We start from the raw sequence: 72089 nt of genomic DNA, 5'->3' as shown, positions 1-72089 counted from the left end.
GTGTATTGCCTCACCTGATGGGCCCCGAAGGGTCCAAACCTACCCCGGGCTCGGCTCAACCACCAGGGTGCCCTTTGCCCCGGATACGGGAAAGCCACGCACAGCCATACGTCGGCGGGCGAACCCGCATGGCTCGGGGCCCGTGGTGACGCCACTCACCAAACACCAGCTTTCAAAGGTGCCCACTGCGGGGACGACACAGGCCCAGCTGTGTCCGTCTTCTCCTGGAAGGAATTTCGGAAACTGCTCCCAAGAAAAAAACTGCAGCCTGCTACGCTGACACTTCGCACTTATAATCAGTGTGAAGCAGAATGGTGTGTCGTTGGTCTTTCTTCAACACAAAGACCAAAGTAAGGCGGTTACACTGTACGTCGTGGAAACCAAAAGGTAAGGCATTGCTTGGTAGAGAATGACTGCACGAAATTCGGCTAGGCTGGAAGAACTGGCTTTTGTGAACAGACTCGACACGTCGGAGAGTTGCAAACAGAAGTTGTACGCGTTGTTGGAGAGCCACAGCCACCTGTTCCAAGATGAGGTCGGCCCGATTTCTGGAGAACGAGCCAAACTTCTTCGTGCAGGTTCAATGCCGAAGTTTCTGAAGGCTTGGAGCATTCCGTTCGCACTGCAAGCAGAGGTCGAGACAGAATTGGCATAAATGAAAAGGTTGGGAGTTATCAGGCCAGTGGCTAACAGCGAGTATGCGACACAACGTTTGCTTGTAGTAAAAAAGAATGGCAGTATCCGCCTCTGCGGAGATTTTGGGGTTACGCTCAATCCGTGCCTCGAGGTGGGCAGATATCCCCTCCCACGTACAGATGAGCTGTTGGCCGCCTTAGCTGGCGGACAAGAATTTTCAAAGATCGAACTCAGCAGGGCTTACCAACAGGTGGTTGTGACGGAGAACTCAAAGCAGTTACTAACGCTGAACTAGCACAAAGGGATGTACACCACGAACCGCCTGACTTTTGTCATTTCATCAGCACAGGTCATTTTTCAGAGAATAATGCATCATATCTCCATGGGCATGAAGGGTGTCAACTGCTATTTTGATGACATCCTTATCACAAGAAAGTCGAAGCAAGAATACCTCAGCACTCTCGGAGCTGTTTTGTCGCAATTACTAGAACGTAGTATACCAGTGCAGCGTCGCAAGACCTTGGTTTGCTAGCACAAACTACGTTATGTAGGCCACGTCATAAACGCCAAAGGTATTTGCGCATCCGCTAAGAGAGCGTCTGCACTACTGACTGATCCCGCTCTGAAAAAGAAGCAACAACTCGAGTCATTTCTTGGGATGGTGAACTTCTACGGAAACGTCGTTCCGCAAGACTCAACTCGGGCTCTCTCGTTGCACCATCTGCTGAAACAAGAAGAAGACTGGACGTGAGATGAAGTTTTTTCAGTTACTTTCCAGAAGATAAAGCTGAAATGACTTCCTCACCGATCTTAGCTTATTATGACCCAAAGAGGCACTGGCAACTCGCCTGCGACGCATCGCAATATGGCATAGGCGCCATTTTTTTTCGCAAGTTTCGACGGACGCAATGGTTCAACCTGTACCTTATATGTCTCATACTTTATCGGACATTGGCTGCTGCATGAATGCAGCGCTGTGCGATGACGTTTTCTACGTACGGCTTCCCGCTGCAGTTGAAGAAATCAAGTGAGAAGGCTGAAGCTGACTGCTTCCCAAGATTGCCGCTTGACACTGTGGAAGATGAACCTACGGAAGGCAACAAAACTCTATATTCACTGCGTTTAGATACACTACCCTTCATAAGCCGTGACATTGCTCATGCCACAAGCCATCACATTTTATTCAGCCAAATGCTAGACTTGACAAGCATGTTGTAGTCATCGTCCATCACTGACAAGCAAATTAAGGTGTTCTTTGAGAGACGTTTGAAGCCCACTGTGCATTAAGGGTGTCTAATGTGTGGCATTAGGGTAGTCGTACCAGCAAAATTGCGTGCTCTTTTGCCTGAAGAGGTACACCAGCGTCATCAAGGTAACGTTAAAAGCAAGGAGCTAGCCAGGACCTATATCTGCTGAGCTTTAATTGACAATGACCTTGAAGGACCAGTGAAATCATGAATAGGGATATAATGAACAGCGAAAAAGCCAGCCCCCCCCCCCCCCCCCCCCCCTGACCCTTGGGCATATCCGTCATCGCACTGGCAAGCGGTGCACTTGAATTGCTGCGGTCCTGTCAAAGGGAATATATTTTTGGTCACCGTAGAGGCACAATCGAAGTGGCCCGAGTTCGGTGTGATAGACAAGACGACATCAGAAGATACAGTCCAACATCTTCAGGACTTGTTATGCCGTTTTGTCGTGCGTGAGACCATTGTTAGAAACAACATCCCGCCGTTCGTCTCAGTAGAATTCAAGACGTCTATCAAGAATCTAGGACGTCGTCACATCTTGAGCGCGGCCCATCATCGCAGTACTAATGGCCTCACCAACAAGTTTATTTAGTCATTGAAATCTGCTTTCCGAAAAAGACGACCGCAAGACTTGTTGGAGTTGACGGTAGAAACGTTTCTGCTGCCGCACCGCAATACTCCTCTTATGACAACAAAGAAAAACCATATGCGAGTTTGTCCTTAAGCAGAAGACTTTGCATAAGACTCAATGCCATCAAGCCTTTCGTTGGAAGGCTTGATGGCATTGAATCGCAGCAAAAGGCACAAACAACGATTTTCATTGTGAACGACAATGTTCTCGGGAGGAGATATAGAGGCACCGACAAGTGGGTTTCCAGCACGACTGTGAAGCAATCTGGCCTAGTGTCGTTCTTGGTTCGAGTCACAACGGCTTGGGATACATATATATTTCGCCACCACCAAGAGCAGATGTTTCATTATCATAAAAGCGCGATGGAACGCAAAACGGACGGAGTCCTGGCCGACCTGAGGGATTCAGAAAACTGCGTTGAGAAGCATGTGGTCAGTGAGTTTGCAACCGCCCCATAGACAGCACCCGACGATCCCGCTGTGCAGCGGCGCTACCCCGCAAGACATCGTCGTCCCTCCAGACCATAGCCTCCTCTATACTCACAGAGCATGGCAGTTCGGCGACGGAGCCATAGAGTGCCCGATCGCAGATTCGGAGAGCGAGCATCAAAGAGCCATTTCTCGCTGAACCTAAACGTCAGCGCACTGCTTTTGCAGTGGCGAGGACCCGAAACACACTTATTTGCGCAGGCGAAGTGTGTTTCCGCGTCTCGCCACATAGAGGCGCCAGTCACGTGTCTCTCTTCTCATCCGTTGCCTGCCGCTCCACCTTTTCGATTTCGGTAGCCGCTTGTCATGGCCATCTGCCAGGCATTGTCAGTATATGTGAGGCTATGTCCAGAGAGATACGACGCATCACGCTTCGTCACAGTGTGCCGTGCTGTTTTTCCTTTACTTTCTTCAATTACGCAGGAGGAAATGATATGTGCGTTGTACATGCTCCTGCCATGACGTGCAGCATCTGCGTGATACGTGTCGTGTGATGTCTTTGACTGATTACCTGCACGAGCGATGGCATGCAGCTGTGTTATAACCGACTTAATTTCTGTAACCAGTTTTTTTTTCTTTTTAAGTGCACTGCAGTGACAAATAAATTCCATCCAACTACAAACCTATTTCGCTGCCCAGTGTGCATTTAAGCTCATGCAACACGTTCTTGATACTCGTACCATCTCATCCAAATGGAAATGCAATTTTTTCCCCGAAGCATCTCGCTTTTACAAAGCGCCACTTATGTACCACTCAACTATTTCCGTTTGTCAGGGATCTTAATTTTACTAGTAGTTCCTCATTGCAGACTGGCATTATATTGGCGCGGATGAAGTGGCGAGGCGATGAATAATGAACTGAAACAAAGGTTTATTTGTCGAACTTGGGCCAGAAGCAAAAGGAATAACAAGCGTCAAGAAAGCAGCAGCCACCGTTGACGGCGGCAGCAGCGAGCGACAACGCGTCGCCGTAACAGCTGAGTATCGCGAGAATGACTGCGTGCGTCGTTTTCGGCAGAGCGGACAGGTTCTCAGCGAGTCCGCAAAGCCCAGCTCGACGCATTATCTACTAAATTTGGTATCTCGAATATTCGACCTAGAATGTTCGAGAGTGCACTAGGGCTAGACTAGGCAAGGTGAGTCTGGGAGCCACCGTTTGAGATGGATCAACGGCGCGGCGTTGACCAATCGCCAGACGGTGTCGCTCTATCAAACTGCCGGTTCCGATTGGTCCCGCTTGGTCCCACCATGTAGCTTAGGTCCCCAGGTCTGTCTATGTTTTACACTCGGAGTGAGAGTAATCTGAAGCCTTCTAGATGTAGTGAAAAACATTTCTTCTCGGTCATCAACGTGGGGTTACTCTCCCCTTTAAGATAGCTTCGCTCCGATGCAACATTAAATACATTACCACTAAGCTAAGCCAAATGACAACAAACAGTAAACTGTAGGGCCATATGAAACATAAATAGACCTCAGTAGTATCGATCATAGTACGGATTGAGACGAGCAACCTGCGCCAGTTCGTGTTGCGGCTGGCGACATTCTGATTATCGTGATCTGTCGGGGAGCACCTCGTATTTCAAACCCCCAGGGCTTCGAATAACCTAGTAGGTTCATCTCACTGCGTCATCACTTTGCGAAATCCGCGAGAGATCTTCCCATTCAAAACGGAGTAGGCTGCTCCGGTGTCGATGCTTGCCGTCTTGTCGTGGCCGTCGACGACCGGTAACGCCAAGGTTATTTGACACCCTCGAAGAACCTTAGTTTCGATGCGTCGTGTCCCTAGCGTGGAAGCTCTGAGACGCTCTTCGTGCATTCTCGCTACTTGCGTCTCCGTCGATTTTAACCTCCAGCAATTGCCGCGCTTAATTTTTCCGGCAGTGCCAATGGGAAAGCATTTTTCGGCGAAACCTACGTACAGGAGAAGCCAGGGGTCGTCAGGACGGTGAGCGAGATCCTCGTTTCGAAACTGGCATCGGACACGGTGAACAACGAAGGCACTCTTAAATGGATTGGTGTTGCTCTCAGTAGCGCGGGCGTGGATCGTTGGGTTGGCACCAACGCAGCCCTAATTGCCGGTTGGAGCATCTGGGGTACTCGCGGACGGCTTTCCCGTAGTGGGAGCATAGCGGACGTCAGTAGGTCGTTTTGCAAACGTCCGCCTTCCTTTGAACCAACTGTTCTTGGCGGACGTAGTGGGGTGATTCTATTTGCGTGGAGCGTGCCGTGAAACAGCCGGGGCGCACCGGGGATGCGCCAGGTACTGGCAGGCAACTAGTAGCAATCGTCGGGTCTTGGGGCGTAGGTCGACGTCGGCTCCTTCGGGTTTTCCGCGTTAACTGTAGTTTCCGGCTGCAAGTACTGTTGGAATTCGTCGGGTACCATCTCGGCATCTGAGAGGAAGGCCCGGTAGCTCAGCAGGGGGAAGCAGCTTTCATAACTCCTCTGGAACGATGTCCTAGATGATCTCACTTAGGTCACAAGTTCTTTAACTCAGGTAGCAGCATCACGACGGGGATTCGCTGCGAAGCCAGGTAGTTGTTGGTAGTGCGAGTTTGGTGCCTGGAGGGCAAGATAGATGTTCGTGTCCTCCGTAGTGAATTGTTCGACGGTCACAAGTGGAGTGCGCCCAAGACCACGAAATATGTTTTCTTTGACCCGCCGGGTGAGCGCCCCGAGTTTCTTTGCTTTGTGAGTTTCGGTGTCCGCTGGGCTACTGGGTTGGAGCTCGCGCTCGACGAAGATGACGATGCTCTCGTTAGGTCCTTGAATCCTTGCTTGAAGGATTCAAGCTAGGATTCAAGGCTCCTCAGTACGTTCCCGTCGCAGCTGGGTCACGAAGTCTCGATGGAGCTCACACTTGCATGCTTCCCAGGTGAAAAACGATACCTCGTGGTTTTAATACCAGGTACGTTCTGTTGTCTCTCGAGAGAGATGTATACGTTCTGCTGGCATTGCTCCGGCGTCCACCCATTTTGACGGACAACACGCTCATACTGCTGCGCCTACTCGTCGACGTCATCGTAGACGTCATCATGGAAGGGTGGCGGAGTAGAGCACTGCACGGGCCGGAATTTCTAGGCCCGGCCCGACCTGGCCCGGTAGAGACACGGCCCGGGCCCGGCCCGAGCCCGACAAAATATTTTATTTCTAGGCCCGGCCCGGACCCGGCTCGGTAGAGACACGGCCCGGGCCCGGCCCGAGCCCGATAACATTTTCAAATATGAGCCCGAGCTCGGCCCGAGCCAGAAAACTGGGACCGAGTTTTTTATATCATAAAGATGTCGACTTAGAATATGTATTGTCGAGAGTATGGGTGAAATATTCGCATCATTTGCGACAGTCTTTAAACTCATGGCACACCGACAATCCTTGAGACAAAAGTGGGGAATTTTTTTATTTATGAGTTTATTGAAGAGATATTGCACTTTTCGTTGTTCTATTCAATTCATTTAAGAGAAATTTCCTTCCTAGATATTTTGGGGAGAAACAATAAATTGTCCGTGGACTCTCTCTTCAGGTAGGTCCGTCTTGCTTGCATAATGTAGCCGACCGCGCTAAAGTTCCGTTCGCTGCTAGCAATGGACAGTTTCGGGAATTCTTTCCCGTGCCCTCTCCAGAAGTCACAAAGCTCAAACAATCCTGAGCACGAGTAGTATTTCTTGCCGTGTAGATACTCCTCCAATTCGTCAGTGGTATACCTTGTCCTCCTCCGCGTCACACCAGTCTTCAAACAAACCATGGCACCTTCTTTTTGATGCGGGATCTCGAACGTCATCGTTTGTCTCATCTTCATCTTGGGTCATTGCTTCGGTGACACGGGCAAGTAGCTTTCTGACGTGCGCGTAAACTTCAAGGCGCTCGTCCTCGGGCAACCTGCGGAGTTGGCGGAACTGAGGCCAGAGAAATGTGGCGGTCTTGTGGAGGAGGAAAATTTTCAGCTTCGTGTCCAGGAAATGACGAGCACGAACTTGATCTTCTTGATTTCCACTGCCTCTACAGCAGACACCACCGCACCAGGTTTAAGATGTTTCTTCAACGCAGAAGCGTAAAGGACAACCAGAGGAAGTGTTGGACGTATTTCCTCTTTGAGCGCGTCGGTAGCATCTTTGAAGGGTTGCAGGAACACGATTAACTCGTTGAGTGTTGTCTTGTTCACGCTTTCCATCAATAGATTGTTCCGTGACTCCAGTAGAGCTTCTATCTCCTCGAACTGAGAGCAGATGGACTTTAGCATGGATACGTTTGAATTTAAATTTACGGCACACGACCCGGGCCGGCGCGATTTAAAATTTACGGCACACGACTGACCAGGCACGGCCCGGAAATTTTTTTTTCAACCCCGAGCCCGGCCCGGGCCCTAAAAAATACGTGCTACCCGGCCCGAACCCGGCCCGCGGGCCGGCCCGGGCCCGGGCTTTTGGGCCTGCCCGAGCCCGTGCATTGCTCTATGGCGGAGTACGCGGTGCGACGGGAAGGAACACTATGGGGGATGCAGTACCAGGGGTCTCGTTCGGCTTTCCCAGGGGAAACGTCTCCGGGTTCGGCGACTTCCTCCTAGATTGTTTCACCAACGAACCCAATTCCGGCGGCTGGTCTTGATTACGGCGGCTTGCTCGAGCTTCGGCTGGCTCGAAAAATGGAAGTTCTCCGGGACCTGAAATCGATCTGGTCCGGCGGCTCCTCGGGGGCGTACGAGGAAAGGACATCGAAAGCTACCTAGCACCTCCACCAGTAGCGTCGCGGATGAAGGCGACGAGACGATCAAAAATTAAACGTGGGTGGTCTGATTTGAAATCGAACACGCTTGTCGGGGTGGGTCTTTCGATTTTTTTTTAAATATATGTAATTGCCCCATTCCTGAAAAGAACAAAACCGATTTTAAATTTTTTTTTTAAATATTTCGCTTCCCAAAAAAATTATTGAGTGGAGCAGGGTGAAAATCTGTTTTTTACTCCGTGATTTTTCTACCCAGTTCTGTACGCTGGTGTGAATACGGAAAGAATACAAAACTGACATTAATTTTTTTTTGTGCTAGCATACCATTCCGATTATTTTTACTTGAGTCAAAAAACTTTGGTATTTTTTTTGACTGAGGTAAAGAATGTCAAACATCGTCTGTTTAACAATCCGGTGTCATATTCAGAGCCTTGTAACTCATTAGTTATTATATTTGGCGCTTACCAAATACCATGCGGGTGTCGTCTTATACATGGGCTATCTACGGGCATAAGTTTAGTTTATTTTATTTTTACGAAAGATGTTATATAAAACCTGAAATATCGTCAAAAATGAGATTTACCGATATTTTGAACCCGCTTTATTAAAAAAGGCCATTTGTTTTATTTCGTTTAATTTTTTTATTCTTGCTGTCAATCATATGAACTTTCAACTGGCCTGATGTGATTTCCACCTTTTTTTGTTGTATCTTCTCTAGAAGCGATCGAAATCGCTCCCACGTTCTCAGAACGGCCAAACGCAGTTTCCGCAGGTCGGCTTCGCTGCAATTACTGTACTGCATATTTGTGTGTTCAAATGCAGCGGGTAAATTCATTTTGATTGAGAACACAAGTGCTTGGCTGAATATTGTATTTTCTTAATTTTGTAATGATGGCAACTGCCATTACTTAGTCTGATAGTTAGCGGTGCAGTGTATGTTCCATTATCCGATGTCTGAAGCCAGGGAACAAAGGGCGGAGAAAACGGAACGAGCTCTTTATGTAGCCAGACCGGGGTCATATATCTGTTTGTGCTATACACAGCTTGTAAGGCACGTACAGCCCGCGCGGCCCCTCGCCCGTCTTCGGTAGGCCACGGAAGCACCCGCCATGGGCCGCCAATTCATATCTGCCTTGTCGTGTGCGATCAAATAACCATTTCAGCGCCAGTTCTTTATCGTCAGTGTGTATATCAATAATATTTAATTTCACCTGCCTCTCTTAAAGCAGGAAAAGCAGTTTACAAAAAAAAGGGGAGGGGAGGCCTGAGTTTACATGAAGTGAAGAAAATTATTTACAAACACAAACACGAGTTGGTAATAAATAGTCACTTTTATTAATTAAGGATCTATTTTGAATGCACTTGAAAAAACAATATGTTGCTCTGCTTAAATTATAATTGTCCACTTCACGAGTCTGAGACACGCAATATCCACTGTTGGAACTTTCGACAACGGCATCGGCTTGACTCTGCGGAGGCGATGGAGCGCAGGGGCGAGCTGAACTTTGTACTGCAGCGGCCGGATGCAGCCGAGAAGTTCAACAGCCTTGAAAGTCGAGACGAACAAAACCAAATCTGAAACCAAAGCGAGTGAGCGCTGAACCCGAGACGGTGGTTACGGTAGGTTCGCTTTGGCTAGGTGCACATTGCTTGGGTTTGCGAATAAATAAACGTTTGTTCTTTTTTCCACTTCAAAATAAAGCGCGTCCGGCCAATGTGGACTTGGCACCGCTGCATAAACAGCATCGGCGAATGTGTCTTTCATATCGCGGGAGACAGTACATCTCGTGCTAATGTCACCTTAAGTTGCTGGCCTGGCTCGCGAACTGTGCACCACACATGTGAGGAACGTATCCTTTTGCGAGCACCTACGGACGCCCATTCTTCTTTCTTGTGCTTCCCGAATGCATCGATCTCGTTCTCCGGTAAGTCGAAAAGCACAACGCTTCTTAACATCGTTTTAATTTCTTCAACAAAGTCTTTTGACGTCCGTATCAAGGAGACGTCCTGCGAACGAAAATTTTGTACTGTGACGAGGTGCTGTAGTGAGCCGCCAACTCCGTCACACGAGTTCTTGCCGTGGCCCGATGCCGAGAATAGCCATCTTGCTTTGTCAGAGGCGGCTTGGGAGAATTCGAAGAGCTGGTAGCGGTTCTTGAAGTGGGATACGGCTCCACCAGACACGTAGGTGATGCTTGAATAAACAGGAACGTTGTCCTCCAACCAGTCTTCAATCAGTCGGATTGCCAGCAGAGCGTGTGCTGCGTCATGACAGAGATCTTCAGACACGACACTGAAGCTCTGGAAACCCTTAGTAGTTGAGGCGACGCACGTGAAAATCGAGATCTGGTGTTTGTGCCAATGGTACTCTTGAATTTCGTTGAGTAGCCCAACTGTCCAATTCTCGGCGAAGTCGAAATGAAGCACAACGCGCTTCTGAGCTACTTCGGTTTTGGCGAGTCGGATTGCGTCTCTCTGGAGGTTCCGAATGTAGTCATGTGAAATGTACCTAACGGTCCAAGTCTGTTGCTCCTTGAGGAAAACATGTGGTTCAGTCGTTTTTTCGATTAAATCTCATTTCGCACACGCAAACTGTGACATGTTCTTCTTCCGAATTTTCCAAAATTTGAAATGTGAGATTACGGGCTTTCGGACATTCCTTGCATTCGCATCTCAAACAACTAGGCGTCGGTTCTGAACAAAGACACATGGATATCACCGCCTCCTTCGTGATCTCTTCTTCACGCAAACGGGTCAACGCAGAAAAACAAAGGTCGAATTTTGTGCAGTACACGCAGGCACATACTGTTTGGTTTGGGTTAATCTTCACCCATTTTGGGCGGATTGAGTAAAATTTAGTAATCCCCAATTTAGCCTCCGGGTTGGCTTTTCGAGACGTCAGGTATGTATCCCGAATGGACCTTGTGATGTATCTTTTGACTACAAGTTCCTTTTTGCCGTCCTTAAAGACTTTCACAACATCCTTGGTGTTGAGACTTTGAACTGAACAGTCAAGATCGTCATTCGTGTAATAATCACTGGCCAACTGCACTACATCGTCGCTAATCTTCTGCCCGATGTACAGATCTGGCAATTTCCATGGACCAAAATTTGTCTGCGGTTTTCTCGACATTCGCAGCAGGGATTTTGATGCGTCTGGAGTTAATTTTTTGGCTTCGACGACCGCAACGCTTGAAGGATAAAGTGTCGAGAGCTGACATCTTTTTCGGTTGCACGACGCCTTCGCAAAAGTTTGACGCATATCGAGCCACCACTGGTCGCATCCCAAGCAGGAGCGATCAGCAGGGAAGGTTGAGCTGCTCGGTTCGGTTCCATACGCAGTAGCCAATTTCTTGGCCACTTTTTGACTGAAGAAAGCTTCTAGTTCTCCTCGTTTTCTCTTCAGGTAGGACCTTCGAGATTTCGGATTCATTGCCGACGGCACTTTCAGCGGGGTCGGCTCTAGTATGCCGCCAGCGATTCCTTCATTCAATTCTTTGATCAGTTCGGGTTTGGAAAAAACGCTAGGGCATGAACTTGAGCTCATTTCACTAGCACAGAAAGCAGAAAGTTTCTCACCCAGACGTGTGAAGTAATTCTGGCAGAGCATGTCGGTATCCGTCATAGCTGCAGCGCTGTGAGAAGACAAATATTACTTCACCAGGTTCACGTTGAGGTCCTTCACAGACCGAAAACGTTCATTCTGGTAGATCTTTTTATGTCGACCATCGTAGTCGGCCTAGCAGGTTCGCTTAGAACCGTGAACGTCGGCCATTGACAACACCGTGCAGATGTGCAGAGGCAAGCACACTTGAACACACTTGACGTGGAAGTGTCGTTGCAGTGGGTTTTCTGCGCGCGATCAGAGTGATGTCTATACCATCGGGCGTGTTAGGTGAGGGAGGGGGGGGGGGGGAGGGGGGGGGGAGGGGGACGAGGAGAGGAGGCAGAAAGCTTCGGCTTGTGCACTTTGGCCTGTACGAACTCTGACTACGTTGTGGGATCCGTGCCTGGTCATCAGGATAAATGTTCCCCGCTGCCGTCCCTCCTTGCCCGACCTTGCATCGATATCCGCTGATTACACACGGCTCCTTCAGTCTACGGGTTGTCAGTACCTTTGTTCCCGTGGCGGCAACAGAGAAGACGACGTCAGCTGGACTCGGCCCCCCACGTGAATCGGCTGGCCCTTCCGTCCTCATGTCAAAGATGTCAACAACGTCTTCGAGCGGTGGACTTGAAAGGGCTACTTCCTGGGAACGCGGGCTTCAAGGCCAGACATGTGCAGCGAGCCTGGCGGCCAGCTCGGTCACACCGCGGCCGGCGGCGCCCGGCTCAGTGGCAAATCGTGGGGACACTTAAAAGGCGAGATAAGAAAAGGGTGATTTCCGCGGCAGATCGGTACTCTTGCGTGCAGAACGATCGACGTTCTGTCTTCCCTGCTCTTTGTGTATTGCCTTTACACACGGGATAACTGATTATCCGCTGCATTGATAATGATCGGAGTAAGGAATGTATGCTGCCATCAATACAAAATTAAGAAACTACAAATGTAGCCAAGCACGAGTGTTCTCAATGAAAATAAATTTACCAGCTGCATTTTAACACCTAAAATAAGCAGTATAGTCTTTGCAGAGAAGCCGACCTGCGGAAACTGCGTTTGGCCGTTTTCGGAGCGTGGGTGCGATTGCGATCACTTCTAGAGAAGATACAACAAAAAAAAAAAAAAAAGGGGGGGGGGGGAAATCGCATCAGGCCAGTTGAAAGTTTATATGATTGACAGCAAGAATAAAAAAAAAATTGAACGAATTAAAAAATGGCCTTTTTTTAATAAAGTGACTTCAAAATATCGTTAAATCTCATTTTTGACGATATTTCAGGTTTTATATAAAATCTTTCGTAAAAATAAAATAAACTAAACTTATGCCCGTAGGTAGTCCATGTATAAGACGACACCCGCATGGTATTCGGTAGGCGACAAATGTAATAACTAATGAGTTACAAGGCTCTGAATATGTGACCGGATTGTTAAAGAGACGCTGTTGGGAATTTTTTACCTCAGTCAAAAAAAATACCAAAGTATTTTCGTCTCAACAAAAAATAGTCGGAATGGTATGCAAGCACACAAAAATTACTGTCAGTTTTTTACGTTTTCTGTATTCATAGCAGCGTACAGAACTGCGTAGAAAAATCACGGAGTAAAAAAACAGATTTTCACCCTGCTCCGCTCAATAATTTTTTGTGAAGCGAAATATTTAAAAAAATAAATATTGAAAAGCGGGTTTGTTCTCTCAAAAATAGGGCAATTACATATATTAAAAAAAATCGAAAGACCCACCCCGACAAGCGTGTTCGATTTCAAATGAAACCACCCACGTATATCCATTAGTGGATTTTTGAGGAATGCGTTAGCATCACCCTTGGAAAAAGCCAAACACGTCCCCCTTTGGGAAACGCTAACGCCTACCTCTTCACGTTTCAGTTTTGGCTTCCTCTTTTTGCTTTTTTTCTTCCGTCACCTTTTTGCTCTATATTTTTGGCTTAGTTACGGGGTTAGTGTTAGTGCTTCCCAAGAGCGGACTTGGTACGTTACCATGACCCAAGGGTCATGGTAACGTATTTCCTAAGGGTTCACAAAGGGATCTTCTTTTAGTTTATTACGGCTTTTGGTCTTTCTTTTTTTTAGAGCACAGCGCTTAGGCGCTCGTTGCCGAATTTCGCGGCGTCGACATGACCGGAGGAGGAGTGGAGGGTACGGAGGGGGAGTAGCAGAGGGTACGGGGAAGGAGGGGAGGGTACGGAGGAGGAAAAGGAGAAGGTATGGATGAAGAGGGGTGGGTATGGAGGAGAGGAGGGTGTGGAGGAGCGGGAGGGCAGGGTACGGAGGTGGAGGGAAGGGTTCGGAGGCGGAAGAGGAGAGGGTATGGAGAAGGAGGGGAGGGTACGGTGGAGGACGGTACCGTGGGGGCTATACGCCTTTTCTCCTCCTCTAAGAAACGTCGTCGGCAGCCACACTTGCACAGATATATTTATTTCTCAACTTCCCTAACACGGTAAACCGCAAAATCTAAATACCTAAAGAGCTGCGCTCTAATTTCGAATTGCAGAGATTTGTAAAGGTCCTTAATTCTTTATTTACATCTCTTGTCGAAGGGTATTTTGTGACATATGCTGTGTATCGTTTTTGGAGGACACATTTTATGTTCAGGACATATGAAATATTTTTGAAACCTCCTCATTTGCATTTTTCTTTTTTTTTTTTTGCGATTACAGAACCATATTTTGCATGTGCGGCGATAAAATCCCGTCTGCCGGCTTCGACAGTAGACGTGATTTTTCTTCGACTAGCCTAGCTACACACACAGCGAAAAAGTGCACCCTGACGTGTAAACCGTTGTCCCAGGGCGGACACCTCAAATGGTGTTCGTTTTACACGCGAGGCTCGGTGTATTTCGTTTGCACCCGAGGTCTCGTGTAAAACGAACATCTTTGAACGTGTACTTCGTTCCGCGATCACACGTTTAAGTGTGTTTTTCTACAATGGCGGCCGTTTGACGTAAAACGGGATCTACGAGCGAGGCCCAGCGCTGTACACGGCTTTTCGCCGCAGCGAAAGCGTAGTTTGCACGCGTTCATTTGTGGTCGTCCATACGCGCTAAACCACCGCACCCATTCACCCCCAAGCGCCGACGCCGTATCCATTACGGCGATTATGCGACAGTGGGAGCGACCATTGACTGCATCCAGCAGCATGTTTCCCCCATCGAGCAGGTCCCGTTCGTGTGGCGGTTCAGCCGATCTCCGAGGCCTCATGCCGGTTGCATTTTCACTGACTCAGGGTAATTTCCACGGGAGGAATCTTTTCGCGACCACAGACATGAACTTTATTGAAAAAGCCCGTTTGACGTGAGCGACGAGGATAGCTCCGACACCGACCCGACCTGACCGGCGTTTCCGACGTCCCGCTCACCTCTTTACCGCGAGCAAAGTTGTACGCGACGTTTCGACGTATCCATTCATATCTCGTGTGTACGCAAATTTTGCGGCTTTCCGGGCACGAAACGGCTACTGAAACAGCCAGCGAACGACGACGAACGACAAACTGAACGCCAGCGCCAATTAAACACTCGGTTACTTTTGTACTAGACTGTAGTTATAGTGGTGTGGCTCCTACACACTAAATGTACTACGTACAAACAAAGCTAAAACAAAATTGGGCGGCTGCTTGCGCCACCTTGTGAGTATGCGGAAAACTACAAAAATGAAAGGTGGAAGTGACACGCTCGAGCGGACGGCAGCACACCAACACATACGGCACATACCACAACATCAACATACAAGCATACACGTGCAGTACCAACGAACAGAGGCGCTAACAACCCGACACTCCTACTCAATTCCAGCAGTGACCCGCTCGGTATAGACCTTTGTCCCGAAGTGCTCTTTTTAGCCTCGATCGCAAGGAGCAAAAGCGAACAATGCGGAGGGCAAGTTCGTCTGCTTCTAGCGCAGGGGGTAGCGGTGACGTCAGAACGCCGAGCCCTGATTGGCTGATCACGACCCCCTATCTGAGCGTCGTCTGCTACTTTCCAACGTCGTCTGCTCGCAACGTCGTTTGCGTCTGTCTTACCTTTCCTGCGACCTTCGGAAGTGCCGAGGCCAGATTCACGAAACAAACTTACGCCAAAAATGTGCGTAGGACAAAACTTAAGAGCAAATTCGTATTCACAAAACGAAATTTTCGTAAGTTTTGCGCAGGTTACGACAGAATACTACGACGGCTCCGAAGCTGTCTTACGCACTTACGATCAAATCAGCATGGCCGACAGCGTCACGGTCGCGACGACCCACGGACGTTTATTTTCTACGCGCGCTTCTCACGCGTCCCGACTTCAAGCAGCAGGAAAAAAGTAAAAAAGTACTTGAAACAGACCACGACGAACAAGAACGCTGGATATACAAACACCCGGGAAAAGCTCCAACGGCCACGATTCCGGCGAACTCGACCAAGCGAGATCGGCAGTTAGGCCTAGCAGGCACTCCGCGACTCGGCGACCGTCTGCCCACGACCGGCTGGCGTGCTGAATGGAATATGCCCGCGCGACCCTTGTGAACCCTTCCCGTATTATACTTTCATCGCTGACCTTAATTTTAGATTAAGAGGTCAATTTCTTCCTCTTGCTATCTCCTTGTTTCCCGAGGCAACGGTGACTCGCCGGTGAAAAAGCGGTGAATCTCCGACAGACGCAGGAAAGGTAAAGCAGCCATCGCTTTGACTAGCAGACGTAAAGCAGACGACTTTAACTGCGCCAACCCGCCGACGCCGTTAAAGAATGAGGGGTCTCGCCGCACACGAAAAGAGGAAGAAGTATTTGGGAGGGAACTTGCGGACACTAACACGCTCACTCTCGGTTCTAAGCAAACAAACGTCGGCGCCTCGGGACACCTCGCCAGTGAGTCCTTGATGCGCGTCTGCTAGTTGTTAGACAAAAACAACGTACCGCTCGAGTTATTTCGTTTTCCCTCTCTGAAAGGCGAAGTCGAGCTCGCTCGTAAAGACCTGCACTGTCGAAAGTCGGAGGAAGGGTAAGACAGACGCAGACGACGTTGCGAGCAGACGACGTTGCAAAGGAGCAGACGACGCTGAGATAGAGGGTCGCGATCAGCCAATCAGGGCTCGGCGTTCTGACATCACCGCTACTTCCTTTCTCATGTGCAGAAGACGAAAATGAGCCCACTTGCGAGGCGTATAATCTCGAACCCAGACGCTCACGGGGAGGGGGGGGGTCTGCGTCGGCCTGCGCCGCCGCTTCCCGTTGAGGGTTTCTTCGGTGGTGTGCCGACTGCCGCTTCGCCGGCATCGGTCCTGTTTACCGCGGTATGTGAGTATAGTGCCCGTAATGTGAGAGCCGTGTGTCCATACGCCACTTTGCAGCTGTTGGTTTCCATCCAGCCGAGCCAGAAAACATCTCGCGACGAGTTGACCGCGCCGCGAGTGACGAAGAAGAAGCAAACATGGCGACGGTTTGTGCGATTGCTTTGGTGGCTCTAGAGCCACTCGATATGGCAGCGTAGCTGCCAGAGTAGCGCCACGCTTTTCCCTGTGCCGCCTCTCACCGCGATTGGTCACACGCGGTACCATAGCAACGAGCTGAGCTGGCTCGGTTTCCGTAGCAACTGAGTGACGACTCGTCACGTGACCTCTCAACAGCCGTGATGTCATCGGTAAGATGGCAGCGCCCAGAGCTGGTGGATGCGAGTTCGTTCGGTGCGCAGGAGTCGTGATGTGCCGCAGCTTGCCGACGATTTACAGCTTCTTCGTGCTTTCTGACGTAGGTATAACGTGAAGATCCGAAAGAATGATACTTTATACCCTTTCTGTGCAAGATCGCACTCGATATTAGCACAACATCAGTAATGTCGCCTTAGCGGTGCTCGGGTTTCCGGATGTGTTTGAGGATCGATAAGACATTTAGCATGCAATTTTCGCATTCTCTTAGCTTTATTTGAACGTTGGAGTGTCTGAGAATCGATGCGAAATCTATGCGTCGCATGTTGGGCCTTGGGGAATTTGTTTTTGATTCATGTAACTGCATGATCACAAACATTAACCCCCCATTCACACTGGAAGCGGATCCGCGTTCGCGAAGCGGTTGCGAAAGCGGTTGTATAAAGATCCAGTGCAATTGCACGCGCATTTGATGTCATCGTGTGCGCGTGCAATTGTACTGAATCCTTATACAACCGCGTTCGCAACCGCTTTGCGAACGCGGATCCGCTTCCAGTGTGAATGAGCCCTAAGCGAGGAAGCTTCTGCGATGTTTACGTTTTGTACTAATCAACCAGGGAGCCTAAATTCCATCCCCACCCCTGGCCGTTTCGATCTGGATGAGCATCGTACCGGCTTGCGGTTGTGTATCACTACTGCGTAGTGCACGTTAAAGACCTGTAGACCCCAGGCTAGCGGTTATACTGCATTGGCTAAATTGCTCATCTACAGCGAGTGACTCGTCGCAACTTTGAAATGGCTGACCAACTACACGCTGTGTAAATGTTCACACAACTCCCAAGTATACTAATCAACGATTTTACGATATACGCAGCGCAAGTTCGTCTGCTTCTTTTAGTAGGGTTTGTGGTGACGTCAGAACGCCGAGCTCTGATTGGATCTCAATAAAGAGTAGTGGTGGGCCTCAAGGCAGCTTGCTTTAAGGTCTACCCACTATCCTTCAATCGGAGCCACTCAGATCTCGGCGTTCTGACGTCACCACAACCCCTGCAAAAAGAAGCAGACGAACTTGCGCTCCACGTAGCTTTTAGGATAAAATTTTCGCATTTTTCTAGCTTCCTTTGAAAGTCTGAATTTCTGAGAATCATAACGAAAGGTATACGGCGCGTGTAGGGCCTTGGGAAAATTGTTTCAGCCCTGGGTCACCGAATAATCACAGCATTTTTTAGCGAGGAAGCTCCTGCGATCTTTAACCTTTTTTACTAATCGCCAATTTTACGAATTGGCAGTTCTGAAGATTTTAATATAACTTGCTTTCGTTGCAATGGCTTGCATTTGATCGCAGTGTTTTTTGGTTTGTTTTTCAAGTGAAAAACTGGCGTTTTCTCAAGTGACGTATATGAAATGTCCTGCTATATAACAGTGCATCAACACATACTATTAAACTTAGACGCTGAGAGGTGTGTTCGTCTTTGTAATTAACAAGTTACAGACGTATTTATTTCTTACGAGTGTAATATTTATTTTTTGTAGCTGGGCCCGTTTTGTGCTACTTAATGTCAGTGTGCTATGATGTTATCATCATGTGTGTATGGTTCTAAATATTCTCTTTACAATGCCTACAAAGGCCAAAATGACGTCAGCCGACCCCAACTCACGCATTGGACACGAAAACTGCGTCGCTCGGATGTATGCGCTCGTCAGCAATCAATTCGTCCATGGATACTTGAAATTCGAGTTCCTGGCCAAGGAGTGTCCTGAAAAACTTATCATCACTTGCGAATGCCAAGTTCTACGGTGCGCTTAAAAAGCACGGTGAAAGCTTGGGGTCATCGCACCGGTGCCCTAGCATGTCACGCCTGCGTGATTTCACAGTTCTCTTTCAAGTTGAGGATTACAGGTAAGGAAGAAGAAGTTTAAAAATAATTTCGTGGCCCCTTTAACACGGATATGTGTGCTACACCAGATACAAATATTGACTTTTTGAATGCCGGTAAACTTCCGAACGACCATTTGGCCTGTCGGCAAGAACACCTCACATCCGGCGTCCGTCTCTTTTGATGGCGTCAACAATTCCCTAAAGACCACAATGCCGTCCTTCTTGGTTGAACCCCGTCGACGTCGCTCCTCACCAGTTGGTGAGAAAATCTCATCTTGAAGAGATGGTCGGGCCTTGAAGAAGTATTATGCTAAACATATACCCGCTCACTATGGGGCAGTCGAGCAGCAGTCATGTCCCGAGCTAATCATCCTGTCGTGGCCGGCGTAATTTTGTTCCATCGGAGCGAAGTCCGAAAGTACTAGGACGGTACGTTCGTCCCACGAAGCGGCCGCCATCCCGGCGGCGCCGAAAACCTCTCGCCTTGTCCGTGCACGTACGATACCATATAGCAGCTCTCGTCGCCCGACAGTCCCCGGGCTGCAAATCGTCTCACTTTTCAGAAAAAACAGGCACCGTTCCTCCAGAGGTTTTTGCCGTACCACGATGCCAAGCGTCTTATACCACTTTTCAATGAACAAATGGAGATATCAACTAGACTACAAAGGTTGCCGCCCTGCGTCGCTAGAAGCACGGTTACCATGGCAACCTCTCAGGCCCAAAATGTAGATCACCATCAGCGCATCGGACGTCGTGCATCTAGATAATTTTGCGTCGTGTCGCTACTCTGGCAGCTACGCTGCCATATAGAGTGGCTCTAGGTGGCTCCGGTGTTGAGTGTCTTCAACGTCCTGTGAGAAGGTTCCCCTGCCCTTCGAAGTTATTGCAAGCACCACGAAAGATGTGGAATTATCGTCTCAACTACAAATAAGCAGGCCTTCACGAGCAACAACGGTGCCGAGCAGGCGCTCGGCACAGTTGTGTCAGGCTCACGCAGCCAGCGGCACAGCTGTGTTGGTTGTGTCGTCAGGTGTTCAACAACGCTGAGGTATTTTCATTTATCGTTTGGAATGACTTCTAAAGTGAGAAATTAATCTATTTCGCGGATTTTTAACGCCGAGGCGAGTGCCCTCCGTTGCAGTGCCGTCGTCGCGCAAAGTGCAGAGAAAACCGGGTGGCGATGGCGGCGGTGCTCTTTGATCTTGCGCCGTCGGATTCATGAAGTCCGGAGTAAACGTACGTACGTGCGTCTGCTGGATCTGTGTTTTGGACTGCCTCAAAACTCTTTCTCACGCGAATTTTCCTTGTGAAGCTTAGTAGCTCATTACACCTCGTCGTCGACTGTGCTCATTTGACTACGACGGACGAGCCTGCGTGATGTGTATTTCACTGCCTAAGATCTTTGGTGTGCTTTAACGAGGGCTAATAAAATATCACCGCTAACTTCTGAACAAACGAATCGAAGTTTCGTCTGCTATCATAACTGATCGCCTGTCACAATATTAATCAGTAGCGTTCCTAGACTCCGCCCCCACAGGCACCGTGCTTCGTTGCCCGATAGTAAGTGTCTCCTGGTACCTCGCAGAATTCCAGCTCCCACTTCAAGTAAGTACCATCCTTTAGAACTGGCAATTAATAGTTTCGAACCCAGACGCTCGCAGTGTGTGTTTGTGTGTGTGTGTGTGGGGGGGGGGGGACGCGTGCTAGCATACTTGGAGCCCTCGTTTACGCCGTTTCGGAGCGGCAGACAAGGCGCCACATTACAAAAGAAGGCTAATCCGAGCTGTCTATGTAACTAGACCCATTCGCTAGTCATTCGATGAAACGTCGTGGTCTCGTTTTCATTAGCTAAAACGGCGTTCGATCAAGTGAACGCTTCCCACTTATTTCGGCTCGGCAGAGCCGCGCTGCCGCAGAATGGCAAGCAGATCGCGAAAATCGGTCTCAAACGTGCCACGAATATAATGCCGTATACAAGAAGCCAACAATCAAGCATTTGAAAGCTACAAGAAAGCGGTAGCGAATTATTTATTACGCAATGAACCCGGACTGAAACGCGGTTGTCAAGGGTCAGCAGACAACGAGAACATTTAGGACAAGAAAGGTTTTCTCTTGTTTTCTTGATCCAGATGGGTTCTCGAATGTTCACGACATCTTATCTGTTGAAGAACGGGTCGCGGAGGCTTCTGGTGAAGACATCGTTCACGATGTGCCGGTGCATTCGGACAGCCTGCCGCATCCAGCTCCCCAAAGCAACGCCGCTAACGCAGCCCCCCCTCCTGCCTGCCAGTTCTCTCCGCGTGGTGGCGCGAGCGCTGGTTCGTAATTATGTCTTACCAACTCGCGCAATCTGCCGTATTAATAGTGTTACAAAACACTTAGATCAACTATAATGCTAATGACTGCAGTGTATAAAAGCAAGCTACTCGTCGGAACGAGCTCGACGGTACGAGAATAAAGAGAATATTTTCACAGTTAAACTCAGAGTCTCTTGCACCATCTCTTCCGTTCTCAACATCGAAAGTGCTACAAATTGGGGACCTGGAAATGATGATCGACTCCGAGCGCCTGCTATCCAGGGGAATGTTCTTCGCGGCCAAGGGCACGGCAACGGCTCTGCCTTTTCGGACGAAAATGCAGTAGGCGCATCTTCAACTTTCACAGCCTCCACATCTGCAGCGCCTCCGCCACCGCCTCTGCTCTGTCGCATATGGCGCCGGCATCTCCCAGCAATGGGCTGCGACCACCTTGCTCGCCCCACCGGCTCGTCAAGTGAATATTCATCGACATTTCCACACTGTCGACAAGGCCTGTTGCTAGCCGACCAGGGTCTCCTCATCGTTGCCACATCAGGCATTCGCTCTCAGCTCGGTTCCTCATCTTAGGGGATGTTGCATCGGCCCCGCAGTCGGCCGGCATCCCCCTTTCAGTCCGAGCTGTACACTCCGAACTGATCGAGCCGGACTGAAAGCACGTCAGGGTCGATTTCCCCCGTCTGCTGCCTCAATTCCTGATCTCGGCGTCGACTCCCTTGCACGGCTTCCGAACGCTCTCTTTCCTGCTCTCTATTATATCATCCTGCTTGCGGTACATTTCAACAGCGACAACACCTCTCTGGAGCCGCAATTACTTCAACGAAATCGTGCCATTCCTCACAGTCTGCAGAGCTGAGGGCGATAGCTCTGTGGCAGTCTATCGGTTCAGCCTCGGCACCGCCAAAGATGACAATGCTACTCATACTCGTTTCCACGCATGTGCTCAACGACATGAGAATAAACAGAATGTTTTTATTGCTCGGAGTCGGTCGCAGCATCTTTTTCGTCCTCAACACCGTATACTCTATAGGTAGTAAGCAAGAGACACACTTCAGATGAAAATAACAAATGCTCAGATCACACATGAAGCGGGGGTCCAAATTTATCCATCATGTCGAATATTGTTTTGGTTTCTTTTAATTCTAACAGAAGACAAACATCATTACCGCGGAATCAAAATGAATACTTACGAAACATCCAAGTCCCAGTGTAAGTGCTCATTGCTGATCCGCGGCTGTGGCATATATTTATTTAAAAGTGCACCGATGATAACACCTGCAGGTTTCACAACAATACCGAGATTACAACGCTTGTTACCCTCTTCACAAAGAAGAGTTGTCCATTATAAAATACAAAAGAAATAAAAAATACCGGAAACAATGCAAGGTACAAATCTGCACAACAGCCTTCCGAATTCAACTACTTCGTCGTACTGGAGTCTGTTACAGTAATAAAAGCTTTGGATGGGCTGTGAGGACAGTATTCGCACTGAACTGGGTGCCTTGGTGACTATCACTAGTGTTGTGGAGTTGCCACTCCAGAGTTGGGACGATTCCGCACTTTCACAACCCTGGAATCGAATGCAAATAAAATGGTGGCAGCACTGGAATGGAATGGAAATGAAATTAGTAGCTGCATTTTGCCCAGAATAGAGTAGGAATGGAATAGGCTTTGTTCTAATGCGAGCGGTGTCGATGCCGTCAAAGGGGGCTTTCGAAACGGCATTATTGCACTTAGGTAACTGACGGTTTGGTTATCTGACTGCTTATGTTCCTTGGGGGTGAACGTGGCAACCCCAGTGAAGCAACCCAAACTGTGGAGTTGTAGGCGGACAAGGTGTCGTTCCTGGCACTGCGAGATGCAACCATAAGGCTGTTGGGACCATCTGTGATTACAGCACCAGTTGCAGGCCACCAGGCAGGGACAATGTCACACCGCCCGCATTTCGTTATACACATGACTCCTCACTTACTATGTATCTCGTGAAAGTGGAGGACATATACAGTTCTTTTGTGGAGAAGATGGATGACATATTTTTCCTCTCTGTTATGAGGCTTTTACGTTTGGTGGTGCGATCGATATCTGCAGTGCTCCCATACCTATTAGCACTAGTGCTGTGTGCGACCACCGCTCAACTTAGTAAAATCAATGATTGCGGATAGGACTTTGCATAATTTTGCAGTTGTCTACGCGTCTCACAGCGCCAGCTTCATGCCGACGTCAATTTCCGGTAACTTAGTACTAGCTGTCAAGTGCCATTTTTCACAATTGGGAGGGATTGAGAGGAATGGAATGGAGCAGTTCAGCCATTCCAGGAGTGGGGATGGGCCCAGTTTTTCCTTTCCAGGAGTTCGAAGGAATGGAATTAGTATTAGAAAATCCAATTATCTGGAACGGAGTTGGGCGGATTGGGGAATCTTTCTTTTGTTTGCATGCCTAGAATGTTTGAGATGACTCGAGAGTCTTGTTTGTTCGAGCTCGGTACCTTCTAGATACCTACGGGCTTACAAAAAGAGCTTCGCATGGCTGCTCGAGTCAGTCGTCCTTCCGTCGCCGTCAAAGTATGCGCGGTCTTCGTTACTTTATGTTTCTCGGCACAAGTTCGCTGTATTAAACATTGATTTTTAAGTTTTATTAATCAAGTTTGTTTTTGTTCATGACATACTGGTGGATGTGCAGGGTAACGCAATCTATGCCCATGAAGCGTACCATCTGTGAACACTATAACTCTGAAGACGACGATCGTGAAGGCGACGTCCTTGAAATAATCTGAGGACGACTCCAACTGTGACATCAACGACGACCTCAACTATGGCCTCGGAAACGATCCGGACAATGAACTTGACAATGCCCCTGGCTACCACACTTAGACGAAAACGTCATGACGACTTCTACGCTGATGATGAAACGGACGACGACTCCAAAGACCAACCCCGGCTACAATGTCAACAACCAACCTGACTACGGCCTCGATGAAAAACAGTCTTCAACCTTGATGACGAGACTGATGACGACACTGATGATGACCCAGGCGATGACTCGATCAATGACATGGAAGACGATCCCGACTACGGCTTTGACAGGGACCCAAGGACAATCCGGACGACGACTTCAACGACAACCACGACTACAAACTTGACGACGACCTTGATGATGAACCCGATGACGATAGTTATGACAAGTGTGGTATCTGCCACGAAGACGAACGGGACGACGACGCTTGGTTTGTCACTCAATGACCAGAGGAAGTTTGCCAGCTCGGTCGCATTTTGATGCAAGCTACATCTTCCTGACGATGACTCGTACAATCTTTGTCGCAACGACGGCCAGTTTCAGCCTGGCTACCAAGTGTGAATCTAAACACCAATTCATCGTGGCAGCAAAGAACTATTAAAGTGGTGCTTTGACCTCAAGGTTATTCGCTACGTGAGACCTAAGTTGTAAATCGTTGGCCAATGGCACATCAACATTGTCACGCCGCCCTCTGTGACCCGAAGGAGATTCACGTCTTCCGACTCAACTAAACTAGGTATGCTCGATAGGACTGTGAAAATCTGTTATTTACGTGACTCTGTATTTTGACCTAGTCTTGTTAGAACTATTAATTTCATTTTGTGTTGCATAGAGACGATGAGTCTTTCACAAGAGGGGAGTAATGCCACGTGCAAATAGCTGAGTTAGCAGCGTGATGGACTCTCATGCCGCTGACCCCGCCAGCGCATGTCCTTTTTATCTTTCTTTTGTTTGCGTGACTGAAATGATGAATGATGAGATGACTCGAGAATTTTTGTTGTTCGAGCTCAGAAACTTCTAGATACCCACGCGCTTACAAAAGAATCTTCGCATGGCTGCTTGAGGCAGTTGTCCTTCCGTCCCCGTCAAAGGTCTCTGTTACTTTATGTTTCTCAGCACAAGTTTGGTGCATTACACACTGATTTTAAGTTTTATTAATAAGTATGTTTTTATTGGTGACAATATTTAGATGAATTTTGATAATTCAATCTTCTGATATTTCAAACTAAAGTGTGTGGCTTCCAGGGCCCGTTTGCTCGAAGCCCTAACCGCGGCTAAAGTTAGCTGCAGTACCTAGGAGAGGGATTTTGAAATCACGTGACTGGCTCGGTAGAGATGCGGGGAAACATAGAGGTGCCCCGGTGAGTGAGCGCCGCTCACTTTGAAACTAATATGTCGCTGTATCTGCAATATTGGGCGCGTTAGTCAGCAATGAATGGTGCCGGAGGCTTTCGCTTTGCCTTACCTCACTTAAATCGCAAAGCATGAGCATATGACCTCGCCGCATTTTTTAGATAGTCTTTCGATTCTGGCCATTCCTAAGCCTAAATGAACGCAGTAATTGTCGGCATGGCAACGTTTTTGGAAAGTGGATTGCCTTGACTCAATTGCCTGGGTATTGATAGCACACAAAAGCAGATAGCGTCCCTTTAGACCATAATAGACCTTTCTCTAAATTTCCCAAGCACCGAGGTGCATGCTACAAGTACAGTGTACTAGAATACTTGGGTAGTGTTGGGACCGGAGCGGCTCGGCAACGGGAGCTCGTTAGGGCGCGTGTATTAACAGTTCGTGACGGCGCTGTAGTCGAGTTACCCGGAAGAAATCGCGGAGCCCGCCTTTTTTTTTCATTTTGAGCGGTGCACGTGTCGGTACCTCGATTTTATACACTCCGTTTCACCTTATGTTGTACCGCAGCGAAGGCAAGAAGCGCGAGCTCTTACCGCTCATTCACACTGGAAGCGGATCCGCGTTCGCAAAGCGGTTGCGAACGCGGTTGTATAGACGCTTTACAGCAGCTGTGCATGGGCGCCGCCATAACTGACCTTCAGTTGCTGTTCCCTCTTATTCCGTTCGCTTCACTTCATCATTACCACATCAGGACAGGTTATTGCCATTTTAGATGCTACTGTGTTCTTGTGCCCAGCATAGGCCCTTGTGAAGAACCGTCAACGCCCGCTTCAGTGGCTCGGCATCTCGGTAAGACAGGAGAAGGGCGGCTATGGCGGCTCAATCTGGCGCGTGTGTAAAGCGTCTATAAAGATCCAGTACAATTTCACGCGCACTTGATGTCATCGAGTGCGCGTGCAATTGTACTGGATCTTTATACAACCGCGTTCGCAACCGCTTTGCGAACGCGGATCCGCTTCCAGTGTGAATGAGCGGTTAGCGTTGGCAGCTGCCCTTGGTGCACGAGAGCTTGTGCCGCCGAGTTGTTCCCTAGAGCAAGGAGCTCGCGCTCGTAGCCTTTCCTGCGGTACGACACAAGGTGAAACAGAGTATAGGGCACATAAAAAATCGGTATTCTCAAATATTTTTTTTTTGCGGTAGGCAAAGGGTTAATGATCGGTTTTATGGGCCATGTTGCAATTGCAGCTTTAAAGGGAGCCATTATTAAAGGCCAACCCAAATTAGAAAGTTCGCGAACAAACAACGAGCTTTGAGCGAAAGCAACAAGGCGCTCGTTTTTGTTGTGTTTGTCCGTTCCTTCTCGTTTTCTTCCTCAAGTTTAATTATCTCTACCAACCCGCTCGTTCTGACCTGAGATATTCATCGCTAAAAGTTTGCCTTTCTTTGCTTAATTAAAAAAGCGCCTGCTGAAAGCGCGAATGAGGTTGTGCTGATATTGATGCGTAGAAGAATGACACAGTTGTACCTGTCCCCTCGTCACTAACTCGACAGCGTGTCTTCGGTGGACTCGCCGGCGCCACACATCAAGACGACCAAGTCACTATTCTACGTATTATTTACATAACACGGTTTCTGAATCAAGCGAAGAAAGGCAAACTTTTACGATTAATTTCGCAACCTCGTTGCCTTTCGCGAATTGTCGAAATTGCGTTTGCCTTTAATGATCAATTAATCCGTTAACAAACAAGTTAATTCACAGATTTTGGTTAATTATTAAACATTGCAACAGTTATTCACCCATTTATTATCCACAGAGCTCTACAGATATAACGAAAGACGGCATCCACGTATCTGCCACATCCTTTTTTTTTAATATGTAAAGTTCTGTAAAGAATAAAACAAAAACACTCTGTATGTCTGCGTGAACCAGATACGCCCCCTGTCGAACCATGGGTCTTTCTCTTCAAATACCCAGCTCAGACGAGACTTACCTAGTTGTCAGAAAGGAGCTGGCGGTTAAATGTATTGTTATGAGCGTGTGGGTTTCAGATGGTTTACCCTCAAGAGGATAATGCGCTGCATATTGTAACCATGTATGTCCTGCGCATTGTAACCATTATTTCAATGCCGTGCTGTAAACTATTACAACTTTTTCCTTACCTGATCTACGTGTGCCCATGTTTTCTGCTCAAAATGATGGGAAATAGTTGCCTGTTTTCTTTGAATCGTATAAAGCATTACTTGTTCAGCCCACGTTGTCTCAGTTTTTGGACTTAAGTTCAATGTTAAAACGCGTGATAAAAATTGTCACGGCCTATAAGCCATTTCTTACAAGTGAACGTCGGGTGGTCCTAGGATGGTCGTGGCAGCCATGAAGTAATAAAAGATTCTCACCCCTTTGCGACCGTCGCTCGGGTGGTTCGTCGCATAAATGAACACAAGAATGAGTGACAAGTGAAGCGAGCTGATTAAGGTTAAATAAAGGAAGACCAGCAGAAAAGAAGATAGAGAAGTTAACCCAGTCATGGGTAGTAACGCGTTACTAGTAACACGTTACTGCAATTTTGGTACTTTTTTGGTAACTTGTATTTGTAACGAGTTACTTATTCAAAATGTAACTTGTAACTGTAGTTCTATTACTATTTCTGAAATAACGATAAAAGTAACGACGTTGCTTTTATCGTTACTTTATAGCTTTTTTTTAAATAACATATCATTGAACGCGTACAATCTAGCTATTCCTTCCACTTTCCAAATTGTCTGTTCCTACATTTTGAATGTCAGGTTGGCCTTTTCACAAACTTGTGAATACGTTCATTTTCGCGAGTGACAACCCGAATGTAGCGAAAATCTACGGTAGTTATCCTTACGCACGCGATTGTACTTTGTGACTGAACACTTGTATCGTAATAACTTCAGGCAATCTCCATGTTGCGGTTTTTCTTTTTTCTGTGCAAACGCTTTTTAATCAGGTGTATCAATTGTGAAACAACAATACACGCAGAGGGTACTGCGCATATTTTTTGTTATTTTGATTAGCGCCATTACTCCACACTGCGCATGTTTCGTGTTCGCTATCAAACGAAGCAAACAGAAGCAACTCTGCTAGGCTACAATATACAGTAAAAAGCACACTTTTTATTGTTCGCAATAAAAGTTAGTGAGGGGTGTTTTCTAGTTTTTCCCAAATGTTTTTCTGTTCTAGAGGAGTAACTGAAAAGTAACGTCGTTACTTTTTAATAGTCACTGTAACTGTAACGAGTTACTCTTTTGCTGCGGTAACTGTAACGGTAACTTCACTACTTTTTTCTGAAAGTAACTGTAACGAATTACTTTTTAAAAGTAACTTACCCAAGACTCAGTTAACCTGGTGTATTAAAAACATACTGAAACAATCTCGGACTTTAGTATGTGCCGTTTTCTTTCATTATAAAATAAAATAGAAAAAAAAAATAAAAAAAAAAATATTTCCGAGTTTTAGATATTCCTTTCAAATATCTAATGTTCGGCCTTTGCGACCAAGGAGATGGGCATTTCATTCAAGATGCCCACCATCCGACAAACCGAAAGTCGCAGCTAATTCTACGCTGAAACAACTTGCAATCCGCTTCTTTAAAGTCGCAATTGCTTTCATGTAAAGGAAGGAAGGGTAATGTAGCTTGTACTGTCCAATACATTGAAGCATCATGTTGCTAACGATCGTACCGCAGCGTAATTGGTGCCGCGGTACGACCGCTGGCAGGTCGTAGCTGCATCAGAAATCCTATGTGCACTCCACCAAAGCTGCACCGAGATTCATATTTTCGCGCGTGGAGCCGCGCATGCGCACACGTTCTGGATAACGCGCCGCTGTCGACACCTGTCGCGTAAAGCCCCTTGATGTGTTTACGTGTCTTGCAAGTAGCGTCAAATGCGCGAGCGCACGAGGCCCATGTCTCGAGCGGCCCCTGGAAGCAAATGGCGGTGCAGCACTGAAATGAGCGGCCTTTGGAAGCGAATGGCGGCGGAGCACGCGCTCGCGGCACGTATCTCGCGCGTTTTCACAACAATGGTTGGCGGTACTTGTAAAAACGGCCTTTATCAAGGGGCTTTACTGTCGCGATCAATACCACGCCCTTCAAGCGAGCCCCTCCGGTCCCAACACTACCCAAGTATTCTAGTACACTCTGCTACAAGTGTAGTTACACGCGTTGCACGTGCTGGCGTCAGCAGTAGTAACTGTTCTAAAGCAAAAAGTCTAAAACAAATTTTGTCTTGCACGCGCGTTCGTCAAATTTTTATTAAGATTATTTACTTTGAATCTTTTATAAGAGGAAGGCCAGTGCGCTGGCCGTAGAATTACACTTCCAGCGTCCTTCTCGATGCTTGGGTAATTTAGAAAAAAGTCTATAGGGACACTGTCAGCTTTTGTGTGCAATCAATACCCGACCGATTGGGTCAAGACAATCCGCTTTCCAAAGACGTTGCAAAGCCGACAATTACCGAGCGTACTTAGACTTAGGAATGGCCAGAGTCGAAAGACTATCTAAAAAATGCGGCGAGGTCATTGCTCATGCTTTGCGATTTAATTGAGGTAAGGCAAAGCGGAAGCCTCCGGCACCATTCGTTGCTGACTAACGCACCCGATATTGCAGCTGCAACGACATATTAGTTCCAAAGCGAGCGGCGCTCACTCACCGGGGCACCGCCATATTTCCCCGCATCGCTACCGAGCTAGTGACGTGATTTCAAAATTCCTCTCCTAGGTACTGCGGCTAACTTTAGCCGCGGTTAGCGCTTCGAGCAAACGGGCCCTAGAGTTTGAAATCATGAGAGTCGACTGTAAAACACCATTTTTGCTACCCCAAGTAGCAATTTATTTTAGTGTGTATTTTCTGGAATCTTTTATTCAGACTGGGCATTGCCTAAATGTAACAAGCATTCAAAAGAAATACAACCTAGTGCATCAGATACACGGAAAACACAATATTGGCAAATGCTACTTTTATGGAACACATGTGGAGATTCTGTTGCATACATTCAGCGCTGTGAAGTACACCATTCTTATATGAAGATAAGATTCCCACCAGTGAAAATTTTCAAGTTGGACAGTCTTGTTGTAAGTCAGGCACCTAAAAGAGAACCCTCCCGAAGTTTTCATAGAAGCTTTTATAAAGTTGTTTCATCCGTACAATAACGACTTCAAGGTATATGTGTAGAAACTTCCCAAAAGGCAAACGTTATGTGAAGAAACTGCATTCCAAAGTTGACGCCTTTGAAACCCCACTATCGGTAACTGCTCTAGCGGCAACAATGAAAATAACTATACAAAGACCGCTGAGGCCACATACCGTAAGACATGGTGTCCAAGATTCGCCATGGACGGCATTGTTGTTATTTGGACTTGTTTCTGCTCACTCTTTTACCTAGTCTGTCAACTCACAGCTATTTACAGTGCATGATAGGAAAAATTTGTGCTGTACAGATAAAAACATGTACATGGTGCCCCCCCCCCCCCCCTTGAATCTGGCAGGCGAGACCACTCAAAAATGTTTAAAAGTAGCCGTGTAGAACTGACATGTTCTAACATTCCGTTGACACAATTATTCATACTAAAAGTTATGCTTAACCGAAATTTGAAGCCTGCCAAACAAGACTGGAGCGGTAGGTGGGACGCTGCAAAACCCCCAAAACATCATTCATAGGGCATTATTTCTAACAGATGATCGTATTTTTGGAAACATGTGGGATTCAACAAGGCCGACGAGACGTGTGATGTCGCGATTCTCATTCCCCCTCCTCTACGCTTCATCCCCTCAAGCAGGTGAACCGAACCGGGAATGAGAGAAGTGAGGCCGCTTCCCTTCACTCTAAAGTGTTCCAGGAGAAGTATGACGTCACATTTCTTGTTTGATTGCGCCCTTTCTTTTCCAAGAATACGGCCATCCGTTTAAAATATTAATGTATGACTGATGTTTCGAAGTTTGTAGAGCTCCATTCATAGCTTCCGCGGCCTGATTTTGTGAAATCTAAATTTTGGTACAGCATCCTTTTAAACAAGATTTTTCAAATTTAGCATAATGAACATACAATTGGACAACTTGCTAACTTACAACGGTGTCCTCCCAATGATGCCGTACAAAGGTTCTGTCACACGCACCAAACGAGAGGATTGCTGCAAGTCCATCAACTCTCAACGTTTAGTCACCTTTGAGCCTGAAGAACTGCTGTATGAGGCCCGTCCAGCCACTGAGCACACAAAAAGAAACACGGGAAATAACATTCTGTGGCGAGCAAAGTCTCTGGGCGGAAAGCCCTCCATGCCAAGTGAGCACTGTTGGGTTACGGCAACGGTGTAGTACACTGGTTGCGCTTCTTCGATGCCTTCACCGCTGCGGTGGGTGGTCGTAGCTAGTCTTAGCAGATAGTGTCCCGTTTGTTGCTCGTACCAAAACACCAGAGCCGCGTAGTATTCTTTTTGCCGAAGTTTATAAGCCTACGTTTCCGGTCTACATACACTACACAAAGCCAGCCACCAGCAAAGCTAGCTAACCCCGTTTCTGCTTCGGCGACAAGCCACCAGGGCGGTGACACCGCCGCTGAAACTTCTGCCTCGGCTCTTCCAACCAGGGCCCCTCAGTGCACAAGCATGACACTTGCTAGGCTGCTCTGCCTGTACCAAGTGACACGCGCCCGCATGTTCTCTCTCATAATTCGTCTGACTGTACGTGCCCCGTATTGTACACGGTCATACTCTACAGGCGGCGAAAGTTCGCTTTTGAAAGTGCTCCACGGTCGGCCTACAATGCTGCGAACACATAGCACCAGACCACTATAGGTGACGACACTTGGAATACTTGCCATCCGTCGTTGTTGCGCAAAGTCGCTTTCTCAGTCGTCCTCACACGGGGCAAGGAAAGGCAGGCACTGCATAAAAAATCAATACATATTATAGCACTGGCTTTGGCAAACTGGTTTCAAAGATGATACAGTCTTGTCTTCTTAATATGGACACCTCCGTACTATAGAAATGTTTTTTTTTTTATAATGCAAGGTGTCTATATGAGAAAATTATATTTAAAACATAAAGATTGGATAACAAGCATAGCCAAACAAACAGTTTATTCAGCTAAAAGATAATGAGATGCGAGTTTGCTCCACCGCTTTAGAGCCGTTTAACATGTAGCACTACTGTCGTTTAAAAGAACAGATACCCAGGCTTTAAAGTTATGATCGGTTAAATAGCAAAAGATGTTCCACTGTACGCACAAGCCGGATGTAATTGACACTTAGCTGCGGCAGTTAGGATCCTAGGATCTTATGATCGCAGACGGGAATGACAGCTGGTGCCTACGGCTGGAATAATGTCTTGCTTCGTAATAGAAAAAGCGCAAAATAAACACAGGATGGAGAACCGGCTGTCTCAAATTCAGGCCTTTCTTTATTTTATTTTTTAAATATTTTTATGATCTGTTTTCGGACCCCTTTAAGTGTCGATACGGTCAGGAAGGGGGAGTGCGGTGCTGCTATTAATCTCAGTTCGTCCCGTCGTAGTTATTTTCTAAGTACCTAACAGATTTGCTCGTTTACGGGATGGGTTTTTGTTGACGGGCGACGGGGATCATCCCAAGTCACAGTTTGCGGCTTCGACCTCGCGAACAGAGGGGTGCGTATGCTGGCTCGCGTATGGTGCCGATTTGACACGCGGGGGCGCCGCCGGGACGCAAAGATATTTCCGCTGGCTAGCGCGCTTTTTGAAGGCGGCGGCTTTGCTCAGTCTGCTGCCTGTCGTGTTCTATGTATCGGCGATAATTGATGTTTTTGGACTCGTACGGGGGAACGAATGGGCACATATGTTTGGTTGTCGGAAAAATGTAATAGGTTTTGCCACTTGGGCCGATGCCGGATAGCTTTGTTTTCCTGGAAAGTTGGCTGACCCGAACAGCGGGGAAACGGGAGGTTGTTCGGTAGATGAGCTTATGAAAGGGGGTTCGGGAATAAAGGAGGTAGTCGAACCCCAGAGCTGGCCGGGTCTCTGCTCGACGCGGTTACTCCCTGCACGTGAGTCTTGGAACGTTAAATTTTTGGCTTCTGCCCTGCCTGTCGGGCAAGTGTTCGAGTTTGTTGTGCTGAAGCGTGTGTAGCTGTGTGGTGCGCGGTGTCGACCTCATTAAGCTTCTAACCAGACCGCCGGACTCCGAGACGTCGCTCTTCGGCCGACAACTCCAGACTACGGACTGCTCTGGACTCAGCACCTACCGGAAAGCTAAGCCTGGTTTTCTATGACTTGTCTACTTCATCCTCTGGCTCTGAAGTACGAACTGTTGAACGTTGGGACGATTTTTACACAGTGCTACTTTCTGTCGCGACTGTTTTGGGGGATTATCCCATGTGTGTAGCGGTAACGTTCGAGTTCCATCTCGGTTTGCTCTTGTTGTTAGTTAATGTCAGGTTTTCGTGACTGTTTTGTCGGCTTGTTCCTATTTTATGAGTGTTGTCTTTTTAGTATTAGTTTCTGGCTCGCAGGGCTCCATAGCTTTCAGCTGGTGTGTGGTTTGTGTTGAGTGCTCTACAGTAAAACCCGTTTAGAATGAACACAGGCACGGCGAATTATTGTCCATATCAAACTCACGGATATATAAATAAAAATGCACGTAAAAAGTACTTTTTATAACAAACAACATATTGGCTATTTTGAACTTTTTCCACCCGTGAAGGCTTCCGAAAACGTGCAAACAATCGCCTTCTAGCCTGTCCCTTCCAATCCACAAGAAAATCTAGGAAAGAAAGCAAATTCTAAAAGCTGAAGCCGCGAACGAAGTTTACAAAGAGAAGCGATTAAAAAGGGGAGAAAGCTAAAAAGAAAGAACCGCACGCACTCAAAGAAAAAAACAAAACAAAAACAGTTCATCCCAAAGCGGTTGCCTACGAAGAGAAGTGATTTGGAAGGGGAGATAAGCTAAAAAAAAAAAAAAAACTCTGCAAGCATGTAAAAAAAAAAAAAAAAAGAACACATTCCAGCGCTTTGTTACAAGGTGGAAGAGACGAGATGGGAGAGAAAAAGAAGCCCTCACTTTACAACGAACGCTTGGTGCAAGTTCGTTGTAAATGGTTTTTGCTATATCGAACTGATTGCAGCGTTTCCTGCTGTTCGTTGTACACGGGTTTGACTGTATTGCCGTGCGCGGCTTAGTTTTTCACTTTATTAAATCTAATCTTCTGTTCGCTTATCCTCCCTGTGTCATCGTCCTTCTCTACTGATTATACACCAGGCGTGGACCCAGCGCTAGTCACCGGTCAAACTTACCTCTTTTGTTCTTTCTCTCGTTTATCCGTAATTTGTCGTTTATCCTCAGAGTGGATCATTCATTTATTTTTATTAATTTGACGCCCCTCCGCGACAAACTGGCATCCGCGACAGGACCGGTGGCATAGTGTAAGGTTAGGGAGATGACCCCCCTGTGGCGGAGGGCCACGAGGCAGAACGAGAGCGAGCGATTTGAGTAATTATTTGTTTCTTGCTTTGAGTGTGAGAGTTATTGTGCTACCCTGTCGCGACCGTGACAAACTGGCATCCGCGACAGGACCGGTGGCATGGTGTAAGGCTAGGGAGATGACCCCTCTGTGGAGGAGGGCCACGAGGAAGAACGAGAGCGAGCGATTTGAGTAATTATTTGTTTCTTGCTTTGAGTGTGAGAGTTATTGTGCTACCCTGTCGCGACCGTGACAAACTGGCATCCGCGACAGGACCGGTGGCATGGTGTAAGGCTAGGGAGATGACCCCTCTGTGGAGGAGGGCCACGAGGAAGAACGAGAGCGAGCGATTTGAGTAATTATTTGTTTCTTGCTTTGAGTGTGTGTTATTGGGCTACCATGTCGCGAGTAGAATTAACCACGCTTGGGAGAGAGCTGGGCTACGAGGGGGTGGAAGTGCTAAACTGGGTGAGATATGAGATGAATCGGGAGGACGAGCGGCAAGTCAAGGCAAAAGAAATAATAGAGTTGAAGATTCGGCTTAAAGAAGTCGAAAATGCGAGCCCTACGAATGGGGCTCTGGCGACTCACAGCGCCGCCCTAACGAGCCCTCAACGCTGGATGGCGGCCTTTGATGAGAAGGACGACTTAGAGGGATATCTCCTTCAATTCGAGCGTTTAGCCCTGGGACAACTCTGGCCTCGCGACCAATGGCCTACGATGCTCGCATTGTACTTGAAGGGCGAGGCACTGTCGGTAATTTCTCGACTCACACCGGAGGAGTCCGTTGACTATGAAGACGTGAAGAAGGCATTGATGAGACGGTTCCGTCTGAATGCAGAGGGATTCCGGGAAGGTGTCGGAACGCCAAACCGGAAAGCGGGGAAAAGTGAGCACAGTTTTCAGCACGCCTGGCAAGCCTATTCGACCGTTGGGTCGAACTGGCCGAGACGATCAAGAAGTACGACACTTTCCTGAATCTAGTGCTCACCGAACAATTCATAAAGGGGTGCTCGCTGAAGCTCGCCAACTTCATCAAGGATAGAGGATATAAGGCTCTCGACGACATGGCCGACTTGGCCGATCGGTTTGCGGAAGCACAAGGAGCCCAATCTCTTGTATTCAAGGCGGAAGAGAAGAAACGGAACCTTGATGCTCCACGAGACATCAACAAGGACCCTGCGGGAGAAGGACGGCCTCCCTTGAGATGCTTTCTCTGCAACTGCATGGGACACTGGGCTGCTGACTGCCGGGAGAAAGGCCCGAAGACTCCCTCCTGCTGGAGATGTGGTCGGATGAGCCACACCGCAAATTCCTGCCAGGGAGGATCCCAAGAAGGACCCCGGGGGCGATCTCAAGCTTTCTGCTGCGTGGCTGCTGAGAACGCCCAGATGACCGACGGGCCCATTCCGAATGGGTACGTGAAATTGAAGAATGGGGAGCGACTCCCGATCGTAAGTTCGATCATTACGGCCGAAACGAAGCACTTGACGGCTGCAGTACCGGTACGAACTGGAAAATTGTGAAAACGGGTCGTGACGATCCTCCGCAACACCGGGTGCAACCCTGATGTCGTTTGGAGCAGACTTATCGCAGATGAGGATCTCACGGGAACGTCTAAAGCGGTTTACCTGGTGGATGGCACGGTCAGAGTACTCCCCGAAGCCAGGTTGTCGATGCGCACTCCCTTCTTCAGCGGCGAGGTAACAGCACTCTGCATGGATATTCCATTATACGACATAATTCTGGGCAACATTCCCGGGGCTCTGGCAGCAGGTGAGCCCGATCCCGCGTGTGATGTAGAAGCAGCTGATGACGGGATCACCACCGAAGCCGACAGGAAAAATGAAGTCGAGTCTACCACAAGTGCCGCCGTGGAAACCAGGCTTCAAAAGAAGAGCAGCCAGACGGCGGGGTCTAAGCCACTAAAAGTCCCAGAAATTCAAAATGAAACCGGTACTCCCGAAGCTCTGTGCGCAGAACAACATAAGGACGAGGGCCTCCGGAGCTGTTTCCTGAACGAGGGCAAGGAAATGACTTTCAAGAAGAAGAGACATCCTTGCGAGTTCGTTATCAAGGAGGTGGATCTGGGGCACTCGACAAATTTGTTTCACGGCAACCTGCTGACGAAGTAGAAAGAGCGACAGATGGAGGGGGCGACCAATGCCTGCAACATAGTAACTTACAAAGAGGAACGCTAACGGGATTTCTCTTTACTAATGGAAGCAAGCGAGAGCTCGAGAGTCGTTGTGTTTGGGACAGTCCTTAGCCCTCAACAGAGGACGGACGCCGAGGCAGCAGTAGAGAGGTTCCACAACATCTTCTCGGACTTTCCGAAAAGGACCGATCTGCTCGGATATGAACCAAAAACCTCTACTGATCTGCCAGTGCGAACGAAGCAGTACCCGCTACCATATGCAGTATGAGGCGTCATCGAACAGGAAAATTAGTAGATAAAAGGCAGGGAAAACGTCGGAGCCGATTATTTAGGTCGGCTTTAAGAGTGTTGTTTTTCTTTTTGTCATTTTTTTTATTATTATTGCGATTTTCTCTTTGTGAGGTTTTGACTTCAGGGGCGTCGGAGCGCTCTCCCTTGTTCATTTTTATGTGTGCTCTTTGTCGCCTGGAGACGTATGTGGTTGTGTTTTTCTAGTTATATTTTGAAGCGGCTGCTTTGGCGTCAATGTGTCTGAATTCGTGCTGTGTTTGAATTTTCACGCGGGAAAAAATTCTTGAAGTGGGGAGGGGTATCACAAATTCAGGCTTTTCTTTATTTTTTTTTTGTAATAGTTTTATAATATTTTTTTTGGACCACTCTAAGTGTCGGTACGGTCAGGTGCCGCTTTAAATCTCAGTTCGTCCCGTCGTAGTTCCTTTCTAAGTCCCTAACTGGTTTGCTCGTTTGCGGGATGAATTTATGTTGACGGGCAACGCGGATCATCTTGGCGCACAGTTTGTGGCTTTGACCTCACGGACGGAGGGGTGCCTCTGCTGGCTCGCGTATGGTGCCGATTCGACCCGCAGGGGTGCCGCCAGGATACAGAAATGTTCACGCTGTCTAGCGCGCTTTTTGAAGGCGGCGGCCTTGTCCAGTCTGCCACCTGTCGTGGTTGTCGTGTTCTACGTATCGGCGACAATTGATGTTTTTGGACTCGTACGGGGGAATGGATGGGCACGTATGTTTGGTTGTCGGAAAAATGTAATAGGTTTTGCCATTTGGGTCGATGCCGGATAGCTTTGTTTTGCTGGGAAGTTCACTGACCCGAAAGGCCGGGAAACGGGAGGTTGTTCGGTAGACGAGCCTATAATAGGGGGGTTCGTGAACAAAGGAGGTAGTCGAACCCCGGAGCTGGACGGGTCGCTGCTTGACGCGGTTACTCCCTGCACGTGAGTCTTGGAACGTTTAATTTTCGGCTTCTGCCCTGTCTGTCGGGCAAGTGTCCGAGTTTGTTGTGCTGAAGCGCGCGTGGCTGTGTGGTGCGCGGTGTCGACCTCATCAAGCTTCTAACCGGACCGCCGGACTCCGAGACGTCGTTCTCCGGCCGACAACTCCAGACTCCGGACTGCTCTGGTCTCAGCACCTACCGGAGAGCTAAGCCTGGTTTTCTACTACGACTTGCCTACTTCATTCTCTGGCTCTGAAGTACGAACTGTCGAACGTTGGGAAGATTTTTACGCAGTGCTACTTTCTGTCACGATTGTTTAGGGGGATTATCCCATGTGTGTAACGGCAACGTTCAAGTTGCATCTCGGTTTGCTCTCGTTGTTAGTTAGTGTCGGGTTTTCGTCAATTTTTTTTTTTTTTTTGCTTGTTTCTGTTTTATGGGCGTCGAGTCTTTTTAGTATTAGTTTCTGGCTCGCAGGGCTCCATGGCGTTGTGCTGGAGTGTGGTTGGTGTTGAGTGCTCTACTACCGTGTGCAGCTTAGTTTTTCACTTTATCAAATCTAATCTTTTGTTTGCTTATCCTCCCTATGTCATCGTCTTTCTCTACTGATTATACACCAGGCGTGGACCTAGCGCTAGTCACTGGTCAAACCTAGCTCTTTTGTTCTTTTCCCGTAATTTCTCGTTTATTCTCAGAGTGGATCATTGATTTATTTTTATTAATTTGACCCCCACTGCGTGACACCGAAACAGATGGGAGAGCACCACAAAGTATTACACTCGTCGAACATTACATTTTCTTAAATTACACCTCACCCGTGCTTGCTACGTGATGAAGCCGAAAGCTTAGTTCAATGCCAATCAATATTAAATGTCTTTAGATGGGCATCTGCTGCCCGATCATGGCCTTTATGGCAAAGCACTGTTCACACATTTGCGAGTCCTGCAGTGCCTTGCGCAACAGTGGGCGATACTTGTCGTTCTGCAAGGCACTGCAAGACAGATCAGGCTCAACTTTCGAATGTCGACGTGCTACGGAATGCTGCAGCAAACCAATCATACGCCGAGGGAAAAAGAAAGGAAGTTGCATGCCTCCGTGTGCTAATTGCCAGTGTTTTCTGCTCTGCTATGTACGCTGCTTGTGTGATGTGATTTGCAAGCCAGCGCAGGATATGTGTTTCCCCGATTTGTTTGTGTGTTCAGCTGTGCGAGGTTGTGATGAAAACAACCAAGAAGAATAGAACGCCGTTTTTTTCATCCAGCTAAGGCTTCGCTCAGCCGAACCGGGGAGGATGACTGCTGTTGTTTACACAATTTTCGACAGCTTTGTGGAGTGGCTGTGTGTTTAAAATTGCAATCCCATGAGCAAAAAGTAGTTACCGCAGGCTATGCTGTTTCGAAATTTAAACTGGCAGGCTCTGGCTACGACCACCTTAATATTCATTCAACATTGTTTGCATTTCAACTTACTTTGTGATCGCTTCATTTGCCAAACACTTTAGTGGCCGGTCACCTTACCAATGAAACTAATGTGCTGGAGTCTCCGGCGAAGAATTCCTTCAGGGCTACATGCAATGCACAACACAGTTTGTAGCCCGTTTCGACTGAAAGCTTTTACACTGGGGAAACGTTTTTGTTGTCACAAACGCAGTGAAGGAATGCGATAGGATTGAGGGACAACAGGGGGATTGTCCAAGTTGACTGACTGACTGCACGAGCATATGTTTCTATCGCCACCGTGTTTCCTCCACGCACGCGATGGAGAAGACTATATAGAGACTCCTCCGGCTTGCCTAGTTTCTCTACAACGTCGAAATACGAGACAACCCAGCAGCGAAGAGTCGATAGTGCCGGTGAGAGCGGCGGGTCTTCGGTTGTTTTTATGCGACGGTGTCTTCGGTTTCCGCTCTCTGCAGCTTCCACCGGGACGATAGCCGTGCCTAATTGTGCTAGCCTTGCGCACCACACTTAATAGGGTTCACAGCGCCCTAGCGAAAGCTCGGGCAAAAGAACCGGCGAACAGTCGAGTCGTTTCCAATCGACGGGGTGGCTAAACGCCGGTTGTGTGAATCGGGCCTAACGCCTGAGCCGGCTTGCTCAAAGCAAATCTAACGTTCTTTAACGGCACGTAATCAAAATTTGAGACGTGCTACATTGTATACAAACTTGATAAAAAAATCAAACACTCACCTTCGACTCCTACGTCCATCGTACTGCTTCGAGGCAGAAGCAACATGGCGCTAAACGTTTTGGGGTGTTGGGCTGGGGTGTTTTCAGTGTTGCTTACACGCCTAGTCGTGTCCACCGAAACCGAAACACTAATTTTTAGTACCCCAAGTAATTTTTTGACGATTTATCACTAGCAGAGCGTGTAAGAATATGCCAATGAGTGAAAATGGGGTGTAAACAGGGTGTAATATTACATTTTCGCTAACAGTGTAGGTGCTGCTTCCGCTTCCTTTTCTCTCTCGGCCGCCTTGCAGGCCTAGCAGCGGCGTCCGCTGCTTGACGCTGCTTTCGCTGTTCACCGGTTTCGGCAGTCCCTCTCGTTCGTTCACAATCCGCCTTCTCTTGGCGCCTACTTGGAGCAACGCTAGCACTTGGTTCACACCCCTGTACCGCAAACCAAGTCATACACGCTCCCCACACCTGCAAGTTCAGATTCGCCCTAGAACTCTCCACTCGAATACCGTCTGCCTTGTGAAGTCGCCTCCCTCTTTCTTTGTCCTTCACTACTCCCCTCCTCTCTACGTGGCGCGCTTCAACTTCAGTATTTTTCAAAGACGGACGCCGTCAGCTTTTCACTGTCATTTGGGAGCTAATGCTAACACATTATTAATGAACTGAAAGTAAAGGGTTCCTCGTTGTACTGGTGCCAGAAAAAAAGGCATAACAAACGTCGAGAAAGCATCAGCGAGCGACTATGCGTCGCCGTGACAGCTGGGTATTGCGAAAGTGAATGCTTTCGTGAATGTCGGCAGAGTGGGCAGAGTTTTAAGGCCCGTTCTCAAGGTTTTGATCGAGTGCGACTGCAGCCACTTGCATCTCTTTGAGACTGATTGCGTTCAGCCGTTGCTATGGCGACCCTTGTGACCAGTCATTGAGGAGACGCTGTGTTGCGCGACGCAACTGTATGAACAAGCCTTCGATGAATCGGAAAACCCGAACTCGGCCACTTATGTACTACACTAGGTGTCCATTACATTCGACCTCGAATCTTCGGGAGTGAGCATGTGCGAAACTGGCTGAGAAAAATCGTTCTGGCATCCTGATCCTTTACACCTTGAAGGGACAGTAATCTTCAATCTTCTTGATGTCCGAGGAAGCGTTCCTTCTCGGTCTTGCACGAGGAAAAGTTTATAGACGTTGCGAGCGCATTCGCTACCCTCCCTCATACACGACTACTTGTAGAAACTTCTCTTCTCCAGATTAATCCTTTACTCATAGGATGGATAGCCTCGTTTCTAATAAGAAGACATCAGTCGGCCTCAGTGAATATTTCTTCATATAACTCAGTCCTAGCTACTTCATTTGTCCCCTAGGCAGCGTTCTTGGCCTCTTGTTTCTCTATTTATATTAGCAATCCTTCCTCTTCGATTATATCAACTATTCGACCTTTTGGCAGGTGACTCTGATATATATAAAACAAATTTAGATCCGGCTGACCATTACGTCCCCCAAAATGCCCTCCAGGCTATAAATTAATGGTGCTTAGAATGGCAGAAGTCCGCTCACCCCGACAAATGGACGCAATTAACCCCCATTACGAACTCGAACAAATCCGTTATCCAATAATCATTAGTAACGCAGCAACTATAATGTGTTCAATTTTACAAATATGTGCGTGTTCATATCTCTAAAACATTTTTATGTAATCAACACATCGACAGCTTCGTTACCAACTTATTAGAGTCGGTGGGTTTATAAAGGCAGAACCTGCATTTGGCCCTTTTATTGTCGAAATTGCTTGCGTATGAGACGAATTCGTTCTTAACTAGATTATGCAAGTATCATATGGCGTCCACATCAAAATTATCCATCTTCTAAATAACAAATTGTTCAGAAAAAAGCAGCACTGTTTATTTCAAATAATGTTTCGCCTCTAAACAATGTCTCAGCTTTAAAAACAAATTGAGATCTCACTTCGCAGTCGAACAGGAGCAAAACATGTTAATGTAATATGTTTTTTTATGATATATACTACAGTAACTCATACTTCAAGAACACAAATTTCCATTTCGTACAATATATTTTTCTTAAAACCGATAATTCGTACAAAACTTCGTACAGCGAGGACGAGGACGGGATCGACACATCTTTCATGAATTATCGATATCTTGTCGATAATTCGTGTAAGGTGCAACAAATCCGGTCTCACATAATTTTCTTCTTGTTCTCTCCCCTCAAACTGTCCACTACAGAACGGAATAACTTGCCAGGCGAGATAGTTTCTAACATAAACGACGTTGATTGTAAAGAAACGCTCGAGCGTCTATGAAATGATTAATTGAAAGTAAAAAAATGTTAGTATAGCAAAATGTGTCGGGTTGATTGCGCATATTTTTTTATGTAACACCTATTATTAAAACAATTAGAGTGACCATGTTGTTTTGTTGTAACGAGTATGTTGACCGTTGATAGTTCAATCGGGGTATTTTCACTTGCTTGCTTTTATTTATCTACGGATTATGGAGAACAATAATATATTCAACTACGCAAGTGTAACGTTAAAGTGTAGAAAATTGACAGGAACGGGTTCCTTTTACTCGTTCAAATTTAAAAAAAGAGTAATGGGAACGGGTTTCTTTAGAACCACTATAGTCTCTAATTAAAACTCGTTTCAAGATTGAGTAGGTACGACAAACTTATAGTTTTCGTTCTTGTTGGAGAAGAAGAGGTCCAACAGTGAGACGGAGGGGAAGGAACAAGCAACACAAAAAGTGGTGCCTTTTTTGTGTTGCTTGTTTCTAACCCCCTGTCCGGGTATTTGCTTTTTCCTTCGGCTGTTTTAATTGTATTGGTTCTAAGGAATTCAAATCAACCCAATTGTCGACATCTTTAGAGCTGGGCTTTTATTTGTACTCGTATTAATGGCAAATTGTGATATTCAACGTGGAGTCTCTGTCTTCTTGGGCTTCTTTTAAGTAAACGAAGATTGCTGACAGTGCTCGTTGAGATGTGCCAAGGTAACAGAGGACGCCATCTGTTGAAGAGACAGTTCAATATAATACCTCATTTTTGGCGTGACGTATATAGTACTTAGGATCTGGAACTGAGATACTTTAAAATAGTTTAGCTCGTAAAAACTTTTATTCCAATAATTCTCATCTGAAATGACCCATTTTCAATAGCTTCTGGTATTAATATAAAACACGTGCAATGCATCGGAAGCTAACCACATATTGCAAAGTTTGACATCGAGCTTCAGATAATGCGTTTCTTTTCGAAAACAATATTGGAACATTCATATTTTTAATGTTGAAAGCAAATCCCTTGAATCACAATTTTAATCAGACCATGGTGTTCAGTAATGAAGAGTGTGGAGGTGCGCGATATGCTAATGACAACATTAGCCTATTTTTTAAAGTTGTATCGAATAACAACCTCATATTTGGCTCCAAAATTAGACTTTTAGAATAAACAAAATAATTTCGATACTCCTTTGGTGACTCGAGTCAAGCGCTTAAGCAAAACACGCGTTCGCTAACCGCTCTTTCCAAAGAAAAATAGTAAAACATAATCACGTTAGCATAAGTACTGGGTCTGGGAAGTGCATTGAACTGGTGTGCTTTAGCGTGCTATCCCGCCTATGCATCGAATGTGGTCATAAAATAACAACAAACCAGCACACAGAAGCCAGTTTGTTATACTGCTCGATGTGGCGATTCTGGTGGTTAGTACCAGATCTTTTGCCAAGAAGTAGTTCTAGCGAACGCAAGTATCGCTGCTGTCGCGGTGATTCAACTCTTGTATGCCGAAGCTTCTGTCGACAGCCGAGCCAGAAAACTCCCTGCAGCACTGCAGGCGGCTGCCGCATCAACCAACGCTGGTTTGACACCACCGGGAGCGCAGCCGGCGACAGAATAACACTTAGGTCAGAACACCAGACGGAAATAGAGAGATCATGTTTTAGGACGCGGTAAACACTCTAATTTGAGACGTAACAGCCTAACACCTGTCCATACAATTTGTATTCTAACGTACACAAAGTTGAGGCAAATCGTAGAATATCCTTTGGTTTAGGTCGGTACCGAACCAAATAACATCTAAACATATCATTCAATGTTGAAATCAACAAACACCAAGAGCCTTACACTCGCTCTCGGTAGAAAGTTTGTAACATTCACTTTGGTCTCTGAATTGGCTCGCCGAAATTTATAAATATTGTTGTGATAGACTCTCATCACGCCGGCTGTGCTGCACACATTATAACCACGAGCTCACTCTCTACGCGCAAGAATCTTACCTCGAAGACTTCATTGCTTTGTTCAAAAGTTCAATTGCCATTCAGCCGGTGATGAAGTTTCTGACCCAATTAATGGCGTATAAAAAGTACCGAACATCCATCGAGTTGGATTGGCGTGAGCAATTCTGTAAATCAGCAAAGAGGAAATATAAATATATATATATATTACGATGGCTTAAAAGGGGCCCACCAACAATTTTTTGACAGGTTAGAAGTTCGCGCTGAAACAGAGCTCCATCAAAGCAGGAACACCCAGGGAAAAAAATATTACAGAAATTCGCAATATTTTGCGAGTTATTAGCACATTAAAATTTGCAGAAAACAACTTTTAATAAGCAAAACATTGCGCTTCATGACGTAAAATGAAACAGTGTAGCGATTGGAGCAAAGCGGTTGGTTAATTGGACGCGAGTTTGGTTGATAGCCCGTCGGCCCGGTCGGCTCGTCGGCCATTAGGCCTAGTTGCAACCATCGTAGCTTTGAGATCGGGTTGCAATCATCGATGAATTTACCGGGCTTATCGGATTTTGAGGGCGGATCTGGGCGTCGTGCCGCACGAGGACACTCCACGCAAGCGCCGCGTCTCTGCCTCAATCCGCTTCGACAGCCGCGGAAGACTCGTCTCCCGCAACTCCGCCACCGGAGCCGCCTCGGCGACTAGGAGGTACAAACTGGAGAGCGTTCCCGTTGGGCACGATATAAGCTGGGTCCCGTCGCCGCACTTCACTCGAACAGTGAAAAGTCTGTCACAGCACTAAAAGAAAATAAGGGTTCCCCTCGCTCCTCTTACTGCTTTTAGTTGACCGGGACCGGGGGCGCACATGTGAAAATACGATGCGCGTTGTCTGCACGGACCACTCGTCGTCTGCTCGCGATAGTAGGTCGCGGACGCCGCTGGGAGGCGCGCATGAGCGACAAGGCGTTGTTTTCGCCCTTTTTGAACTTTACTTTGCAACTTTATTAGCTCTGTATAAATGACTTGTTTGAGAAATAATGACGGTTTACGTGTGATATACTTTATTTCGCTTCAAAGTTCCTGGGACGGCTCGCGCCAATCACGAAACCCAGAGAATGTGACGTAGAGTGAAAGGGAGCGCCGTTTTGCGCGCGCCTTCGGCACCTCGCGGCGCCACCGTCGGAGGAGGTGTTTCCGAGTAGTCAAACTAAAATATGATGCGCTAATATTTTCAAACTCTTTCGTTGTCCACTGGGTTTCCGGGACCACTAGCGTCTAGAAACCGCAAAAAAAAGTCGACGCTCAAATACTGTTGCAGAGCCCCTTTAAGTGCTTCAAGTGCATCAGTTCGATTTTATTACCAAGAAAAGCCCCTCATACAATAACAGATTTGTTGTTCTGATGTTTTTTTTTTGCTTTTTTGCTTTCACTTATGTACTGTTTCGGACATATGCTTTTGCTTGCAATAATATGCGAATTTCGTGTACGTTGCTTCTCTGCTGCTTTGGGCGAGGCGGATGCTCTCAATGAGCATTGATCTTTTTTCTTTCGTGTTTTCTGTTTAGAATACAAAAATTGGAATGTTTATTTAATTACGAGTAAAGTGTACCGTTTCCCACATTTTATTTGCAGGTGGAATGCAAACTGGACAAACTCCTTACTAGGGAAGAAAATTAAATTAAACTGATTTATTACGTATTCATTTATGTACTTCAATGCCCTGAAAACCTTAGGGATTAAAAATAAAGTATTGGGAGAAAAAACTAGTCATAAAACATGTATTTAATTGGTGAAATCAAAATTTTATTACGTCACTAAAGTATGCAAATATATTTTTTTAATCAAGAAAATCATTTTTAATTAGTGAACAGGAAAACACCTATCTCCCGTACAACCTTATATGGGGTGCTCCACGTAACTATAGCCAAGGTTTAAAGGCATTTTGGTGCATTTTAGGAAGTCAAACGAAAATGAATGAACTATATAAATAAGATTAATTAATGAACTTTGGAAATATTCAGTTTAGATCAAATACTTCAGTGAATTTGATGTAGAGTGTCTTCTGAAACATCCAATTTATTGGTTTTTCTTAAGGCACCTCTATCTCTGTTCGTTTTTCAGGGCTTCCAAAAAAGCTTGCAAATTATTTAAAAAAAAAAAGCATGAGCGCCTAGTTTATTCAAGCCATGGCAGAGAACGCTGCAATGCAAGGCTCTCAAGCGCAAAGTTACATGCATTTTTCGTTATTCGCGGCTTCTTTTGAAGCCCAGTAAAACGATGAGTGTTAGAGGTTTCTGGATTAAAACCACTGAATTGGATGTTTCTGAGGACGCTGTACAAGTTTATTCTTGAAACTTTTGCTCTAAATTGAATATTTCCAGCGTTAATAATATATCTTAAATAAATAGTTTGGTAGGAAATACAACAATAAGTAGCTTGACCTGCTCCAAACAATTAATATACTTATTTCTTTGGCTTTCTGTTTTAAAAGTACCAACATTTTTTTCTAGAGCTTGGCTAACATTACATCGTGCAGGCAGTGTACCACAGCGTACATGTGAAGATGTTAAGTCAAACATATTAAATTAATAACCTTGAATCATAAAACAGAATGGTGATTTTACACTTATCGAAATTAAACGACGAATTCATTTTCACTGGAAAAGTATTAGCAGGCACATAATCTTATCGCCTTTATAGGTGAGTTCGCAAAGTGGGCATTTCCAACCAAACATGTAAGTTTGAAGGCAGCTTTTTTATTATGAGCCCAAAAGAAGGGAAAAAGACCATCACTTTTTTGCGCTGATAATTCAGCCACAAACCTTTACACCAGTCAGCCTTTGAAAACTTTCGCGTTGTCCCTGGCTTTCTTACTAGTACCGCGTGGGTGGCGGATTTGGCAACGTGTACGGCTGACTCTCAGAGGAACTGTGTTTGAATCCCGCTCCACACGATTCTTGCTCTTTTGTAGTTATGTACAATTTTAGAAAGTTCCAGCTCTCGGCTGTCGTCGTGTTTTCTGATGCGGAAGACTCCTTAACTTACCGCGTGTGGAAGAGCAGCAATAACGGGTTGCTTCGAGACAGTCGCCCTTTCGTCGCTGACGCCGCAAGCTCGATACCTTCTGGTTTAGTTAACAAGCACAGGTTTTGCTCATTAAATCTTTATTTTCAGTTTAACATTCATCTGCGTTTTTTTTTTTTAATTTGTGGGATTCTGGTGGAGGTGCGAGGCAATGTTTAGTAAAAACCAAAGTTCCCATGAAGAAGTCGCCAAAAAACCTGGCTGGGGACTACGAATGCTAGTGTAACAAGACGAGAAGAATTACCAAGGACGAACAACGACCACGAGGAGCTGCGTCAAACGACAACGAGCTCTGACGAACGATGACAGCGTACGACGAAAATCTACGACGAACAGGTGTGACGAGACCTAGAACGAAAACCTTCATCAAACATTAACGACGAAATCCTAAGACGAAAGCCTAGGACAAAAACTAACTACAAAATCCAACGATTACAACATACGACGACAAAATACACTGTTTAAAAAGGATGATCTATATAGTCCTTTAAAAAGTTGGGAAACCTCGTGTCACCTACGATACTTCAGAAAGTGAGAAATTTTCGTCCGCCAAAGCATTAGAGCAAAGTTCCACTCTCGTTTACATCTCATCTTGGCGGCCCCTTATCGAGCTCAACAAGGCTTAACGAGGACGCTACGCCTATCGACGGTCTTCACGCTGAACGCTGCCGCGATTGAACAGCAAATAGCATAATTTTCGGAGAGGCAATAATGCCTTGGGCTACTGTAGGTCCTCCATTCATGCAAGCAGCTTTCACAAAAAAAAAGACAAAAAAAGCATCATACATTCCGCATTTTCGCAAAAAACTAAGTGTTTTCGAGAGAAGAAGGTTAGCAAACAAAGGCATCACATGAGTTTTTTTGCTTTTTGCAAGAAAATTTGCGTTTCCAACACAGTCACTCAGTCTTCTCGTTTTCAAACACTGCGACGTTCAAAGGAGATAACCGAAACCAGACTGTTTAGCGCACTTCAGGTCTTACCCTTGCTCCTCCTCCAGCCGCACTTCGTTCGTTAGCACCGGACGTCACAGACAGTGACGTAAATCGTGGGGGGCGGGGGAGGGGGGGGGGGGGCATTGGGGTCCTGGCCCCGTTTCAGCTGTCAAACACTCGCTCCTTCTCAATGCTCATATTCGTTCAAGTTTTTTTTTTTTTTTTTTATTGGTGTCTTTTTTAGCTGTGCATACAACCCAGAGTGTGGTGCTCAATAGTTCGTAGTTAGTGGTGAGGGTAGCGGAAAGCCGGAACATGTTGGCCACTCCTTTGATGGGGGCGAGTTAGTTCGTACTACACTGTGTGTCGTTTGCACTGCTACAGTAAGGCAAAAAAAAAAAGAAAACGCTTGACGCCTTTGAGCATTTGGAAAGCCTCTCTGGGGGCCATCAGCCGCGGCCCAACCGACACCAGGCATAAGTGAATCCTCTTTTAGCGGTTTTAGTCTAAGTCTGACAGACCTTGGAGCGCCTTCGTTTTTTGTCGTGAGTGAGATAAAGGTTGCTCGGCTGGTTACTACGCATTGTTCGCGGCACTTCCGTGGATGCGTGTAGGTGCCAAACGATCGATTAGGGTGAACGAAATTGTTTAAGCAGGAGGATAGGCCTCTTCGTATGAGTGTTTATGCTCAGAAGATTGTCACAAACGTGTAAGTAAACAAGCTGTAGTGCCAACTTGTTTGATATGACCTGACTAGAACGGTACCGGAGACCGAAACTTGAAATAGCACAGACGAATACAATGGCAGGGAAAGATGACCATCGCTTGCGCCTCTCTTTGCAGCGGAAACAGGTGGCATTAAGCTCACCGCTCTGCCTGCTTCCGCTGCAAGGAGATGCGCACGCGATACTCGTATTTGCCTGCTTTTGGATTCATCCGTGCTGTTTCATGTTTCGTTCTCCGGTACCATTTAATTCAGGTAACACGAAACAAGTTGTCAGTTGGTCCTACAGTTTGTTTACTTATATATCTGTCAGGGTGCAAACGAGCTGGTGTATATTAAACGTGATTCACAATCCCCGAGACTGCAGGTACACACACACTCACACACACATTCAAAATACCCAATAAAAATAGCATCGACAACAAGGACTTCCAATCCAATATAGTAAGAGTCTCCTGAAGAAATTACGACACATTTCTTAGACGTGCTATTCTCATTTATGACTACCCTGAGCGCAATATCCAACTTATGATTTGTAAGAAATTTATTTTTGCCAAACAAATCCATAGGAATGCTACTGATTTCTGCTGCTAATGCAGTGAGATCGGCGTCCTTAAAGACCTTTCCAATTTCTATTTTTGACTGCCTCAAACTACCTTCAAACGGCTTAAACAACCCTGACATGGCCTCGTGCGATTTTCTCCAGACCTCAGCTACAGGTAATACCGAAAACACACCTGTATTGTCGGTTTGTATGAGTGCAGGTTCTTTTTGTTCTAATGCCTTCTTGATGATACAATCTTACTGAAATTTCTACAGTTGCTTTTGCATGAATCCTTTACCAAATCAGGCATCATTTTCAAAAAAGACTCCATCAGTTTAATTTTTCTTGCCGTGTCAGTGACGCCGGTAGACACACTGTGAATGGCAGGCACGATATCTATCGTGGACGGTTTTATGTTTATACAAAACTTAAGACCGTTCGCAAAAATGCGGTCTTTCGGCTTTGAGAGCTGAACGTTACAAGGGTTGACAATCTTCTTACGTAAGTACAGAAAAATGCGGATGATACAACCGTACACGAATTTCTCCGAGAGTATATCCTCAGTGTTAAACATCTAAATCTTCCATCGTAATCCAAGTTCTTCAGCGCAAGCCACTCACTGAACATTAATTTAGATTGAAAGTTCTCACCAATAAGAGCAGCCTAAAGTTTGAGACTTTTGAGTCTTTGTGACGTTATCTGCAGCCTTGGTCTTTTTAATCATACTTAGTTACGAGTTTGTGACGAACTTCTGAGCACGAACGTTTATACGAAGTCGCCTATGCCCGTGCTTGAACAATTTCGTTCACCCTCATCGATCGTTCGGCACCTCCACACATCCACGGAGGTGTCTCCAACAATGCAAAGTAACCAGCCGAGTAACCGTTTTGGCTTATTGCGCTCGTGGCTTTCAACTGGACTCTAAAGATGCCGCAAAAGCGACAAAGTTCGCTGAGCTCCATTTCTCTGCCAAGCTCCAAGCAAGGTGCTTCGGAAGATGCTGCTAAAGACATTTCAAGGTAGGCTTTTGATGTAATTTATTAGTAATTATTGTTTGTTTTGGGTGATAACAGTGCAACACACAGGGCCTTTTTTCTTAATTAAAAAAAAGAGAGTGATATTTAAAGCTGATGCCGCCTTCACTGTGTGTTGTTTTGATATGTGCAAACCCAAACACTTGCACTTATTAGATAGGTGAATATCCGCCACAAAATTATGAAAGGCTATCAAAGGTTTGCCAACTAACTTTTAAAGCAATGGTTTTGTGGGCTACGTTGCAATTTCAGGTTCAACGGGAGCCATTATTAAGGGGTAACCCACTTTATAGGCGCTATTCAACTGACGTCACATGAAAAGGGCGTCGGCCGCAGCAGGAGCCATGTTTGCGTCCTTGTTTCCACCCCCGTAGAGTGTTGCCTGCCGTCTGCCCGCATTTTTAAGCATTGTTTGTTAAGGTTTTTTGTCCATTTATCTGGTTTCTTTAGCAGTACTCAGTGCTCTTTTTCTATTTTAGCACAGCGAGGTCACCTTCTTTTTGTGTTCCGTCGTTATCGCGCGTATTTCTTTACGATTGTCCGGCTAGCTGTGCGCTCCGTGTCGCGCAGCTTGTCCTGCTGCCTGAAAATGTGACTGCAGTGTTCATGTGGCTAAATATATATGCAGCTCAACTTTTTGGGCGCGAGAGTGATTGCTACTTGAATTAAGTAAAGTGTCGCCGTGGCACAACCTTGTCACCCAGCACGTCCACAACGTTTTTGTAAAAAGTGAGGGATTCTTATAGAGCGCCGAGCAAGGGTTACGTCGAACTCAAGGTTACTAGACTCGTCGTAATTATTTTCTCAATGTAAGTTCCTGACAGCAAGTGGCTAGCGAGCAAGTTTACTGACATTAAGGAGGACCTTGTTCGCCCAGCAAGCTAGCTGTCACGGATGAACTGAAAGCGTACGAGTACCTCGAAGCGCACGAGCGTGCTCGTGCGGCAGTAATGCAGAGAGGGCGTCGGTCCTCTTCAGACTTGTACCGTTCGCATTGCAAATAATTAAATTGCTTGTAATCGATTACTCTTTCAAGTAATTTTGTAATCAGTTCCTTATTTCTGTTAGACAGTAGTCACAACAGTAATCTAATTACTTTTTCAAGTAATAAATATTACTTTTAGCCGTTACTATTCTTGCAGAATCCCCCCCCCCCCCCCCTTTCCCCCGGCACAATTTTTTTTCCGAACGTCAACGTCTCAACAAAAAATAGGGGCTTAGCTGTAGGAATTGGTGTGAACCAGTTTGTATGGACCGTCTCTAGTGATTGTCTGTTATCGAGCTGGGACTGAGATTCGGAAGCCCCAGTGCAGCCCCACTGTGTAACAAAGGCCATTCAGGGTGATGTTTGAGGGAGGATAATGTAGGTCTGTTTAGATTACAGAGTGTGTTTCTAGTATTCCGACTACACGTTCCTCCAGAGCACACTATTTTTAAACTAGTTTTTTTACTGCAGCTACGGTGTCCCAAATTTCTGGGAACGTTGGCATCCAATGAAGGAGGAGCCTCCCAGTGTCTAGACGATCTCGTCGTTGCACAGTCTTCCGGACCCCAGAAAAAGTTTGCGCTGATTGCAACATCACTGAAGATGGCAAAACTTCTGCAACTATCCAAGACGCACCGCCAAGAGTTTCGGTTAGAATTCAGCTTCCAGATCTACCCTCTCATCCAGATGCTCAACTCATTTCTCCTCATACAGTTACAGATCCTGGAGGTGGACAGAAAGCAAACACGACGCTATGCTCCACATTTCAAAAGAGCTGGTTCGGCACATTTTCATGGCTCGCTACGCTACCGAAGTTTCAGGGGTCGACTGCTACTACAGTGTAGCAGCTAGACAACATGCATTCTTGAAGCCATCAAGACAGCCAGCTCCAGACACATTCAGTGTTGCTGGGTTCACAAACTGGAAACAGGCGAAAGACAAATTTGCCAAACATGAAAAACCAGAAGGGCATAAAAACACCATTTACCAGTACAGCAGCTTTCAATCGACGTTGGTACGTGACAAAATCGGCACACTGACTCGAAAGCAGCAGGAAGTGGCGAGGCGCTGTATGGAAATTATTTTTCTGGCGTCTAAGTACCTCTTGCGCAGGATTTGCCATTTCAAGGTCATTCAGACAAAGAACAAAACGTCTAGCAGTATCTTATGTCAAGTGAAGAAGACAATGAAGAGTTCACCACCTGGATGAAGCGAAACACGGGGTACACGTCTCTACTGCTTCAAAATAAAATAATTGGTCGCTTTGGGAAGGCTTCCCAAAAAACACCGACCAGCGCTATTCCAACAACACTCTTCGCAAACAACGTAGAAGGCACGCGGGCTGTAGCTGGTGATGAGCAGGAGAGCACATTCGTGCGCTATGTGGACGAGAACCTCATATCATTTGCACTTTTCTAGGGCTCTGCACCCCACCAAATACAAAGGGCGCCATGATTGCAGAAGCCGTGGTGGATTTCTTGACTACTGTTGGGCTTCTACTCTCTGGTTGCTCAGCGCGGACTTACGACGTGGCTGCCAACATGAAAGGGGGAGTTTAATGAGCGCCAAGCGATTTTAGAATATCAAAACCCACTTGCCATTTACTTTCACTGCGGGGCCCACAGTTCCAACCTTGTATCTGCTGACGTCTCAAACTGCTGTCCAGAATTTTGAGTTGCGCTCATGGCCGTTAGGAAATTGGGCGCGCTCTCAGCCCGTTCTGCGAAGTTCAAGCAGGCTTTTTTTGCGAAAGAAAGCTGGGTGAAAACATCAAACCCTATGCCCAAAGCGTTTCTGATGCCGAAGACTAGCCATAACTGCCGCGCTGGACGAGCAAAATACCATAATTGCTTCCTTAGCGAAATGATGAAGGAAGCACCGACTGAGCAGTCGGCTAAGATTATTGGTACCCTACGCGTCAAAGAATTGTGAAGCACGCGCCTTTTGTTGGCAATTGCTTTGAATGTATTTTCAGTGCTTGAGGACCTAAACATAAAATTACAAGGACGTTCGCCGACAGTTCAGGGAATACTCTAAGTGGTGGAGTCTGCCAAGCGCGAGTTGCTCCATCTGCGGTCTGAAGACATGTTCGATGAATTGTTTGAACAAGTCGCCAAGGCTGCTGAGGATGGCAGTGTACATGCAGTGGAACCACCGATATCCAGACGGCGTCCCGCTAGGTGACCTCCCAGTTGAAGCGAGCGCCTATTTTCGGCGTCTATTTTTTTCAATAATTGATGCAGCACTGTCGGGCATTGAAAGACGCTTAATACTGACTCGGAAGGAATCGTCTTTTATAAGGCGCTAGAAAGTGTTATTTTGAACACGCAATCGGAAGCAGCTGTGGACATAATCCGACGGTACAAAGATATTGATTCCAATAATGTCATGTTTCGCGTGCACCTGATGCACGAAGAGCACTACAATCTAAGATCTATCAACGATGTGGCAGTGGTAATTCCGAATATGCCTGAGTCGTCCCGCCAGTACTTCAAAGATATAGAGAGCATCATCAGGGTCATCCCGGTAATGCCAGTTTCCCCTGTGATGCGGAACGATAGTTTAGTGACCTGAGAAGGTTACGGTCATGGCTGCGGAGTCGCCCCTTAGCTGCATGGCACTGGCACATTTTCATCAAGACTCTGTAGACCGCGTGGAATGGTCGCAGCGGATGGGCAGTTTTGTCAGGACCTGCAACAAGTGCGCTCTCGTTTTCAGACCCTTCCTAAGGTTGTAACCCGGGAAACGTAGGGGCCTATTACGAATCCATATTTCCGAGTACTAGGTTGCCATTACGCGTGTTACTCGCAAGCAATAATAACTAGAAAATTTCTCTTAACGCACGGCTGTTGTGTGATGATTGTGTTTTGTTTTGTATAAATTTCATTTTGAAATGAAATTGTGTGACTCCTCTTGTATTTTATGTATTGCTACCGTAGCTGCCAAAGGCAGTCATGGCCCTGTCGGGCACTTCTGCCTTTAACCATGTCACCTAAGACATTTCCGTATAGATCTGCTCAAATAAAGTTATAAAAAACAAAATAAACAAACCAGCGAGTTTCGTCTTTCTTTACGTTGTTTTTCTACGTGTGTCTTGTCTCTGGTGTATAGATCTCATCGACTCTTTTTTTTTTTTTTATAAAATTTGAGTTCCGAACGTAGTTCGACCAGATTAATTTGTTGTGCACTGTAAATTGTTAACAATATTCTAATAACATCAGGTGTGAGCGTGTGTGCATGTTTTTTTTCAGTGTAAAGTTTTGATTTGTGTGCAAAATAAAATTCATATTTAAAAAAAATCAAGATGGCTGCCATGGCAAAATTTATGCGCCTCCCTTACATTTTCTTGGATTTGCGCCACTGGTAACAGGGGAGTGGCAAACCGTTCTCGAAGCCGAAAGCCACTGTAAAAATAACTAATTCGAAACAGCGTAGTTGGTTTATTGCAGAGTAAACAGAAAATATCTGCGAGCGTAAACATAGGTCAAATTCCTAGCACAGTTCAGTCAGAGTAATTCACTCGCAAGACGATGTCGATTTTGAAACTAAAGAAATCGCTGCGAGCTTACTTTAAATATTTTGCGAAACACGACCTAAATATCCTCAGGAGCGGAAAAAAAAAAACACCTTCAGGATACTGAAAAATGTACCACTAACAGATAAGGCACTAATAGCTGCAATTGACTTAACCTGAACAAGACGCTATGAGAGCAGATAGCAAGACTAAATCACCACACGTTAAGCTCCCTGGCTGCCGAAATGTTTTAAAGGTCGCAACCTCTGTCAGCCAGAAGTTTTCGCCACCCCCTTGGGCCGTGGAAATCCAGTCAGCGCTACACTCCATCTCCGTGATATTTTGGATTCGTCGTCCTTTCTTGAAATATTTTGCCGTATTCGCCTATTCAGTATGCTTACCCTTTTTGTCTTATCCCTTTCTGTAGGATTCAGGGAATACTAAGGTTCATAGCCTTCTCGGCCATCAGCCTTCACGAAAAAAACGAAGGTAGACTGGCCCATTACGCGGGACTAACCGCGTTCTTCGAGGATTTTCTCCGTTGAGATAATCTCCGAAAAGCCTTTGCAGTCCTCTCGAAGAACAGCTGATCAGATGCAATATAAATGCCGGAACAGACACGTCCGTTTCTTTGCGCGACTGCTGCGCATAAAAGAATCTATTCTCAAAACGTGACCCAAAACAAGTCCGGATTTCATTCGAACTTCCTGGAGTGACTGTCGTCGATATTGTAGGTGAGATGTGCTGTAATTTTTGACGTTTTTCGGAAATAAACCCTGTTCAGATAATGCCAAACCTTGGACCTTGGATTACGCACAATATGTTGTTCGATTAACCAGAGTTTTAAAATTTCATGTTGTAAGTGTTATGTAGCCACGCGTTTCGGATGTCTCATGTGGTCAAATATTTTCGGCAGGTAAGACATTTGTAGATTGACGTGGCTGAGTGTATGGCGTTGTCAAAGACTTGCATAAAATGAAATAGGCATTTCTTTGTTTCTGATTTCGTTCGGTAAGTCACGACCTCACCAAAAAAAAAAAAAGAAATATTTTGTTTCTTTTGATTCAAAAAATTGCACAGTGTTTTTTTTTTTTTTTGAAGCGTCGAGAAATTTTATTTGTCGAAAAAACATCGAAGAAACAATAAACCTCAACAACGTAGCCACAACCAGCGTAAGAAATTGCTCCTACGCATGCTGCAACAGCCCTCTTACGAGAAAATGCACAGCCCAGCGGAGTCGGGCAATGCTCACGTTCACTGTCAAAACTAGGGACGCGCGTTATAGGTCCCTTTGTATGAGACTGCCGCTGGAAGGATCTATAGGTATCTTGAAGACCTAAATCGTAAAGCAGGAATGAACCAGATCCAAGACCTGCCGGAGGCGCAGATAATAGCGCACTACCAATGGCTCGAGAGCATAAACCACGGCAGAAGACTGCTCGAAATCATGGGTTGCGAGGTAGAAGGGAGAGCCTCACTAAGGAACCAAAGACATCGTGTCAAAGCACAAGCATTATTGATGTTCGGCCCATCCGCAAAGCACAGAATGAAGAACACAGAGCATAGGCAGCGACAAAACATTGCAGATAATGTGACAAAACACCCGAGAAAAGACAAAGTCAACTTCACAAAGGCAACTAAGAGGGAAATGATCATGGTGGTTGCTGGGGTCTACCCCAAGAAAAACATAAAAGCCGCCACGAGATTACCCGACTACTTATCTGTGCGCAAGGTGAGGCGGGGCAATCCTGGAGGCAACTGCAGAGGCAGGAGAGCTTACGGAAGTGTCAAAAAAGGCGGGACCTGTATCAACTCTCAAAGGGTCTTCCGACCTTGTAGCGAATTCAAACCAAAAAGCACAGCTGCAGAGAAAATCAAAGCGATCACCAAAAAGCTATAAGGGAAGTGCATCGTTCTCACTGTAGAGTAGGTTCCAGGACACGTAGAAATTCCGAAAATACAACTGATCTTTCCGGGAAGCAGCAGAGGCAGAAAATACCAACCGTTCCGCAACAGGCCCAACCACTCGTGATCACAAAAAAGAAGCCGAAGACCCGATGGAGAAGGTCAAACTAGCCAGGCAAGCTAGAAAAGCTACCTCTGAAGATTTGAAAAGACCGGTAAAACCCCTTAACAAGGAGATACCGAAGATGTGAAAGCACCCGACTCACAAGGATTTGGAAAGGCCCGCCGTAGTGATGCCAGCCACACTAGCAGCCTTCGCGCTACTGAGAAAATGAAGAATTCTTTATTAATTTTCTTTATTCAATGATTACCCCGCAGTACCCGAGGGCGTTACAGCAGGGGGCATGACAAGGATGAAAAGAACACGTCTTCATTGAAACAGCACGCTTGCTCTTCAGACAGCCGATTCCACTGTGCAATTGTTCGTACAAAAAAGGAGTTTGCAAACATGCATGTCCTAGCGCGGTACTCTCTAATTTTAAGACTATGATCAATACGACTAGAAACATAATAGGGTTCTTTTAAGTAAGTCTCGCTATTTATTCCTGTTTTATATTTAACTATTGAGCATAAAAATTTTAGTCGCAGTTTTTCCCGACGTACGGAAAGTGGTTCCCAGTTTAACATTTTTTTCATTTCTGTATAGCTTTCTTTCCTCCCGTATCGTCCAAGAACAAACCTAGCCGCCCTGTTTTGTATTTTCTCCAGTTTATCAATCAACGTTTTTTGGGCTGGGTCCCAGACAGCACATGGATACTCTAAAATGGGTCTAACACATGTTAAATAAGCAGCTGTCTTTAAGTTAGGTGGTGAGCATTTTAAGTTACGTTGGATAAAATACATTGCCCTGCCAGATTTTAAGACTGCTTCTTCTATGTGAGCATTCCATGAACAGTCAGATGACAATATGACACCTAGGTATTTGTACGTAAGTTCCTTGGTTACAGGGCTATTATTTATAAAATACTGTAATTCAATTTGTTTCCTTTTCTTTGTAAAACAAAGGTTAACACACTTTTTGTGATTTAAATTCATTTCCCACATAGAGCACCAACTGTGAATACGATAAAGGTCTGCTTGAAACTGGGCGACATCATCTGAACTCTTAATCTTTCTATACACTACACAATCATCAGCAAACAGTCGATTACAAGAGGAAATTCCAACAGAAATGTCATTAATATAAATTAAAAACAAAAGTGGACCCAGGACAGAGCCCTGTGGAACTCCTGATGTTACATCAACGTAATCGGATTTCTTGCCATTCAGTACTACACATTAACGACGCTGGAACAAGTCATTTTCTATCCATCTAAGCACAACCGAGTCTAGATTTAACATTCTTAGTTTGTTGAGAAGAAGTCAATGTGAGACCGTGTCAAACGCTTTTCGAAAATCCAAGAATATACAATCTACTTGCCCTCCCTCGTCGACATCAGATGCAAGGTCATGATAAAATTCAACAAGTTGCGTAGTACAAGAAAACCCCTTACGACAACCATGTTGTTCTTTAATCAGTAAGTTGTTTCTTATCATATGACCGATTACCTCTGAATATAAAATATGTTCAATGACTTTGCATGAGACGGAAGTTAATGAAATGGGCGTATAATTTACGACATCTTTTTTCGCCCCCCCCCCCGTATGAATAGGGACGACATGAGCTACCTTCCAGTCATCTGGCAAAAGTCCTATGTCCAGTGACTTGGAAAAAATTAAATAAAGGTAAACCGAAATTCGGTAAGCACATCGCTTTAGTACGCGCGGAGAAATGCCATCCGGTCCAGGTGCTTTTGTCTCATTTATGTTTTTTAACGCCTTCTCAATACCCCTTATGCTAAGCTCAACTGGCTGCATTAATTCCACCGTACTGACAGTAGATGGATTAACATAGCACGTTGCTTTTTCCGTATTATCCGAAACTGTCTCTTGATTATATAGTTAATTCAATTATTCCAACTGTGTCTGATCTACATCCCTTTAAATACTTCCAGAAAAGCTTGGGGTTGGTTTTCATCCTGTCATTGAGTGTATTAAGATATTGTTCCTTAGCGCACTTTATGCTCCTTTTATATTCACGCGTAAGCTCAGCCAATTTTTCAAGGTGATTACTACTTTTGGTCTTCTTATATCTATCAAATGCTCTAATTCGCTTTTTAATTATCCTAAGAGTACTTAAAGTTACCCATGGTTTTCTTTGTTTTTCTAGCTTTCTAGAATCTATGCAAGGAACATATTTATCCGTTAATTGAAGCAACATTTTTTTGAAAACATCCCATAAATTATGGATATCATACTCCTCAGAAAGACACTCAAATACGGGAAGGCGGTCAAGAAGCTCTTCAGAAAAACCAGAGTGATTGCCCTTCTCAAAGAAAAAGGCTTTCCTCGATTTGCATGAATTTGCTCGGTTGATTTCAGTTTGGATATTTGCTTCAAGAGCGTGATGGTCACTGATACCAGGGATATTATTAACGGTGTTAATAAGATAGGGAGAGCTACAAAACAAGAGGTCTAAAAAGTTAATATTTCGTGTTGGTTCCCTTACATACTGCTGAAGCCCAGACGTATTCACAATGTTTTTCATTTCAAGATTAATTCGGCTACCGATCGTGCATACACAAGTGTCATCCCTCCACTCTAAGTCAGGCAAATTAAAGTCTCCCGCAAGGAGAATAATTTGGCTTGAGGCCTCAGAAACAATGTCGTATAGCGATCGGATCATACTAAGATCCGAATTTGGTGGTCGGTAGTACGATCCAAGAACATAGGAAGAGCTATCAGGTAACGTGACTGTGCACCAGATTGATTCATTAGCGTCATGACCAAGTCTGAGTATGGATGATATCAGCGATGAATGAACCAACAAGAAAACGCCTCCGCCGAGGCGTGACCTATCTCTTCGATAAGAAACAAACCCTTTAGGAAAACTTCGCTATCACTTATGGAAGCGTCTAGCCATGATTCGGTTCCAAACACGATACCAGCCTTTACTGAGTCGATTAAGCCTGCCAATTCGTCCAACTTCATTTACAACGCTTCTACAGCTTATTACAACAGCAACTAGGTCACCACGAACGCGCTTCTCTTTTTTTCCTTTTTCCGTGGGGCGTCAGTCTTTTGTGACAGGAACAACTTGTTCTATTTCCGTATCCCATGTAAACACTTTATCATTTACGATGAGCTTATCAATGTTTAGCCTTACACCGTTGCCACTATCCGCTTTTTTGTTTTAGCATATTCCCAAAGTTTCTTTCGAATCTCACGGGTTTTCGGTGAATAATCTTGGTCTACGCTGTAGTTTGATCCCTTGAACTTTTTGGCGTTAGACAGAATATCCTGTTTTTCCTTGTAGGAGGCAAAATTAACGATGATTGGTCTTTTAAAGTTCTTATTATACCGACCTACACGGTGCGCCCTTTGCACCGTTTTTAGGTCCACACCGAACTTGTCTTGTGCAGATACTTTTAATGAGATTTTCAGATTCATTCCATGTTTCTTTGTTATTCGTGTCATCCACATCAGAGAAAACAAGGTTTTGCCTACGACTTCTTTTTTCCAGATCAACATTCCTCTTTTCCAATTCCTTAATTTGTCTTGCCAAAAGCTCAATTAGCTTTGCCTGTTCTGTTACTAATTGATTAACAACCCCGATTTGCCCCTCCGTACCAACAAGCTTCTTATTTATTTCCTCGATCATGTTTTCATACTTCCTAAACCTACTGTCGATAGCGTCCAGCTTACTCATAATGGAAGCCGGACCGTTCTGCAAACTTTTAAGAAGATCAATTTCTACTACGTCGAGGGGGCCAGGGTTAAGTCCGGAAAGTAGCAACAAGAGAAACAAGTAAAGTACTCGACTTGCAAAGAGGCGAAAATATTTGCGAGATATGCGCAGTCTCAATCCTCTGCTACAGACGGTATCAGCACCTGACGTGGGAGGAGCCGGCAACGCAAACAGGAACTTTCGAACATAGATAAGACTGTAAGGACTAACCTGCGTGAACAACAGTAGTGTTAGCTGCATGTCGCCAAGCGTGCCGGCTCCAAATCCCACGCAGTCAAAGTGCCGTGCGCCTATGTAGCCACCGACGAAGACACGTGGTGTCCCTTGCTCGAAGAATATTGGCAAATCCTGTTCGACGATCGACTTATCGAAGGAGCCGTCGCAGTCAGTGATGACTGGCAGATCCTCTTCGGCGATGCCTGGTTGCACCTGCAGTCCGGTGATAGCCGTCGTAGAAGGTTAGGATACGTACGGAAAAGCATCCCCTTTACTGACCGCGCCGAGCGGAGTAGTTGCTCCGAGGGACGTAAGAACCTGCTTGAACAACAGTAGTGTTAGTTGCATGTCGCCAAGCGTGCCGGCTCCAAATCCCACGCAGTCAAAGTGCCGTGCGCCTATGTAGCCACCGACGAAGACACGTGGTGTCCCTTGCTCGAAGAAGATTGGCAAATCCAGCGTACAAGACATATCCCTACCGAAAAAAAAGCAGTATTGCTTCTCGCTGTATGGATTGCGGTATTAAAGAGTTATCTGAATTCTATATAGGTTCTATGTTTAAAAAAAAAATATTCTTTTGTATGGAATCTGGATTTCAGTTTTCCACAAACAATTTCAATGAGATTTCCAGTTCTCTAATCCAGGTAATTAAACGTTATACTGGGTTTTTCGGTAGAGATGCACATAAATAAAGGTGGAAACCATCAGCCTTTTGCTATGAACATGCAATGGCAAAAGATAAAAAAAAAAAAACTGCGTGGCTGAAAATACCCGCCCTCGAAAAACCCGGCGACTCCAGACGCCTGGACCTACCCGAGAGGCGAAGAATACTAAAAAGCAATATTGGATTCCCGCGTGAAGTTGATCAGAATATAGGGGTTTCATTCATTTATCTAACAGCGCAATGGTCACTCCCCCCACCTTAAAACCGCCAAAACCACCATTCCTTTTCCTCAGGGAACACAACCCATAGTCGTGGAACCTAATTATCATGCGAAATATTTCCAATCAATCAATCAATATATTAACGTGTGCGCAAGCTTTTTGCATTTATTGATGCTACGTAATAAATGTGACTAGGTCGTTTTCACAAATGCCGTTGGAGTTACACAAACATAAAAATGATTTCCCATAAGATTATATTATATTCAGCCCCTGAATTTTTGTGTCATGATAGAATGGCTAGAACCTTTAGTTTTAAAACCATTTGAAGCAAAATAAATGTTGTAAATTATTATGTTGCCACGAGTCATACTGTACTTTATTCAAACTTACCGCAGCCTCTGCAACAAAAGTGTCAAGATTGACGTTGTACTATCTTCTCAAAATTCTGTTCCGATGAAAATTTAAAGGAAACAGGATATCAACGTTTGAATGAAAATAATCAATAAATATATACTACGTTCTAAAGCGTGCTTACGAATCAAAGTTCCCTCGCAGATCAATTAGTGCCCGTCAAATTATCGTAATAATTGGAGCGAGTTTATCAAATGAAGTGGCTTAGAATAGATGAGCACCTCAAAGAAAGTGCGAAGCTACTCTAACCATAACGGATGAAAGCGAAATATCATGCTGGGTGTCGCGTAGTACGTTTTATTTCAGATTAAATGTCCTTCGGGTCTCAGTATTCCCCTTGTGCTTTGCAAGAAGGTAAACCAGTTTTCTTTATTTTAATTCAATGGTATTTTAGTAGTAATGTGATAGAATGTTATCAGGCTGTATGCCCTACGAGATAGGACTAATGCGAAATTCCTGCCAGCTATAATCAGTGTTCCATTCGGAGCAGCCTTATAATAGGGTTTTTAACTGCTTCCATGAAGGGACGGGGCGCATCTGCATTCAACACAGTGTTAGTGATATTAGGAAAGTGCATTTCTATCGGAACTTCCAAGCGGTCCTTTCACTGCGAAATAAGTCTGAAGATCGGCGCCTGCCCATATAAAGCCCTTACGTTCATCGAATGCGCACTGAGCAGGTTTGTTTTACCGTGTGAAATGTCAAGGCGTAGTTCTTTTCCTCCAAAAAATATAGGATCAAATGACTTGCCGAAGTCAAGGTTGGACGCGTTCGTAGACATCCAGGTTAGGGTCTGCCCAAACGGAACTTTAAAAATCGCGAAGCGACACAACTAAGTCAAATGTCGTGGAAGTTGAAGCATTGTAAACGGCAGTCCGATCTTAGTGTGGAAACCTAGACAGATATCACGACTTTCCTCCTCGCTTCCTCTGCTCTTCGGGGACTTCGGTTCTCGTCAGGTTTGAGGGCAGTCGACACCTTAGAATGGTGTTCCTGTACCTATCCAACTCTGTCGGGTCCTCGAATTTTCAGCCGTGTACCAACACTCACAAAATTTTTTTCCGGGGTAAAGGTTTTGTACATTTGCGTTCGAAAATCTGCCGAGGTCAAGCGTCGTTCTAAGTGTGTCATCACGTGACACTATCCGCCAGAGTGTCTTGGGTCAATATGGGTGAGATTTGGAAATGTACTTTCCTTTCTCGTTTTCGGGACTTGAACAGCACCGGGATAATTGAGCGATTGACGGACAGCCAACAGAGCGTGCGAGGGACTGTTCGGACACACAAGATAAGCGTACTCAAAACCTCCGTAAAAGACACAAAATAACTTTGACAAAAAAAAAAAAAAACAAGAAAAAAAAAACAATCCCCCTGGCGGAAAACAAAAAAAAAGAAAAAAATAACAGTGAACCGCAGGGCTCCACAACATATGTAGGAGTTGTGCTGCCTCACGATTTCTGATGTGTCCTGCTTGGATAGGCTTTTAGCGGCGCTATTTACTTGTAGCGCCATCTGTCGATAAGAGTAGCGAGCAGACGACATAATCGGTTGTCTGCTGGCGGCGCCTATTACGGTGTGGCGCCGCAAGTAAATTGCGCCGCTAACTCGGTCTTCTCCGAACACGACCAGCTTTTACTTTTGGACAGTTTGTTGCTCTAGTTTTTTTTTGTTTTTTTTTTTTAGACAAATTGAATGACGCCTTCAAATTTCGCACGGAAATTTCTGAGCTACTCGACCTTAGCCGGCCGAGCTTTCTATTTGCAGACGCTGGTTTGTCCTCTATTTGCAGCGGAAGATCCGTTTGAGGCACACTATTCAATAAATACGTTGCCGTTTAGTTTCGATGCAATGAGTAAACGAAAGGCGGCTGCGAGATTGTGCAAGATGAATTGTCAGCAACGAGGTTGCAAGGCTCTTCATCTAAAGGAGCAGTCAAGGACATCCTCATATTGTCTAATTATGCTGATACACCAATCTACGGACTCTAAGCATCCTAAAGAACACGGAATTACACTCATGGACGGCGGACTTTCCAGTTAAAATGTAACGAAAGATCGTGGCGCGCCTCTTTTTTGACGCCATGAAGCAGACAACAGGGGCGACGGTAATTTCTGTAGTACGTGTCCTACCCAATTTTTTTTAGTCAAACTACAATGCACAACGCGTTTCCATAGAGCGATATTATTAACGTTCAGAATCCCCACGCAATTGCATATTTTCATTGGTCAAACTTTCTAAAGGTGTTGGAAACCCAAGGATGCCCCCCACCCCGCCCCCTGCATTTCCTACAAGGAGAAAATAGTGTTCGTGAACTCTTATTGCTCTGAGTTTAGTAGGACATCTGCCTATCTAGGACTGGTCTCTTTTATTAACTACCGTCCAACAAACTGTGTGCCATCAATAACACGCTTCTGCTAAAGGCACTTGAGTGCTCTCTAAGGAGTGATCGAATCCATCCAAGTAAGTAAACGGTCTTTATTGCAGGCACTGCATGAGGGGTTTGTAGTCAACTCGCCGTTTGCAATTACACCTCACACCTGCAACTCCCGCTTTGCCAAGACCACCATCCCTTGTACGAGACTATTGGTGCGGGAACCCTCAATATGGCTGGAACTTGATAATCGATCATGAGTACATCACACTGCGCTTCTATTTGCATAAGATCAGCATGTGTACGCGATAGAAAAAACTGGGAAATTTAATATGAAGAGCAACATTTTAAATGCTCTCCAAAACGAATTGAGCCTAGGTCCCCAAGATTTCGAATCCAGCACTCAATCACTGTTCCAATGCGGGGACTTCTGAAGCGAGAGGTTTTCCCTTTCAACTCTCCTCTCCAAATATCGCGCGTGCGCTGGTCGCCGTGCGGGGAGCTCACTGAATGTGCCGCAGTCTTCAGATTAGGGATTTTTATTAGACCGTGTTTCCCCCTCCGCTAGCCCTTCGCCACAAAGAAACCGCCACTAGCCCTTCTTTACAAAGAAACCGCGCCGATGGCTTTGGCTGTAGACAGGGATGGGCAGTATTTCAAATACAAGTATTTAAAATACGTATTTAAAATACTTTGTGTATTTTGCATTTGTATTTAATTACAAATCGGGTAATATATATGACGTGCGTATTTAAATACTAAAATCTGGGAATTTCAAATACAATTGTAATTTAACACAATTTCGTGGGCGAAAATACACCCCTCAAATTTATAGTCACTGTCCAGAGCAGGAAGAAAACTACGTTCTGCACCAAATGCAGTTTCTCTCAATCAACCACAAGCGTTTAGTGACTTTGTGATTACGGTGCTAGTCCAGGGCAAGAATAGTGATGAAATCGACGTTCACAGGCAGACTGGCTAAATAAGTGCCTGCGACAACTTGTGATGCTTTCCAGCCTGAGTTCCCATTATATTTTTGCCTGGAACATTCTAAATGCGCGGGCCGTCCAGATTTTCGTTAACTAGTGCAAGTTGCAACAATAAAAAATTGTCTAGCTAGTGATGCGCGTCTTGGTCGTATCGGTTCTTTGTTGGTCTATACCAAAATGTAATCGACAAAAAGAGCTGCTTGAAGCTCTGTACTTTTTTCACCTATTATGTCCAAGCTGATTACATTTATTTTTGTGATTATATTTCTATTACGTTACTAGGGCCTCGCACACTAACTCCCGAGTCTGCGGTGCACAATTAAAATGAGATACCCAGAAACCCGTTGCAGGTGCCCTGAAGTCGCTGACGCAAATTTTGAGGAATGTATTTGGAAAAGTATTTGGAGGACACCAGTGAACTTTAATGTTGATAACCACATTCCGGTTGCTAATCCTCTCGTTCCTCCACATGACTGGCACGTCTCAGTATCTATTTCTTCCGAGGCTTCTTGTCACAACGAGGATATTAAAAGCTATGACTCGTTCGCGTCTAATCGGAGTGATTACCTTGGCCTTTTTCTATTCTTAAATGACGTTGAGTTAGCACCTTTATGTGAGCCAACAGACGTAGATTGCGCTGTCTGATTACTAACGAACGCCATTACAGAAGTGCTTTAGCTGCTCTAAAAAAAAGGTCGTTCATCCCGTTATCCACCTTGGTTTTCAAACTAGCTTAGTAATGTGCTTATGCAAAAAAACGGCACAATCATAGGAAATATAAGGTTCTGTAAATCAAGTTCTGATATATTAAGTTTTAAAAATCCCGGGGATTAGTTAAATTGTTAGTCAAGAGGGATAAGAAATACTACCGTGAGTGATTTCCACGCAGCATAAATTCTTACCCCAAGTGATCTGGCACTATAACAAAGATGGCGTGACTAAGTCTTCTGCAATACGCCTACTTGATGCCTCCGGTAAAGTTATGAAATAAACTAAATGCGTGTCTAATGCCGTTTGCTGATTATTTTTAATTTGTCAACTTCAGAAATCAAGTGACTCTATGCACACGGAATGGCAGAACCAGCTTTCATGATAACGTTTCTATAGCATGTTTTGAATGCGCTGAAATCGAAACTACAATCAGGAAACTAAACGCCATGCTAGCAATGGCATTTGATTGCATTCCAAGCTTTATTGTTTAGGGTTGCTTCTCAATTTGTACGCCATTAATAACACACCTTTTTAATTTGTATCTCTAAAAGCTTTTCTTTTCCTTCCTCAGCTTTGGAAATATCCTGCCATTCTGCCTGTTCACAATGGTGGCAGGGCTCATGATGTAAATAGTTTCAGGCCGGTATCATTTCTCTGTGATTTTGCGAAAGATTTTGAAATTGTCTTAGTTGAGCATTTGTCGCAATGCTTTGAAACTAAAATAGGCATTTCACGATATGGTGTTTTCGCTAGCAGGTCTCTTCAGACCAATGTGGTACATATATTTTTTTTAATTTGTTTCGCCAACTGTCAATCAGCGTGGGCATGTCGACACTGTAAACTTCAGTTTATCACAGGCATTTGATTTGGTTAATAAATCAATATTTTTCATAACTTAGGGTTATATGGAGTAAATAAACAAGTTTTCCCACTTTTATGTAACGTTCTGACCGATCGAAAAAACATTCTGTTCGAATATTGGGGCATCGTTCTCGATCTTATATATCATAATTGGGTGTGCCGCAGGGATCCACACTTGGAAAAGTTTTATTCTATGTGTGCAATAAGAATCTCGCGTCTTCTTCCCGCCATTGTTATAGTTGGCAATGTGCGAATGATATTAAATTGTTTAGACAGGTTTCATGAAAGTAAGACTGTGGAATAACAGAATGATGTCGATGTTGTGCGTCAATGGTCCGACGGCAATTTCTTAAAATTGAATCCTTTGAAAACTGCAGTTATGTCTTCTAAGAAATTTGAAATTTAAGGTTTTGTTACTTTCTTCTCAACCTACCCCTGCATAAAGATGCGAGCTCAATAGATCTATAGGAGTGAATTTTGACTCAACTTTATCTACTCAACAGTAAAAAACCGGAGTTTTATGGTAAACCAATCCCAAGTCAAGAACAAAACGTTTTTTGTTGTAGACGATTTGTTGAGACCAACTTTGCAAGCTTTTTGGAGTTTGCGAATCATATAATAATATCCGATATCAAGGTTAGTTTTTCTGACGCTTCTAAGGCGTTTGACCTCCTAGATCTGAATCTAATTTTGAAAAAGGTGTTAACGTGAATCTTTCTTTGGTTTTTTTACTTGTATGGCATCTACCTTAATAATTGCTAAAATATGGTGTCGCACTTACGATGCTGATCATATTATTATGTGACAAATTCCGGAGTACCAAAAAAATCGAATTTCGGACCTTTTAAATTTTTATTAAACGCCCTTTTAACTTGTGTTAGTAACTCAGAGATCCAACAATTTCCTGACTTCGTGAAAATTTATTCTAGTACCCGCACGACTGCTAACTGTGAACTGATACAAAACAAGGTTGAGTCGATTCGCCTGTGGTGTTGTACAAACTCGCTTCCTTTCAACCCCACCAAAACTAAGCTTCTCTCTTTCTCTCGTACTGCAACTATTATTGTTCATTCCTATAAATTGCACAACTCAAACATTTTATGATCTTCAGTTGTACATGAAATTGGTGTTCTTATTGACTCACGCCAGAAATTGAATAACCATGTTTCGAAATTTATCACTGATTTTTTACGTATCCTAGTGGTAATGGCGGGTATTACCCGTAAATTTTTCTGTCAAATCTGCGAACTGCACTTTTTTCGGACGTTAGTTTCCTCAATATTAAAACTTTCTTCTACTGCCCTGAATTCCCTTCGCGTCAGTGAAATGCTAAGGTTACAGTGTTTACAGCGACGATTTCTAACAATTGTCTATGATGTCTATGGACGGAATGTTCTTGTTATGATTACGGCTCTCTCTAGGGTATACTTCGTATTTTCCCTGATTGGAATAGAAGGCTAGTTCGCGACGTGTTCGTTTTTTATATAAACTAGTCAGAAATGCTCTTGATTAACCCTTGTTATTGAATAAAATATCGCATGTCCCACATCGGAAAAAAACAGTCTACGGTTTATTTTTACCCTTCTAACTTAGAATGTAGTCCTCCGCTCACTCGTGCGCATAACATATCTGACGAGTGTTTAATCCTGACGTGGACCTTCTCATTAAGTTTGCATGTTTTAAAAAGTTTACTGTGCGGCTCTTCTTGTAGTGCGAACTTATTTTAGCCTGACTGTCTCACTTTCTGCAAGTGTAAGCCTAATGAAGCCTTACCAGCTGCTTCGGGCGGAATGAAACAGGGGTTGATTTACTGATTTATTGAATGATTTATAATAAAGGACAATGATTGCAAAAAGATATAAACTCTAAATTTTCTTTCAGCGTTTCATAACGTCTTGAAGCTGTTAGTGCTCAAGGCGTTTAGAGCCTGCTGTATCCTGGTTAACTCTAAGGTGCAATAATCTCAAACAAAATAAGGACAATAAATACACAATGACAACAAGAAGGGCGCTGACTCACAACTGAATTTATAAGAAAAAACGCTGTAACTTTTATACACAAAATGTTTTGCCGCACCTACAGTGCAACCAATCTGCTTTCTCACAGGCAGCTATCTAGAAAACTTACTTCTTTTTAAAGCAGAAAGAGAGAACGCTTGCTAACTCAGTTGTCACCTTTCTTTTTGATATAAAACACCTGCATAATCTCGATCTCTTTTGGTTTTACCTTTTGCTTCCTTTTAAAACTTTGTTGCAGCAAAAAGAGGCTTACAGTCAACACATTGCCTGCAGTGGTCGGCAAGGTGTCGCCCCGCGTTGTTGTGCACAGAAACATTATGTTCCTGTACCCTGTCGTCAAAACAGCGGCCGGTTTGTCTGATATTAACTTCTCCACAGCTTAATGGCGATGGTAACACATTCAGTGTACTGTATTGCGTGCTTCTTAGAGCAGAGCGCTTTTTCCTGCCGTATAAGCATCGGACAGATTTTCGAGAGCTTGCATGGGGCCGAGAAAACAACGTTTGCATAGTATCTGCTAGCTATATTTTTTAATCTTGTACGACACTTTATGCCAATAATATATCACATGTACAGGTCTTTTAAATTTATTTGTCAGGCTGCCCCCTTGTAAGTTAGTTCTTTTTATATAATTAAAATACAAAACTTTTTGGTAACAAAATGCCGTTAAGCTGTGGAAAAGTTGATATAGGACAAACCGGCCGCTGTTTTAAACATAGGGCACGCGAACATAATCTTTCTGTGCGCAAAAATGTGGGGGGGGGGGGGGGGACATCTTGCCGACCACTGCAGGCGATATGCTCACTAAGCCTCTTTTGGGAGCAACAGAGTTTTTAAAGAAAGCAAAAGATAAAACTGAGAAAGAGATTATAGAGGCGTTTTATTTTAGAAGGATAGATGACAACTGCGTTAGCATGCCCTCTCTCTTTCTGCTCTAAAAAGAAGTAACTTTTCTAGCTAGCTTCCTGTGAGAGTGGTGATTGGTTAAAGTGTAGGTGCGGCAAGCGATTTTGTGTATGAAAGTGACAGTGTTTTTTCTAATAAAAGCAGTTAGTTAGCGCTCGTCCTGTCGTCTTTGTGTCTTTATGATTCTTGTTTTGTTTATGATTTTTCACCTTTTAAACTAGTATGAACCAACTCTTCCAAAGACAAGTTTTAGTGCTATAATTGTCATGCTTTTTGGCAGTAGGGTCCCTGTACTTCTGGCAAATCAATTTGCTCAAAGGTATCGAATCAAAAAGTTCTTAGATAATGTTGCTAGCACCATTCGGAGATTAGAAAAAAGAAGACGGCAGAGTGGATTACTTCCCCGCAGGTGTTACAATTTACGAGAAAGATTTGAACTCACAGGGAAGAGTGACTTATGAGCAGTGGCGTATCGTTGCAGGCATGAAAGTCCCAATCGTCGATACTCCACCGAATCCTGGTAGAAAATGTCATGCGAGAAAACGTAAAGCTGACGTTATCAAGATTCATTTTTATATTCCGTACATGAATATTCACTGCGGCATTACTATTCACACAAAGCTTTGTAGGTCAGAGAATGCATAACTAGGTACATAACTAGAACAGTGCAGTAAAATCACCAACTAGGAACGGAGCAAAATTGCACTTGTTCAGTGCTGGGTTATCTACTTTTTTATTTATTTAAATACCCTTATAGCCCGTTTCCATTAGTTTCACATTGAATGGTGTGAATCGAATTTGTCAATTATTTCAAAACAGCAGAAAGCACTAATATAGCAAAGCATAGGACACGCTTAATTCAGAAACTGAGAGGCTTACAGATCATTACACAATTCTAAATATTATTACAGTGACAAAAGGATTATAATTTCGAGATATTCATCGATTATGGCTTTTGTAATGGTCACATTTGACAGTAGACTCTATTCGGCAATTGCAAGCTGTAAGGTGCGATATGCAAAAAAAAAAAAAAAAAACAAATATGAATCGTGAATTTAGTTTTGCACAGTTCGTCGACTCTGGTGAAAACTCAGTGGTGAGTGTTAAGAATGGTCTTTTTATCTCTGAATATTTTCCGCTTACTCTCATCTAGCCACCTGGTAGGTATCGCCGGTATGAAAAACGAAACAAATTCATTAAATATTTCACCCTGCAAATAGTAGAAAAGAAAGGGCGTGACAAAACCAGAGTGAGTGGCGGTCACGCTTACATTCTAAATGTATTCTATTGGCGTGACAAAGGCAAGACGTTTTTTCGTCCTCACTGGAAGTGACGATATTTCAAGCTGGCGGCGCCCTTCTGGAAAAGGTATATACCAGGGGTTGTCAACCTACTTTTGCAGCGAGGACGATCTCCACATATTTTAAAGGAAAAGCACCGGATCGAGGACGGAAAAGGGCGGGGGGGGGGGGGGGAGGGTTGTTGTAGTGAGGGCTGCAAATTAGATTGTCCTAAGCTTAAAGAGACGTCCAGATTGTCACCTTAAAGGCAATTATCAGCCCACTTTATAACCGCTGTGAGAGCATTCCATTTTTCCCCTGACACC

The sequence above is a fragment of the Ixodes scapularis genome, unplaced genomic scaffold (assembly GCF_016920785.2).
Source record: "Ixodes scapularis isolate PalLabHiFi unplaced genomic scaffold, ASM1692078v2 ptg000178l_1__unscaffolded, whole genome shotgun sequence".
Classification (NCBI taxonomy): Eukaryota; Metazoa; Arthropoda; class Arachnida; order Ixodida; family Ixodidae; genus Ixodes; species Ixodes scapularis.
Note: the sequence above shows the minus strand (reverse complement) of the source record.